The 72,089-nt window shown below is 49.7% G+C and overlaps 1 protein-coding gene across 1 annotated transcript; it reads left to right on the forward strand.

Moving 5' to 3' along the window:
• The first annotated feature begins 24,488 nt into the window (after positions 1-24,488).
• On the forward strand, positions 24,489-28,393 carry LOC100283648 (triose phosphate/phosphate translocator, non-green plastid,chloroplast). The gene is made up of 9 exons (NM_001156549.1): positions 24,489-25,010; positions 25,447-25,569; positions 25,653-25,805; positions 25,902-25,987; positions 26,659-26,743; positions 26,878-26,997; positions 27,114-27,182; positions 27,841-27,970; positions 28,061-28,393. The coding sequence occupies exons 1-9, from the start codon at positions 24,666-24,668 to the stop codon at positions 28,135-28,137; spliced, it is 1,188 nt and encodes a 395-aa protein (NP_001150021.1). The 5' UTR covers positions 24,489-24,665; the 3' UTR covers positions 28,138-28,393.
• Positions 28,394-72,089: the final 43,696 nt, after the last annotated feature.

The following is a 72,089-nucleotide window of genomic DNA, read 5'->3' on the forward strand; positions in this document are numbered from 1 at the left end:
CGTAGGAGTCCCTCGGCTTGGTTGGCCTTGCTGCTTACGTGTTCTCCCGTCGTTTTTAGGATTATGTTGTCAACGCAGTCGAAAAGGCACGGAAGTCGTTTTGGTAGAAGACTTTCGCGAGGAAAATTTTGACGCAGAGGGGGTTCCCCCCTTCTAGCCCCCAAGGGAGGGTCAGCCTTTGCCGAGGCAAGGCTGATCCTTCCTTGACGGTTAGACTTTTTTGTGCATGTAAAGAAAAGCGAGATACATGAACGACTTGAAACATTTTAAGGGTAAAAGCGACGTAGTTGTTGGATGTTCCAAGCGTTGCAGTAGACCTCGCCTTGATCGTTGGCCAGCTTGTATGTCCCGGGCTTCAAAATCTTGGCGATGATGAAAGGCCCTTCCCAGGGAGGAGTAAGCTTGTGGCGCCCTCGGGCGTCTTGTCGCAGCCGAAGTACCAAGTCTCCCACTTGGAAGCCTTGGGGTCGAACCTTTCGGGCGTGGTAGCGTCGTAGAGACTGCTGATACCGTGCCGAGTGTAGTAAGGCCACGTCCCGAGCCTCTTCCAGCTGGTCCAACGAGTCTTCTCGGTTGGTCTGGTTGCTTTGGTCGTCGTAAGCCTTTGTCCTCAGGGAACCGTATTCCAAGTCCGTGGGTAAGATGGCCTCGACCCCATAGACTAGGAAAAACGGCGAGAAACTCATGGCTCGGCTCGGCGTCGTCCTCAGACTCCAAACCACCGAGGGTAGTTCTTTTATCCACCGCTTGCCGAACTTGTTGAGGTCGTTGTAGATCCTCGGCTTTAGTCCCTGCAAGATCATATTGTTGGCGCGCTCCACCTGCCCATTTGTCATTGGGTGAGCCACGGCGGCCCAGTCCACACGGATGTGGTGGCCTTCGCAGAAGTCCAGGAACTTCTTCCCAGTAAACTGCGTGCCATTATCGGTGATGATGGAGTTCGGGACCCCAAAGCGATGGATGATATTTGTGAAGAACGCCACCGCCTGCTCGGACCCGATGCTGGTTAGGGGTCGGACCTTGATCCACTTGGATAATTCGTCGATGGCGACCAGCAGGTGCTTGAAGCCCCCGGGTGCCTTCTGCAAGGGACCGACGAGGTCCAGACTCCATACGGCAAACGACCAAGTGATGGATATTGTTTGCAGGGCCTGAGCAGGCAGGTGCGTCTGTCTCGTGTAGAATTGACACCCTCGGCAGGAGCGTACAATCCTAGTGGCGTCGGCCACTGCGGTCGGCCAGTAGAAACCTTGTCGGAAAGCGCTTCCGACGAGGGTCCGAGGTGCTGCATGGTGACCACAAGCCCCCGAGTGTATTTCTTATAACAGCTCTTGTTCTTGGGCTACGGATATGCAACGTTGGAGAATGCATGAGGGGCTACGGTGGTACAACTCTTTTTCATCACCCAGCAAAACGAACGACTTGGCGCGCCGAGCCAGTCGCCGAGCTTCGGCCTTGTCGAGGGGTAGCTCTCCTCGGAGGAGATATTGCAGGTACGAGGTCTGCCAGTTTTGGTTTGGCGCAACCCCATTCCGCTCTCCCTCGATGCGCAAGGCCTCACCCTTGGCGGCCGAGGGTACCTCGGGTTGGGCCGAGGTCTCGTCGGGTTCAGGCGCGTCGTCGAGTTTCACGGATGGTTGATATATGTCCCTGGAGAAGACGTCCGGGGGAACCGTCGTCCTCCCTGAGGCTATTTTAGCCAGCTCATCCGCAGTCTCGTTGTACCGCCGAGCAACATGGTTGAGTTCTAGCCCGTGGAACTTATCCTCCAAGCGCCGAACTTCGTCGCAATAAGCCTCCATTTTTCAACCGCGGCAGTGGGAGTTCTTCATGACTTGGTCAATGACGAGCTGCGAGTCGCCCCGAGCGTCGAGGCGCCGAACCCCTAGCTCGATGGCGATGCACAACCCATTAACCAAAGCCTCGTACTCGGCCACATTGTTTGACGCTGGAAAATGGAGGCGCAGCACGTAGCGCACATGTTTCCCGAGGGGCGAGATGAAGAGCAAGCCAGCACCTGCTCCTGTTTTCATCAGCGACCCATCGAAATACATGGTCCAAAGCTCGGGCTGGATTGGAGCTGTTGGCAATTGGGTGTCGACCCATTCAGCCAGGAAGTCTGCCAAGAGTTGAGATTTTATGGACTTCTGAGGGGCAAATGAAATTGTTTCGCCCATGAGTTCCACCGCCCATTTTGCTATCCTACCCGAGGCCTCTTGGCACTGGATGATCTCTCCTAGGGGGAAGGATGACACCACAGTCACCGGATGAGACTCGAAGTAGTGTCGCAATTTTCGCCGTGTCAGAATTACTGCGTACAATAGCTTCTAGATTTGCGGGTAGCGGATCTTGGTCTCGGATAGTACCTCACTGATGAAGTAGACTGGCCTTTGGACGGGCAGTGCATGCCCTTCTTCTCGTCTCTCGACTACGATCGCGGCGCTAACCACCTGAGTGGTTGCGGCTACGTAGATCAAGAGGGCTTCTCCCACAGCGGGGGCACCAAGATGGGCATGTTAGTAAGGAGTGCCTTTAAGTTTCCGAGGGCTTCCTCGGCCTCGGGGGTCCAAGTGAAGTGCTCGGCCTTCCTTAAGAGGCGGTACAAGGGTAATCCTCTCTCGCCGAGGCGCGAGATGAAGCGGCTCAGAGCCGCGAGGCATCCCATGACCCTTTGTACTCCTTTTAAATCCCTGATGGGTCCCATGTTGGTGATGGCTGCGATTTTCTCCGAGTTGGCCTCGATGCCTCTTTCGAAGACGATGAACCCTAGGAGCATGCCTCGGGGACTCCGAAGACACACTTCTCGGGATTGAGCTTCACGCCTTTCGCCCGCAGGCACCCAAAAGTTACTTCGAGGTCGGAGAGGAGATCAGAGGCTTTTCCTGTCTTGACAACAATGTCATCGACGTAAGCCTCGACCGTTCTGCCGATGTGTTCTCCGAACACATGGTACATGCACCTTTGGTAGGTTGCACCTGCATTCCTCAAGCCAAATGACATAGTAGTATAACAATACATGCCAAAAGGTGTGATGAAAGAAGTCGCGAGCTGGTCGGACTCTTTCATCTTGATTTGGTGATAACCTGAATAGGCGTTGAGGAATGACAGGGTTTCGCACCCAGCAGTGGAGTCCACAATTTGATCGATGCGAGGCAGAGGGTAGGGAAACTTCGGACATGCTTTGTTTAGACCAGTGTAGTCTACGCACATCCTCCATTTCCCACCTTTTTTATTTACAAGCACAGGGTTAGCTAGCCATTCTGGATGGAATACCTATTTGATGAACCCTGCAGCCATCAGCTTGTGGACCTCCTCGCCTATGGCCCTGCGCTTCTCTACATCAAAACGACGCAGGTGCTGCTTCACGGGTCGGGCACCGGCTCGGATGTCCAGCGAGTGCTCGGCGACATCCCTCGGTATGCCTGGCATGTCCGAGGGACTCCACGCAAAAATTTCAGCATTTGCGCGGAGAAAGTTGACGAGCACTGCTTCCTATTTGGGGTCGAGCTCGGAGCCGACCCTGACGTGCTTGCAGGCGTCGTTGCTGGGGTCGAGAGCGACGAATTTAACCGCCTCGGCCGGTTCGAAGTTGCCGGCGTGGCGCTTCGCGTCAGGCGCCTCCTTGGAGAGGCAATCCAGGTCGGCGATGAGGGCCTCGGATTCGGCGATGGCCTCAGCGTACTCCATGCATTCCACGTCGCACTCGTAAGCGTGGCGGTACGTGGACCCGACAGTGATGATTCCCTTGGGGCCCGACATCTTGAGCTTGAGGTACGTGTAGTTGGGGACGACCATGAACTTGGCATAGCACGACCTTCCCAGCACCGCGTGATAGGTCCCTCGGAACCCGACCACCTCGAAGGTGAGGGTTTCCCTGCGGAAGTTGGAGGGAGTTCCAAAGCATATGGGCAAATTGAGTTGCCCAAGGGGCAGGACGCGCTTACCGGGGACGATCCCGTGAAAGGGTGCAGCGCCGGCCCGGATCGTGGACAGATCTATCCCCAAGAGCCCTAGGGTCTCGGTGTAGATGATGTTGAGGCTACTGCCTCCATCCATAAGGACCTTGGTGAGCCTGGCGTTGCCAATGACGGGGTCGATGACAAGCGGGTACCTTCCCGGGCTTGGCACATAGTCGGGGTGGTCGCCTTGGTCGAAGGTGATGGGCTTGTTGGACCAGTCTAGGTAGACTGGCGCCGCTACCTTCACCGAGCAGACCTCCCGGCGCTCCTGCTTGCGGTGCCAAGCCGAGGCGTTCGCCACCTGTCCGTCGTAGATCATGAAGCAGCTGCGGACCTCTGGGAACTCCTCGTCCTTGTCGCCCCCCTTCTTGTTGTTGGCTTGGTCCTTGCCACCTTCTGCTAAGGGTCCCGCCTTGATGAAGTAGCGCCGGAGCATGTCGCACTCCTCAAGGGTGTGCTTGACGGACCCCTGTGATAGGGGCACGACTCCTTGAGCATCTTGTCAAACATGTTGACTCCTCCAGGAGGCTTCCGGGGGTTCCTATGCTCGATGACAACAACAAGATCTGCGTCAGCGGCGTCGTGCTTTGCTTGCGCCTTCTTCTTGGCCTTCTTTTTCGTGCCGCGCTAGGCGGACGCCTCGGGGGCGTCTTCCTGCGGTCTTACCTGAGGCTGCTTGTCCTTCCGGAAGATGGCTTCGACCGCCTCTTGACTAGAGGCGAACTTGGTGGCGATGTCCATCAATTCGCTCGCCTTGGTGGGAGTCTTGCGCCCTAGTTTGCTCACCAGGTCCCGGCACGTGGTGCCAGCGAGGAATGCCTCGATGACGTTCGAGTCGGTGATGTTGGGTAGCTCGGTGCGCTGCTTTGAAAACCGCCGGATGTACTCTCACAGGGATTCCCCTGACTGCTGGCGGCAGCTTCGAAGATCCCATGAGTTCCCAGGGCGCACGTACGTACCTTGGAAGTTTCCTGCGAAGGCCTTGAGCAGGTCGTCCCAGTCGGAGATCTGCGCAGGAGACAGATGCTCCAGCCATGCCCGGGCAGCGTCGGAGAGGAAGAGGGGGAGATTGCGGATGATGAGGTTGTCGTCATCCGTCCCTCCCAACTGGCATGCCAGTCGGTAATCCGCAAGCCACAGCTTCGGCCTTGTCTCCCCTGAGTACTTGGTGATGGTAGTCGGGGGTCAGAATCGGGCCGGGAACAGCGCCCGTTGTATGGCCTGGTTGAAGACTCGTGGACCTGGCGGTTCGGGCGAGGGACTCCAATCCTCCTTACTGTCGTAGCATCCTCCGCACCTGGGGTGGTAGCCTCGGTGCACCTTCTCGTCGAGGCAGGCTCGATGGTCGCGGTAGTGGTGCTCGTTGTCGAGGCGATCCGGGGCTACAGGCGTCTTGTCCCGTGTGCGCTCGGTGCGGACCGAGGCCTCCCGTACGCGGCGGGAGGGCGTTGCGTGATGCTTTGAGGGGCATCCTTGCCTTCGGGAGGCAGAGCTCTCAGCTCGTCGGACTGCGGCGTCTTCCAGGAGATCCTTGAGCTCGCCCTGGATACGCCGCCCCTCGGTAGTGGATGGCTCCGGCATCGTTCGAAGCAGCATCGCTGCTGCAGCTAGATTCTGGCTAACCCCACTTGAGGCCGAGAGCAGCCCTGCCCTGACACCGTCAATGATACAACGCTGGACGTCCCGGGCCCGATGACGCGCTCCTTCGGCGAGAGCTCGGCCTGCCCATTCCTGCTTGATGTTTTCTCGGAGCTGCACAAGCCGCCCCGCTTCTTCGTCGAGCCTAGCCTGCATCTCACGGAATTGCTCGAGCTGTGTGTCCTGACCCCCCGCAGGGACTGGGACCACAGCTAGCTCCCGTAGGATGTCAACGCGAGAAACAGGCACAGGGGCGTTATCATCTTCCGGCATGCCGAGGTGGTTGTCTCCACCGTGATCCCCCTGATCGATGTGGAAACACTCGCGACTCGGGTCGCAACCCTCGTCGCCGAGGCTGTGGCCATCATCAGAGCAGCCGGAGAGGCAGTAGTCACATGCGGACATGAAGTCTCGCATGGCACTGGGATCACGGAGTCCGGAGAAATCCCAACTGAAGTCGGAGTCATCGTCTTCCTTGGAACCCGCGAGTCTGGAGGTTGAGACGACCATCAATCGGTCCCAAGATGACCACATATGGTACCCCGGAAGGTTAGGGTATGCCCTTGCGAAGGCGCTCACCGAAGCGGGGTCGCTTGGTGGATCAAAGCCGAATCTAAAAGGGACAGGGTGGAAAACGAACGGTACCTCTTGGTCGATGGACGGTGGGGAAGTCGCGTCGGGGACGGACTGCACCGTTATCGCGGGTACGAGGCTAACGCCCAGCAAGTCCTTCACGAGGGTGCTAGCGTCATCAGTCCGCTTGGGGTTGGCGCGTTGCGGGGAAGCGACACCTATCGTTGTCTCAGGTGCGAGGACAACACCCGACATGGCCCCCGCAGGGGTGCCGGTGTCGTCGACTCGCTTTGGCCCGACAGCCGACGAGGTGTCGCCTCCTGCATGGCCACGGTTGCCCCGTCTCCTCCTCCTCCGGCGAGGAGGGTGGCGGGGTAAACCCGAGTGTTTCTCTTCTGCCACGGGGGGAAGTTGTCATCGAGTTCGCCGCTGCCAGGTGGGCCGACGACCGTTGTCGCTGTCACGCTGCGGGGGGAGGAGTATCATGTCGTAGCTGCCGTCAAGGGACATGAACTCGAGACTCCCGAAGCGGAGCAGCGTTCCCGGCTGAAGAGGCTACTGGAGGCTACCCATCTGGAACTCAACGGGAAAGTGTTTGTTAACACGCAACGGGCCCCTACCTGGCGCGCTAACTGTCGGTGTTTCAGACCCGCGAGGTCCGTCAGCCAACCAGTGAATTTGTTGTTGCGTGCCCCTGCCTAGATGGGTTGATGCAAGATGGAACACAAGAGGGAAAGCGAGGCTTATGTTATCCTGCACCGGGGTGCTCGTAGTAGGGGTTACAAGCGTCGCGCGGGGGAGCAAGGGCGAGAGCGAGAGAGAGAGAGACCCCGCTGTCAACGTGTCTGTGTCACCACGTGCCCCTGCGCCCGCCTCTACGTTCCCCTGTGTGGCCCCCTGCCTTAGGAAGGCCCTGGGCATCCTCTTTTATAGATACAAGGGGATGCCAATCTGTACAATGGGGTGTAGCTGGTGCTAATGTGGCTGGCGATGAAGCGCCTTGAGCCCTGTACACGAGCTAACGTGGCCGTCGGAGAAGTGCCTTGAGCCCTGTAGAAGCACAGCTGTCGGCGTGGCATGGATCCTGCTGACGTTGTCTTGCTTCCGTAGGGGGTTGAGAGCAATCCGACGTCATGGGTGCACGCGGGGAGCCATCATTGCCTGTTATCGGAGTAACCTTAGATGGGACGCCGGTCTTATTCCTTCATCGCCTGAGGCAGCTAGCTAGGAGTAGGGTAATTATGCATCCCCTGTAGCGTAGTCGGTCCGAGGCCCAGGTCGGGTGAGGCGGAGACTTCTCCCGAGGCCGAGGCCTGGGGTCGGGCGAGGCGGAGACCTTCTCCTGAGGCCGAGGCTGAGGCCGTGGCCTGAGGTCGTGTGAGGCGGAGACCTTCTCCTGAGGCCGAGGCTGAGGCCGAGGCCGAGGCTTGGAGTCGGGCGAGGCGGAGCTCTCTGTTGCGCCCGAGGCCGAACTCGTGGAAGATCGTGACTCAGTTTTACCCTGGTGGTTGGCACAGCAGTCGGAACGGGGTGAATAGCGCTGTTTTCCCGTCAGATCGGTCAGTAAAGGGGCGAAGTGACTGCGGTCACTTCGACCTTGCCGACTGAGGCACATGTGTTAGGATAAGGTGTCAGGCGATCCCCGCATTAAATGCGCATGCGATACGCTCGGTTGGGAGGGCGATCCGGCCGAGGTCGCTGCACGACAAAGTCTGCCCAAGCTGGGCTTCAGGCGAGCCGAGGGTGCGCTCACTGCCTGAGGAGGCCCTCGGGCGAGGCATGAATCCACCTGGAACTACTGTTCCCGCCCGAGGCCGAGGCTGGGCTCGGATGAGGTCGCGTCCTTGGTAGACGAGGCCCTGACTTGAACCGCGCTTTTTTAGCTGTTTATGGTTTGCTCTGAAGATGTTTTCCAGCCGTATTTAGGAGTGTTGGGGGTACCCCTAATTACGGTACCCGACAATTATTAATTGTGTTCTCTTATTTAATTGGGTTGGTATCTACTTATACTTAGTAACTACGAATAAAATTTTGACCAACTTGTTAAAAGCAACACTCAGCCTTAACCATTCTCTTTGGTATGACTTACACTTCACAGAGCCCCCACCGTAAGTGAGCTCATGCACATTATTCCCCACAACTGGTTAAGCGATGAACGTATGTGAGCTCACCCTTGTTGTTCTCACCCCCAGGTCAAGGACAGGTACCGCAAGATAAGGAGCATGAAGGATGACGCGATGAGTTTGTGAGAGGTCTAGGCCGTCGTCTACCAGTCAACTATGGTTGCGGAGGATCGTTGTCTTCACTTGATGTAATTATTTAGCTATTTTGTATAGAACTTCTATTACATAATAAAGATGTGATATTTGTTTCTGTACAATGAGTCATCATATGTGTGAGACTTGATCCTAGCACACATTTTATTCGCGCCCAGGTTTCCCCCTAAATCCGAATGTGACAGAAGTCTGAGCGTTGCTTTTAACAAGTTGGTCAAAATTTTGTTAGCAGTTACGAAGTATAAGTAGATACCAACCCAATTAAATAAGAGATCACAATTAATAATAATAAAACCCACAATGCAATGTATATGATAGCTTAAGTTTAATTCCATAATTTACTCATGTGAGGGTCAGAGTCGCTCATGACTGTGGGCACGACTGATATACCAGTTTTACGCTCTGCAGAGGTTGCGCCCTTTACCCACAAGTCGTGTATCCCGTCTAGCTAGGGTGTGCAAGGCCCTTAAACACTGCCGAGGTGAATGGCTAGAGATCCACTACGAGGCCTTTACAAAGTTCCACTAGCTTCAGAAAACCCTCTATGATTTCGTGAGAAGAGCGATATAGGAATCCCTCGTCCAAACAGCCATCGCAGCATGATTGACCCGAGAACCTCCCTGCACCGGCAACTCCTCTATCGCCCTTGCCCTTTTCAGGTAAGGTAGTCCTCCACTAGCCTTCCTAATTAGTCGGCCAAGGGCATCCCATTCCACCCTTGTGGTAGCACTGTTTTCTCAAGTTAAGCTCCATGTTGCAATTAACACCATAATCTTATCATGAACAATAAATAATTTGGTAACAATAATAAAGCATGATCATATGTCATATAGCAGTATTTCCCAAAAATCAGGTAGAGCATAGCCAAACATACCCAATAATTCATTTGTATGCAAGGTGTGAGGTAAACAAAACTAAGGTAACCTATTAGGTCTCATCAAATTAACCTGAGCATGTCATAGTCATCAAGGACACAACTTGCCTTATACTTGCGATATCTAGGTGTTTCACCAAGTTGGTCTTCAGATTTCTCGTCACCTCGCCTCTATGCTAGCAATACATACAATCAAGCAAATAATAGGTATGGTAACATTGCACCAAAGCATATAAAAAACAGCGTAAGAATATTCTACGCGCGACTACAAAAACGTAGGTTCGAGAACGACTAAAATCGGAGTTATGGTTATAAAGATATGATTTTTAGAAGTTTTAGGTGATTAAATAATAAAACTATATTCTATGTTGATTGGTATAAATCATGTAAGAAAAATATTACAAAGGAACAACTGATTCAACATTAATCTAAGTTATAACTTAATTATTGTCGGGGATCATAATTAGGGGTACCCCCAAGACTCCTAATCTCAGCTGGTAACCCCCATCAGCACAAAGCTGCAAAGGCCTGATGGGCACGGTTAAGGTCAAGGCTCAGTCCACTCAAGGGACACGATCTCGCCTCGCCCGAGCCCAGCCTCGGGCAAAGGCAGCCGACCCCGGAGGATTCACGTCTCGCGCGAGGGCCCCCTCAAGCGACAGACACACCTTCAGCTCGCCCGAGGCCCAGTCTTCGCGGAGAAGCAACCTTGGCCAGATCGCCACGCCAACCGACCGTATCGCAGGAGCATTTAATGCAAGGATCGACTGACACCTTATCCTGACGCGCGCTCCTCAGTCGACAGAGCCGAAGTGACCGCAGTCACTTCGCCGCTCCACTGACTGACCTGACAGGAAAACAGCGCCGCCTGCCCCGCTCCGACTGCTGTGCCACTCGATAGAGTGAGGCTGACAGCAGCTAAGTCCAGCCTCGGGCACCATGGGACGCTTCGCCTCGCCCGACCCAGGGCTCGGACTCAGCCTCGACCCCAGAAGACGGACTCCGCCTCGCCCGACCCTAGGGCTCGGACTCAGCCTCGGCCTCGGAAGACGGTCTCCGCCTCGCCCGACCCAGGGCTCGGACTCAGCCTCGACCCCGGAAGACGGACTCCGCCTCGCCCGACCCTAGGGCTCAGACTCAGCCTCGGCCTCGGAAGACGGTCTCCGCCTCGCCCGACCCAGGGCTCGGACTCAGCCTCGACATCGGAAGACGAACTCCGCCTCGCCCGACCCCGGGGCCCAGACTCGACCTCGACCTCGGAGGAGCCTCCGCCTCGCCCGACCTCGGGCTTGGACCCGCCACATCACAGGGAAGGCCATCATTACCCTACCCCTAGCTAGCTCAGGCTGCAGGGAACAAGACTGGCGTCCCATCTGGCTCGCCCCGGTAAACAAGTAATGATGGCACCCCGCGTGCTCCATGACAACGGCGGCTCTCAGCCCCTTACGGAAGCAAGGAGACGTCAGTAAGGATCCGACAGCCCCGACAGCTGTACTTCCACAAGGCTCAAGCACTCCTCCGACGGCCACGACATCACATGAACAGGGCGACAAAACCTCTCCGGCTGCCACGACGGCATGTACTTAGGGCTCTAGCTCCTCTCTGCTAGACACGTTAGCACACTACTACACCCCCCATTGTACACCTGGGCCCTCTCCTTACGCCTATAAAAGGAAGGTCCAGGGCTCTCGTACGAGAAGGTTGGCCGCGCGGGAGAACGGGCCGACGCACAGGGCTCCCTCCCTCTCTCTCTCTCCCACGCGGACGCTTGTAACCCCCCTACTGCAAGCGCACCCGACCTGGGCGCGGGACAACACGAAGGCCGCGGGTTTCCTCTTTGCTGTTTCTCCCCCCCCCTTTTGTGATCCGTCTCGCGCCGACCCATCTAGGCTGGGACACGTGGCGACAATTTACTCGTCGGTCCAGGGACCCCCGGGGTCGAAACGCCGACAGTTGGCGCGCCAGGTAGGGGCCTGCTGCATGTTGACGAACAGCTTCCCGTCAAGCTCCAGATGGGTAGTCTCCAGCAACCTCTTCAACCCAGGACGATGCTTCATTTCGGGAGTCTGGAGTTCATGTCCCTCGACGGCAGCTACGACATGATACTCCTTCCTCCGCCGCGCGACAACGACAATGGCGGCCATCAGCCCGCCCGCCGGCGGCGGAATCGACGACGTCTTCCCCTCGTGGCGGAAGAGCAACTTCCGGGTCTGTCCCGTCACCTTCCCCGCCGACGGAGGAGGAGGCGGGGCAGGCATGGCCAAGCAGGGGGCGGCACCTCGTCGGCTATCGAGCGAGTCGGCGGCACTGGCGCCCCAGCGGGGGACACTTCGGGCGTCGACCTCGCGTCTGAGACGAAGACGAGCGCCGTTTCCCCGCAACACGCCAACTCCAAGCAGACGGACGACGCCAGCACGCTCGCGAAGGACATGCTGGGCGTTAGCCTCGTACCTAAGACAACGGTGCAGTCCGCCCCTGACGCGACTTCGTCACCACCCGTCGATCAAGAGGTACCGTCCGTTTCCCGTTCCATGCCTTTTAGATCCAGCTGTGACCCACCAAGCGACCCCGCTTCGGTGGACGCTTTCGTAAAGGCGTGTCCAAACCCTCCGGGGTACCATATGCGGTCACCCTGGGACCGGCTGACGGCCGTCTCGACCTACGGGCCTCTGGGTTCCGAGGAAGATGACGAGCCCGACTCTGGTTAGGATTTCTCCGGGCTCGATAACCCTAGTGCCATGCGGGACTTCGTGACCGCATGTGACTACTGCCTCTCTGATTGCTCCGATACCAGCCACAGCCTCGGCGACGAGGACTGTGGCCCAAGTCGCGAATGCTTCCACGTCGATCTAGGGGGTCTCGACGAAGGCAACCATCTTGGTATGCGGAGGACGGTGATCCCCCTAGGCCTGCGCCTCGCGTTGACATCCTTCGGGAGCTAGCTATGGTCCCAGTCCCTGCGGGGGGTCAGGACGCACAGCTCGAGCAAATCCACGAGGTACAGGCCAGGCTCGACGAGGAAGCAGGACAACTTGTGCAGCTTCGGCAAAATATCAGGCAGGAGTGGGCAGGCCGAGCACCGGCCGGAGAAGCGCGTCACCTGGCCCAGGACGTCCAGCACCGCATCGCCGACGATGCCAGGGCAAGGCTGCCTCCGGCTTCCAGTGGGGTCGGCCAGAACCTAGCTGCAGCAGCGATACTACTCCGAGCAATGCCGGAACCATCCACCACCGAGGGGCGGCGTATCTAGGGAGAGCTCAAGAATCTCCTGGAAGATGCCACGGTCCGACGGGCCGAAAGCTCTGCCTCCCGAAGGCAGGGGTACCCCCCGGAGCATCGCGCCGCGACTTCCCGATTCATGCGGGAAGCCTCGGTCCACACCGAGCGAACGCGGAACTCAGCGCCTGCGGCCCCGGGCCGCCTCGGCAACGAGCACCACCGCCGCGACCGTCGAGCCCACCTCGACGAGAGGGTGCGCCGAGGCTACCACCCCAGATGTGGGGGACGCTACGACAGCGGGGAGGATCGGAGCCCCTCGCCCGAACCACCCGGTCCGCGGGCTTTCAGCCGGGCCATACGGCGGGCGCTGTTCCCGACCCGGTTCTGAACCCCGACTACCATCACCAAGTACTCGGGGGAGTCAAAGTCGGAGCTGTGGCTCGCGGACTACCGGCTGGCCTACCAGCTGGGTGGCGCGGACGATGACAACCTCATCATCCGCAACCTTCCCCTGTTCCTCTCTGACGCTGCCCGAGCCTGGCTGGAGCATCTGCCTCCTGCGCAGATCTCCAACTGGGACGACCTGGTCAAGGCCTTCGTCGGCAACTTCCAGGGCACATACGTGCGCCCTGGGAACTCCTGGGATCTCCGAAGCTGCCGCCAGCAGCCGGGAGAATCCCTCCGGGACTACATCCGGCGATTTTCCAAGCAGCGCACCGAGCTGCCCAACATCACCGACTCGGATGTCATCGGCGTGTTCCTCGCCGGCACCACTTGCCGCGACCTGGTGAGCAAGCTGGGTCGCAAGACTCCCACCAGGGCGAGCGAGCTGATGGACATCGCCACCAAGTTCGCCTCTAGCCAGGAGGCGGTCGAGGCCATCTTCCGGAAGGACAAGCAGCCTCAGGGCGCCAGCCGGAAGACGTCCTCGAGGCGTCCGCTCAGCGTGGCACGAGGAAGAAGGGCAAGAAGAAGTCGCAAGCGAAACGCGATGCCGCCGACGCGGACCTTGTCGCCGCTGCCGAGCATAGGAACCCTCGGAAGCCTCCCGGAGGCACCAACCTGTTTGACAAAATGCTCAAGGAGCCGTGCCCCTATCATCAGGGTCCCGTTAAGCACACCCTTGAGGAATGCGTCATGCTTCGGCGCTACTTCCACAAGGTCGGGCCACTGGCGGAAGGTGGCCGAGCCCACAACGACGACAAGAAGGAGGATCACAAGGCAGAGGAGTTCCCCGAGGTCCACGACTGCTTCATGATCTATGGTGGGCATGTGGCGAATGCCTCGGCTCGGCACCGCAAGCAAGAGCGCCAGGAGGTCTGCTCGGTAAAGGTGGCGGCGCCAGTCTACCTAGACTGGTCCGACAAGCCCATCACCTTCGACCAGGGCGACCACCCCGACCGCGTGCCGAGCCCAGGGAACTACCCGCTCGTTGTCGATCCCGTCATCGGCAACATCAGGCTTACCAAGGTCCTCATGGATGGAGGCAACAACCTCAACATCATCTACGCCGAAACCCTCGGGCTCCTGCAGATCGATCTATCCTCGATCCGGGCCGGCGCGACGCCTTTTCACGGGATCATCCCTGGGAAATGCGTCCAACCCCTTGGGCAACTCGATCTGCCCATCTGCTTCAGGACTCCCTCCAACTTCCGAAAGGAAACCCTCACGTTCGAGGTGGTCGGGTTCCGAAGAACCTACCACGCAGTGCTGGGGAGGCCATGCTACGCCAAGTTCATGGCCGTCCCCAACTACACCTACCTCAAGCTCAAGATGCCGGGCCCCAACGGGGTCATCACCGTCGGCTCCACGTACCGACACGCGTACGAATGCGACGTGGAGTGCGTGGAGTACGCCGAGGCCCTCGCCGAATCCGAGGCCCTCATCGCCGACCTGGAGATCCTCTCTAAGGAGGCGCCAGATGCGAAGTGCCACGCCGGCAACTTCGAGCCAGCTGAGACGGTCAAATCCGTCCCTCTCGACCCCAGCAACGATGCCTCCAAGCAGATACAGATCGGCTCCGAGCTCGACCCCAAATAGGAAGCAGTGCTCGTCGACTTTCTCCGTGCGAACGCCGAAGTTTTTGCGTGGAGTCCCTCGGACATGCCTGGCATACCGAGGGATGTCGCCGAGCACTCGCTGGATATCCGAGCTGGAGCCCGACCCATGAAGCAGCCTCTGCGCCGATTCGACGAAGAAAAGCGCAGAGCCATAGGTGAGGAGATCCACAAGCTGATGGCCGCAGGGTTCATCAAAAAGGTATTCCATCCCGAATGGCTTGCCAACCCTGTGCTTGTGAGAAAGAAAGGAGGGAAATGGCGGATGTGTGTAGACTACACTGGTCTAAACAAAGCATGTCCGAAGGTTCCCTACCCTCTGCCTCGCATCGATCAAATCGTGGATTCCACTGCTGGGTGCAAAACCCTGTCTTTCCTCGATGCCTACTCAAGGTATCACCAAATCAGGATGAAAGAGTCCGACCAGCTCGCGACTTCTTTCATCACACCCTTTGGCATGTACTGCTACGTTACTATGCCATTCGGTTTGAGGAATGCGGGTGTGACATACCAAAGGTGCATTAACCACGTGTTCGGAGAGCACATTGGTCGAACGGTCGAGGCTTACGTCGATGACATCGTAGTCAAGACGAGGAAAGCCTTCGACCTCCTCTCCGACCTTGAAACGACATTCCGGTGTCTCAAGGTGAAAGGCGTAAAACTCAATCCCGAGAAGTGTGTCTTCGGAGTCCCCCGAGGCATGCTCCTGGGGTTCATCGTCTCCGAGCGGGGCATCGAGGCCAACCAACATGGGCCCCATCAAGGACTTGAAAGGAATACAGAGGGTCATGGGATGTCTTGCGGCCCTGAGCCGTTTCATCTCGCGCCTCGGCAAAAGAGGCCTACCTCTGTACCGCCTCTTGAGGAAGACCGAGCGCTTCACTTGGACCCCCGAGGCCGAGGAAGCCCTCGGGAACCTAAAAGCGCTCCTTACCAGCGCGCCCATCTTGGTGCCCCCCGCTGCCGGAGAAGCCCTCTTGATCTACATCGCCGCTACCACTCAGGTGGTCAGCGCCGCGATCGTGGTTGAGAGACGAGAAGAGGGACATGCATTGCCCGTCCAGAGGTCGGTCTACTTCATCAGTGAAGTACTGTCCGAGACCAAAATCCGCTACCCGCAAATCCAGAAGCTACTGTACGCGGTAATTCTAACGCGGCGAAAGTTGCGACACTACTTCGAGTCTCATCCGGTGACTGTGGTGTCATCCTTCCCCCTGGGGGAGATCATCCAGTGCCGAGAGGCCTCGGGTAGGATTGCAAAGTGGGCCGTGGAGATCATGGGCGAGACAATCTCGTTCGCTCCTCGGAAGGCCATCAAGTCCCAAGTCTTGGCGGACTTTGTGGCTGAATGGGTCGACACCCAGCTTCCAGCGGCTCCGATCCCGCCGAAACTCTGGACCATGTTTTTCGACGGGTCACTGATGAAAACAGGAGCGGGAATGGTCCTGCTCTTCATCTCACCCCTCGGGAAGCACCTCAGCTACGTGTTGCGCCTCCATTTCCCGGCGTCCAACAATGTGGCCGAGTACGAGGCTCTGGTTAACGGGTTGCACTTCGCCATCGAGCTAGGGGTTCGACGCCTCGACGCTCGTGGCGACTCGCAGCTTGTCATCGACCAAGTCATGAAGAACTCCCATTGCCGCCACCCGAAGATGGAAGCCTACTGCGGTGAGGTTCGACGCCTGGAGGACAAGTTCTACGGGCTCGAGCTCAACCACATCGCCCGACGATACAACGAGACTGCGGACGAGCTGGCTAAGATAGCCTCGGGGCGGACAACGGTTCCCCCGGACGTCTTCTCCCGAGACCTACATCAACCCTCAGTCAAGACCGACGACACGCCCGAGCCCAAGAAGGTCTCGGCCCTGCCCGAGGCGCCCTCGGCTCAGCCTGAGGCGCCCTCAGTTCAGCCCGAGGCACCCTCGGCCCCCGAGGGTGAGGCACTGCGCGTCGAGGAAGAGCGGAGTGGGGTCCCGCCTAATCGAGACTAGCAGACCCCGTACCTGCAATATCTCCACCGAGGAGAGCTGCCCCTCGACCGAGCCGAAGCTCGGCGACTGGCGCGGCGCGCCAAGTCATTCGTCTTGCTGGGGGACGGGAAGGAGCTCTACCACCGCAGCCCCTCAGGCATCCTCCAGCGATGCATATCCATCGCCGAAGGTCAGGAGTTATTACAAGAAATACACTCGGGGGCTTGCGGTCACCACGCAGCACCTCGAGCCCTCGTTGGGAATGCCTTCCGACAGGGTTTTTACTGGCCAACCGCGGTGGCCGATGCCACTAGGATTTTACGCACCTGCCAAGGGTGTCAATTCTACGCGAAGCAGACCCACCTGCCCGCTTAGGCTCTGCAGACAATACCCATCACCTGGCCATTTGCTATGTGGGGTCTGGACCTCGTCGGTCCCTTGCAGAAGGCACCCGGGGGCTACACGCACCTGCTGGTCGCCATCGACAAATTCTCCAAGTGGATCGAGGTCCGACCCCTAAACAGCATCAGGTCCGAACAGGCGGTGGCGATCTTCATCAACATCATCCATCGCTTTGGGGTCCCGAACTCCATCATCACCGACAACGGCACCCAGTTCACCGGCAGAAAGTTCCTGGACTTCTGCGAGGATCACCACATCCGGGTGGACTGGGCCGCCGTAGCTCACCCCATGACGAATGGGCAAGTAGAGTGTGCCAACGGCATGATTCTGCAAGGACTCAAGCCACGGATCTACAACGACCTCAACAAGTTCGGCAGGAGATGGATGAAGGAACTCCCCTCGGTGGTCTGGAGTCTGAGGACAACGCCGAGCCGAGCCACGGGCTTCACGCCGTTCTTTCTAGTCTATGGGGCCGAGGCCATCTTGCCCACAGACTTAGAATACGGTTCCCCGAGGACGAGGGCGTACGACAACCAAAGCAATCGAACCAACCAAGAAGACTCACTAGACCAGCTGGAAGAGGCTCGGGACATGGCCTTATTACACTCGGCGCAGTATCAGCAGTCCCTGCGACGCTACCACGCCCGAGGGGTTCGGTCCCGAGACCTCCAGGTGGGCGACTTGGTGCTTCGGCTGCGACAAGACGCCCGAGGGCGCCACAAGCTCACGCCTCCCTGGGAAGGGCCATTCATCATCGCCAAGATTTTGAAGCCCGGAACATACAAGCTGGCCAACAGTCAAGGCGAGGTCTACAGCAACGCTTGGAACATCCGACAGCTACGTCGCTTCTACCCTTAAGATGTTTTCAAGTCGTTCATACACTTCGTTTACATATGCCAATAAAGTCTAACCATCAAGGAAGGGTCAGCCTTGCCTCGGCAAAGCCCGACCCTCCCTCGGGGGCTAGAAGGGGCGAACCCCCTCTGCGTCAAAATTTTCCCCGGAAAATTTCTTTCCGCCAGAACATCTTTCGTGCTTTTCGACTACTTCGAAAGTGGGATCCTGAAAATGACGGAGTACACGTAAGCAGGCAAGGCCGACCGAGCCGAGGGACTCCTACGCCTCCGGGATACAGATACCTCACTCATCACCTTCTGCGATAAGTAACTCATGCTCGGATAAGCGATTCCGCTGACCGAACAAGTCTTATTGCTCGAAAACTTTTCTGCCGAAATGATTTTTCGTGCCTTCTCGACTATATCGATAACAGAATCCTACGGACGAGTAAGAGCACACGTAAGCGGCAAGGCCGACCGAGCCAAGGGACTCCTACGCCTTCGGGATACGGATACCTCACTCATCACCTTCCGCGAAAAGTAACTCTCGCTCGGACAAACAATTCTGTTACCGACAAATAAGTCCAGATACTCGAAACAAGGGGAAAAGAAACGCAACTTTACAACACGACGACGATATGTTTGGGCCTCGGCGTCCGCAAAAAACATACGCACACTACAAGATAAATTGTTCCTGCATGATCAGACATCAGTGAGGGAGCAGCAGCACCCTCGACGTCGACTCCACCTTCGGCGGAATCCGACCCGGCCTCGGACGGCAACACGGTCGGAGGATCTCCACCTTGAAGGAACCTGTTGGCACTACGCATGGGCCATCGTCGCTGGGGTCTCCTTCGGGAACCTAGCCCGAGCAGACGACTCGATCGACCGCTCCATAGCCTCAGCCAGCTGTCCCCCGAGGACATCAGTCCGGCTCGTGGCCTCGGCAACCCGACTCCGGCGTCGGTCCCGCCAGTGGACGGCCCGGCCAGGCTCCGGCCGACGAAGCTTCTTTTCGAGCCATCTCTGCCTCTGTCCGTGCTGGCACCGCTGCCTCCGGCTCCAGCTCATCGCAGAGCGGCCGAAGGTTCCTTTAACTAAGCAAGAGCAGCCTCGGGCGGCAAGGCCGACCGAGCCGAGGGACTCCTACGCCTCCGGGATACGGATACCTCACTCGTCACCTTCGCACGAGGCAACTCACACTTGGTTAAGCGGTTCAGCTAGCCGACAGGCGAGTCCTAGTGCTCGAAATGAGGACGAAACACGGCTTCACGCCAAAAATACATACATGTTCAGGCCTCGACAGCCACAATGAACAGACACCGGCACTCAAGGTGCCATTACAAACGGAACTCCGGTTCCGCCCCTGCAGGTACGAACAACCCCCCACATTGGAGGGCCTGCGGGGCGACGAAACCCCAGGTGGCTCGCCGACGCCCGCTCTGGCAACAGCGACAACGACCTCCGCTCCGGGTGGCCAAACAGCAGCGGCGATGACCTCAGGGCAGACGCTGCTGCGACAAGGCCCTCGCCCATGTCCCCACTCGAGGGGCGAGGACAAGCTATTAAAGCCAAAGAGCTGAAGGTCGGCCCGTAGGTGGCGCTGACGGTCTAAACGGTGGGGAAGCTTTCTCCAACTACCACCACCTCAGCACTGCAGGCGGCGACCACCTGTCCACCAACACCGCACCAGCGAGCGCCGGCCACCCCAAAGCGCACCGGCAGGTCCTCACTCCCGTCCTCGCCATGAGAGCGAGGACAGAGGACGGAATGTTGCACCCTGGCTGGGCAGCAACAGTTCGCCTTCCCCGGCATGGCTGGAGGGCGCCTCCTCCGCAGAGCTGGAGGATGGTTTCCACCCCCAGGAGCTGGAAGAAGAGGTGGCCAGCCGACCCGTGCAGGAGGTAGAGCTCCGGCTCGCCTCGCTCCCCGCCCCAGCAAGGATGATGAAGATCCTTGAAGCTGAGGGCGGGGCAGAGGTCGCAGCCCGGCTCGCTTCTCCCCACCATCGAACTGGTGGTCACCGTCTTGGGTGACCACCGGCGAGGGGATGCAGCCGGGCTGCCTGATGAAAATCCTTGAAGCCGAGCAATGGCTTAAAGGTACCAACTTCCGCAAAGTTGCGTTCCTCCAATGACGACAAGACAGAAGAACCACGGGCGCTCCCCATCCGGGGGCTCGGAAGGTGGAAGGGTGCGATGCACGAAGGGAGTGCGAAGACATGGTTGCCATCCAAGGGGGTCACCCTCCTTTTAAAGGCGACTCTCCCCACTTGCGTCCTCAGCCGTCGCGGGCTGAGTCTTCACCAACACGCTCCAAGATCCTCCCCCTACGACACGGGGGCTGGGTCCCACGCGTCATGCAAGCTGGCCCAGGACAGAAGGAGCCAAACCGCTGCGCGCGGAGCGCACAACTGCCCAGCGGTTACAAGCACTCCTCCACTTTCGCCCAGACCAGCGGGTTAAAGGACGGACCGCCATGCAGGCGGCATGCAACCGTACCAAGGGGGCGCACCCTTTCGACTCCGACGCGTCCAGCATGGGGGCCCAGGCCCACACGTCATGTAACCGGCGCGCCGGTTACTACGTGCGGGAAACTGCACCGCCACTTGCGCCAATACCGCGCCTTCTCGACTGCGAAACCAGTGCCGCGACTCGAGGCGACCCTGCGCATGGCCCAACAGTGCCAACCGAGCACATCGATCATGGGTCAGACAGCCGCGGGAGAAGGCGCGACGGTCAATATGGCCAAAAGTGGGTCGGCAGTAATGGCGGCGACAGGCGGGCGGAAGCAGCGGTCAAGTCGTCTGCAGGCTCACGTCCCCTCCTGGGACAGCGAGAGAGCCCTCACCCACGGAGTGAAGACGACGCGCCCGTGTTCCGTTCCTCGAACGGCTCGCGCACGCACAACGGCTGCCCCGCGAACCACACGTCCCGTCGCATTAACTCTACGGCAGGGCAGGCGGCACCTTTGGCAGGCGAAGCAGGCGACACTTCACCTCCGCCATAATGACCGCGTCAAAAAAGGTGTGCCACGTCGTTCGATTTTGTATCCTTTTCCTCCTCCTCTTTCTCTCTCTTGCTACAGGGACCAAGAAAGGGGATACTCCGAAAGGGATCCTTCTCCACGAAGGAAGCGGGCCCCGAGCCCCCCTACTGATCAGAGGTTCGAAGGCTGGCCCCTCGGAAGGGTTCGACAGCCGCCTCAGAGCACTCGGGCTCCGAGCCCCTCCTACTGATCAGAGGTTCAAAGGCTGGCCCCTCAGAAGGGTTCGACAGCCGCCTCAGAACACTCGGGCTCCGCGCCCACCACTGGTCAGAGGTTCGAAGGCTGGCCCCTCGGATGGGTTCGACAGCCGCCTCAAGCCACTCGGGCTCCGCGCCCACTACTGATCAGGGGTTTGTAGGCTGGCCCCCGAAGGGTTCGACAGCCGCCTCAGAGCACGCAGAGCGAGGGATGACTCTGGGTACGTCCGATACATGGCCGAGGCTCGGGCTACGCTCCCGAGGTACCCTAGGACATTTCCGAGACCAGTAGGAGCGATTCTGTAACAGAATCCCATCAGAGGGAGGCATCGAGCCCTCGGACCCTATCAAACGGGACCGGTTCCAGCAAATCACCTTCAGGTACTTTTGGAGCGCACCTCTGGGCCACTAGCCGACCCTTATCGAATGGGGCACGGGCATCCACTCGGATCACCCGCTAGCAACTCACTGGAGACACCATGTTCGGTGCCCTCCGAGGGCAACATGGCGCTTTCCCCCCTCCTCCTTGCGGAAAGGCGACGCAGAGGCGTATGGAAAAACCCAAGTCTGTCCTTGACCGTCCTCTCGCTCTGTGCGGAGGCTTGGGGGCTGCTCTCGCAAACCCGGCTCCGGCCAAACTGTTGACAGCGTCAACATACCAGCCCGAGAACTTGGAACCTGACTATGCACCCGGGCTACGACCAGTTCGCATGAGGGAACAACCAGACCGGCCGAAGCATCACGAAACACGCTAAGACCTCGAAGGAGTCAAACCACTCCTCCGAGGCCTCGGGGGCTACACCCGGCGGGTGCGCTCGCGTGCACCCACCGCAACGAAACGCAACCAAGAAAGGCCGGTCCCCTTGCAAAAAAGTGTGACAAAAGCCTCCAAGCGAGTATCAACACTCCCTTCGAGGCTCGGGGGCTACTGTCGGGGATCATAATTAGGGGTACCCCCAAGACTCCTAATCTCAGCTGGTAACCCCCATCAGCACAAAGCTGCAAAGGCCTGATGGGCACAGTTAAGGTCAAGGCTCAGTCCACTCAAGGGACACGATCTCGCTTCGCCCGAGCCCAGCCTCGGGCAAAGGAAGCCGACCCCGGAGGATTCACGTCTCGCGCGAGGGCCCCCTCTAGCGACAGACACACCTTCGGCTCGCCCGAGGCCCAGTCTTCGCGGAGAAGCAACCTTGGCCAGATCGCCACGCCAACCGACTGTATCGCAGGAGCATTTAATGCAAGGATCGACTGGCACCTTATCCTGACGTGCGCTCCTCAGTCGACAGAGCCGAAGTGACGCAGTCACTTCGCCGCTCCACTGACCGACCTGACAGGAAAACAGCGCCGCCTGCCCCGCTCCGACTGCTGTGCCACTCGACAGAGTGAGGCTAACAGCAGCTAAGTCCAGCCTCGGGCGCCATGGGAAGCTCCGCCTCGCCCAACCCAGGGCTCGGACTCAGCCTCGACCCCGGAAGACGGACTCCGCCTCGCCCGACCCCAGGGCTCGGACTCAGCCTCGGCCTCGAAAGACGGTCTCCGCCTCGCCCGACCCAGTGCTCGGACTCAGCCTCGACCCCGGAAGACGGACTCCGCCTCGCCCGACCCCAGGGCTCGGACTCAGCCTCGGCCTCGGAAGACGGCCTCCGCCTCGCCCGACCCAGGGCTCAGACTCAGCCTCGACATCGGAAGACGAACTCCGCCTCGCCCGACCCCGGGGCCCAGACTCGACCTTGACCTCGGAGGAGCCTCCGCCTCGCCCGACCTCGGGCTCGGACCCGCCACGTCACAGGGAAGGCCATCATTACCCTACCCCTAGCTAGCTCAAGCTACGGGGAACAAGACCAGCGTCCCATCTGGCTCGCCTCGGTAAACAAGTAATGATGGCACCCCGCGTGCTCCATGACGACGGCGGCTCTCAGCCCCTTACGGAAGCAAGGAGACGTCAGCAAGGATCTGACAGCCCCGACAACTGTACTTCCACAAGGCTCAAGCACTCCTCCGACGGCCACGACATCACATGAACAGGGCGCCAAAACCTCTCCGGCTGCCACGACGGCATGTACTTAGGGCTCTAGCTCCTCTCTGCTAGACACGTTAGCACACTGCTACACCCCCCATTGTACACCTGGACCCTCTCCTTACGCCTATAAAAGGAAGGTCCAGGGCTCTCGTACGAGAAGGTTGGCCGCGCGGGAGAACGGGCCGACGCATAGGGCTCCCTCTCTCTCTCTCTCTCTCCCCCACGCGGACGCTTGTAACCCCCCTACTGCAAGCGCACCCGACCTGGGCGCGGGACAACACGAAGGCCGCGGGTTTCCCCTTTGCTGTTTCTCCCCCCCCCCCTTTTGTGCTCCGTCTCGCGCCGACCCATCTGGGCTGGGACACGCGGCGACAATTTACTCGTCGGTCCAGGGACCCCCCGGGGTCGAAACGCCGACAATTATATTTTAGTTAAGAGGAACCAGCTTAGAAGACAACATTAACTTAGATTAGACAAGTTATCAAGCTCGAAATAGAGATGGCAATGGGTAAATACCCACCGGGTATTACTACATCATACCCATACCCACGACAAAAAAAAAACCCCATCGGGTCACCCATATACACTGGTGGGTATGGATTTACCCCCATACACATACCCATGTGGGTATGGGTCCCATAGGGTCACCCGTACACACAAAAATTAAACATCTATCAAAATATTATATTATACAAATGTCAAGTATTTATCTAAATACCATTACAAAATTTCTAGCATCATTTAACCATCCATTCAACACACATTGGGTGGATTACATGTTCCATTACATGGTCATTAAATTGTCGTTAAGCCTTCTATGACATTATGACCTAAAAGGTTGTTAAATTGTAAAAAAGATGGATGGCTAAAGTCTAAGTTCATGTTTGGGCTAAGTTTATATTGGGTATTTTATACCCACGGGTTAACGGGTATAGGTGAAGGTGGAACGTTCTAATACCCGTTTACCCATTGGATGGAGATTTTTGCCAAATAACAGACCCACGAGTAGAATATTTAGCCCACATACATACCCTAATAGAATAAATACTCATCGGATATCGGGTCACGGGTACCCATTGCCATATCTAGCTCGAAGCAAGTTTTGGCATGGCTGAAGGACAGGCCCAGCGGCAGCGGGTGTTCCAGGCAGCCAATCAAACTGTGGCTGCAGCCGGCAGGTATGGATGGGGTGAATCCTGAAAACCAATCACGTCCTTGTCACCAAATCGACGTTTTGCTGGTAACTGCCAAACAACGTTGATCACCCAACCAAGTGGCAAACCCCCGGACCCTGTCCACGGTGCACCCACCCGTAGGCCCCACGTGTCACCCTCTAATATACGCAGCCTCCGTTCAAGTTTAGAGTCACCCGCTAATATACGGAGCAGCTGCAATGCTGAACGCTGCACACCTGTAAAAGATAGAGCTATCCCCTCCCTCCCCATCCCTTGGAGCCAGCAACTCCACTCCTGAGTCCTCACCTCGTGCTGCCCGCGCCATTTCCACCTCCCACTGTCCTTTCGTCCAGTCCCCAGCCCTGCAGCCCAACCGTGGAGGTTCTGGAAGGCGGTGTATCCCTTCTAGAACCTTCTCGAGATGCAGAGCGCCGCGGCTTTCCGGCCATGCCCCACTCGGCTGCTGGTGAGCAGCCCTTGTCGCCCCCTCCTCTCGGCCCGCCCGCTTCGTGCCTCCGCCGCTGGCGCCGTCGCTACCAGAAGCAGCGCCGTGGGCCCTCGCGGTCTGGGGCTCGGGCTGCTGCCAGCCTCGCCCGATCGGGATGGCAAGTGCCGCCAGCGACAGGTGTCATGCAGCGCGGCCGGGGATGCTGTGGCGGCCCCGAAGGCGGAAGAAGGAGGCGGGCTCATGAAGACGCTGTGGCTCGGCTCGCTCTTCGGCCTCTGGTACCTGTTCAACATCTACTTCAACATCTATAACAAGCAGGTGAGTATCCTGACGTGAGATTGGGTGACAGAGCGTTCGGGATATGTTTTTTTTGTGTGTATCTGAATATCTGATTATTAGATTTTATCTTGAGATGGTAATTCTGAAACGGTTGAGTTTGATTATTTCTACCATGATTCTTTTGCCCTTTCGTCCATTTTATGTCTAGCATTGTTTGCTCAGCAAGAAATATTAATTTTGAATGTTCAAAAATGTTGAGTTCACTGCTATACTCTGGTGTCAATGTTGGCATTTGTAGAAAAATCCTGCAGTGTAAAATTTTTTCAATGTTTTGTTGAGAATGCAGAACTGATATTCCGTGTACAATTTTTCTTTTTATTATCTTAGAGCGCCTTTTCCTGGTAGAATGATAGATTTATTCTGAAACTAAGTAAGATATACTTCAACTTTCTCTTGTCTTTACTGTATGTGACAGGTACTCAAGGTTTTCCCATACCCTATAAACATCACAGAAGTTCAATTTGCTGTCGGAACTGTAGCAGCTCTGTTCATGTGGATCACTGGTATTATTAAGAGGCCAAAGATTTCTGGAGCACAGGTAACCTTTAACATTTTCTTACAACTTTTACGCTATTTACTTGGATATATATTAATACTCATGTTCATTTTAACAATTTTCAGCTTGTAGCCATCCTACCTCTGGCTATTGTTCATACTATGGGCAATCTCTTCACCAACATGAGCCTTGGGAAAGTTGCAGTGTCATTTACGCACACCATCAAGGCTATGGAGCCTTTCTTTTCTGTTATTCTTTCTGCAATTTTCCTTGGCGAGGTAATTTTTTCATCCCTGTACAAATGCTAGGAAAGCAACATGTTTTGAATTTTAAGAAATTTCTTTGTCTTCTTATACTAAGTATTCGTATGGCAGCTACCTACTATTTGGGTAGTATCTTCTCTTCTTCCAATTGTTGGTGGTGTTGCATTGGCATCTCTTACTGAGGCATCCTTTAACTGGTAAGTAACTATCACTATTATTTGAATCCAGGCATGGCCAAACTGAATTTTATAGAGTAGGAGCTTCTATTTATAGTTTTCTTCCTTCTGTGCATCTTGTGCCATGCTGTTTCTACTTATGCTATATTCTTGGTGAGTGTACCTAAATATGGTTATTGATATATTTAACATTGGTTTGTTTAGTATTTGTAGAAATTGTAGCTATAATTTATTTAGACTATGGTATGTCATCTTGGGAATTGTGAGGTAAAATATGTACACAACTACACATGCTAAGGGGAGATACTTCACCAGATATATCCAAATTTGTTGAAGTAATGATAACACCAGTAAAGCCTTTTAGCCACAAACAGGTTGGGGTAGGCTAGACTTGAAACCCAACATGAGCTACAAAGAAAATAATGAGATGGAAAAAAATGTAGGATCTAAAGCTCTCCTCATGGTAAATGCAATATTTTTTTTCAGAAGTGACTATGATGTGATATACAATGCATAATAGAATGAAATTCAAAACGCTAGTGTTCACAAATTGATTCACTCAACAATGTATATCTTATGATAATCTTTCTTTGTAAAGTTCAAACATGGTTAAGTTATCTTTGAATACTTTGCCAGTATGCCTGAGTTCCACTATGAAATATATTAACTTGTTGGTAGTTTGATGAAAACAGGGCTGGCTTTTGGAGTGCAATGGCTTCAAATGTTACCTTTCAATCCCGAAATGTATTGAGCAAGAAGCTCATGGTTAAGAAAGAGGTAACTAAAATATCTTGCATCTTAAAGATAGTTTGTTTATGAACATGCATTGGCTTCTTTTCTGTCATGTCCATGTGCAATTGTCCACTTCCATCTCTAATTCCTAATGCACTTCATATGCTCTCTTTCCACAGGAATCCTTGGACAACCTTAATCTCTTCTCTATCATTACAGTGATGTCATTTTTCCTTTTGGCCCCTGTTACCTTCTTTACAGAAGGTGTCAAAATTACTCCTACATTTTTGCAATCTGCTGTAAGTGTAACAATGTTCAAATTTAAACCCATTGCTCACGAAAGTAAGAAATCAAGACAGGAAACTGCACCTTGCAGAACTGTCAGGGTTAATTTTGATTGGCTTTGTGTTTGTAGGGTCTGAATGTAAACCAAGTCCTTACAAGGTGTCTTTTCGCTGGACTGTGTTTCCATGCATACCAACAGGTTAGTCATGTTACTCCATGTACTTGGGGATATATATCAATATCTTGAGTTGTAGACTGCAGTGTGTTATCTATTTGATTTTTGATGTTTCAGTTTTATGTAGAGCTCAGAGTCATGCGGATTGCAAATTCATTTTTTATTCCTCTTATGTGGCTTGCAACAGCTGCAAATAGCATGATGAACTAATTATGTCTTTGTATTTTATGCCTTTAAACCCTGTGCTGCATATGTAGCGTTAAGTTGCTAATTGCCTGCTTCGAGAAACACTTACGCACATAAACTTGTGACAGGCGTTGATTTTTAAAAATCGTAGGCTATATTTAGCAATGTGGAAAATGTGAACCGGGTGTTTACAAGAAAAACCATGTCCACTAAAGCAATCCTATTGTAGTTAGTATATCAACGTATTCTCACCACAAATGAGATTCTATTATCATGTTGCATGTGTCTGTAGGTGTTGTGCCTTAATATGATGTTTTAGTCAAGGCAGCATAGTGCTGATTGGCCAAAATAAGACCTGTAAAAGCGGGTGTAGAATATTTGGTTTCTAATGCATGTCATTTGATTTATTCTTTATTTTCCTTTATATGTAGCTACATGTGTATTGCAAGGACATATTTAGTGTCTCATTGTTTCTCTTTTTTTATTTTGTTTGAAGGTGTCTTACATGATTTTGGCGATGGTGTCTCCTGTCACTCATTCTGTGGGCAACTGTGTTAAACGTGTTGTGGTCATTGTAACATCAGTGCTGTTCTTCAGGACACCTGTTTCTCCTATCAACTCTCTCGGTAAGCATGTTTCTTAACCTGTTTCTCTGTCTTTGTTCTATTTCATCCTTCTGTTGTATCACCATTACATGCTTTCATCTGTGTGTATAGGTACTGCGATTGCACTTGCCGGAGTTTTCCTGTACTCACAGCTCAAGCGACTTAAGCCCAAGCCGAAGACGGCTTAAATAGGGATTGTATTTTCCATCTCTTTGTGTTAATGGAGTTAAACACTTCTATGTTTCAGGTGACTGCATTTTAAAAGATTTGTGCTTATAACAACAACAAAGTCTTTTAGTCTCAAGCAAGTTAGATAGGCTAGGGTTAAAAACCGAAACACCTCCCCCCACCCCCCAAATTAAAGATCAGTCACATGGATAAGTGTTTTCCATGTACTTCTATTTAAGTCTAAATCTTTAGATATATATCATCATTTGAAACCTTCTTTTATTGTCTTTTTTCTTGTTAACTTCGAGCTTTCTCTTCTCTTTTCTCATTGCTATCACACCTTAGAATTCCATTACGCAATGGCGCTTTTGGAGGTATATGTTCAAACCATCTCAACCGATAGACAAGCTTTTTCTTTAAATGGTGTTATCTCTAGCCTATAATGTATATCATAATTCTGGACTCGATTATTTTCTATATGACCACAAAATTAATGTAACATATATATTTCCGCAACACTTATCTGTTTAACATGTCGTTTTTAGCCCAACATTATGCACCATATAATATAGCAGGTTTAATCGTTGTTTCGGAAAACTTGCCTTTTAACTTATGTGGTATCCTCTTGTCATATAAAACATTAGTAGCGTGTTTAGTCTGAGGAATGGGTAGTAGCGTTTTAGTTTGAGGAATAGGGTAGTCCATCATCTTCTCACTCCTCACTTTCTTATTTGATTTGTGGAACGGAATGGGTTGATCATCATTTCATTCCTCATAGGCTAATAATTAGTACTAATATGAGGAATGAGTTCATTCCACCAAATTTGTGGAATGAACTTATGATGCAACACCTTATCTAGAATGGATTGATTCTTCAAACCAAACACCCCATAAATGTGCCTGATGCCACTTCATCCACCCTGTTTTGATTCTATGGCTAATATTTTCTGACTTTGAAAGGAACACAGACACCTAAGAAAGGGTAAATTAGGATTTCTATTTTACGCACTCTAAAACTAGGCCAATAAGAAATCTCTTAAACAAAACCTATACAACTAACTTAAACATGAATGTGCATTACAGTTTTGTCTAAGTGTTGCTATCTCTACCACAAAAGGAGTTTAGCAATCTAAGTTTCAATCGTACCAACTAGCCTATGTTCTAAACTAAAGATAGTAAAGATTGCAACTTAAGTAATAAATGTGAAAGCTTAAAGACAAGGGTAGAGATGCAATCTCCCGTTGACGCGCTTGAATTTTTACAGAGGTATCTAGAACCGCGTAAGGCTTTAACTAATCCTTGTTGGTGCCCTACGCAAAGGGCAGCCCATGCGAGGGCCAAGTACCCAGTCGAGTAACTCCATATAGAGACGTGGGCCTTCTCCATGTGCAAGTGGTTATCCGCTTCCGGTCTCCTCTCGGGCCCTCCCCACTGTCTTCATTATTGAGCTTCTGAACGAAACGTCATGAGACTCGTTCTCTCTGGTAAGCCAAAGGTGCACGAAACGAAGTAAAAAGGCTTTTGAGTGCTAGAGTAATCAGAGAAGTAACATACCAGAGTGGTTGTCCAATACTGTGATGGTGAAGAAGGCTAATGGAAAGTGGAGAATGTGCATTGATTTTACAAATCTCAATAAGGCATGTCCGAAGGATGAGTTCCCTTTGCCAAGAATAGACTCCCTTGTGTATGCAACAACTACCTCGGAGCTCATGAGTCTATTGGACTGCTATTCAGACTACCATCAAATTTGGATGAAGAAAGAAGATGAGCCCAAAACAAGTTTCATAACCTCTAGTGGGACCTACTGCTACCTTCGGATGCCTAAGGGGCTCAAGAATGCTGGAGGAAGCTTCAGCAGGATGACTGCTAAAGTTATTTGCTCACAGATTGGCAGGAATGTTCTAACATATGTCGATGATATCATAGTCAAAAGTACCAAGCAAGAAATTCACATCGCTGATCTACAAAAAACATTTGCCAATTTTAGAAAGGCAGGCCTCAAACTCAACCCAGAAAAATGTGTTTTCGGAGTGAAGAAGGGGAAATTTCTTGGGTGTCTTGTGTCAACAAAAGGAATTGAGGCTAACACAAACAAGATAGAAGCCATACTTCGGATGGAGCCACCAAAGTCAAGAAAAGGTGCCCAAAGGCTAACAGGAAGGTTGGCCTCATTGAACAGATTTATTTCAAGATCGGCAGAAAGGAACTTGTCATTCTTTGAAGTATTAAAGTTAGCCAAAGTCTTCCAGTGGAGGCCAACTCAACAAAAGGCCTTCGAAGAGTTGAAGCAATACTTAATAGAACTGACAACTTTAACCCCACCTTCGTCAGGAGCCCCATTGCTGTTGTATGTAGCTGCTTCTCACGATGCAGTCAGTGCAACGTTGGTGCAAGAAAAGCAAGATGGCCAAGCGAAGAAGCAAGTGCCAGTGTACTTCGTCTTTGAAGTACTTAGTCCATCAAAGAAAAATTACACAGAGTTGGAGAAGGTACTATATGCTGTATTGATGGCCTCCAGAAAGCTTCGACATTATTTCCAGTCATACCATATCATAATGCCTTCTTCTCAGCCTCTCAAGGATATAATAAGGAACAGAGAAGCCACGAGAAGAGTTGGGAAATGGGCTGCAGGGCTAAATGAATTCACCATAGATTATGTTCATAGGTCTTCAATCCAATCTCAGGCATTAGCAGACTTTATTGCTGATTGAACGCCAGGGGCTCAGGACGAAGAAAGAACAAAAGACGACGAAGCTTGGACATTGTTTTGTGATGGGTCATGGGGAACCTTCGGCGCAGGAGCTGCTGCCATTCTAATTTCACCATCTAAGATCAGAACCTGCTACGTAGCACGGCTGGAGTTCAACTGCACAAATAACATTGCAGAGTACGAAGCCCTTCTCTTGGGGATTCGAAAACTTAAGGCAATGGGAATAAGAAGGGAAATCCTCAAATCTGACTCACAAGTTATTATAGGCCACATCGACAAAAGAAGCAAAGCAAGAGATCTGAAGCTCGAGAAATATCTCGATACAGTCCGAAGAATGGAAGCCTCTTTCGAAGGCTTCTCTGTAAAGAAAATGAACATGCGACCTATTAGCCAAGTCAGCGGCACAAGGGCTCCCATTACCTTCGAAAGTATTTTTTGAAACAATAAAAGCACCTTCAGTCGAGCTCATGGAGCGAGCAGTGCTTACAATCTCACCAGTGCACAGTGAAGATTAGAGGACTGTGTGATATCCTGGTCCCTGGGATGGTGATTTCCTGGCCCAAGGCTTAATAGAATTAATAGAGTATCCATACCAACAAGGTGCATCTTCTTTTTCGGAAGCCTAGCTCGAAAGAACATCTAAGTTAAGCGTGCTTGGCTTGGAGCAATTTGGGATGGGTGACCGACCAGGAAGTATTCTCGGGTGCACATGTGTGAGGAAAAAGTGTGCACAAAAGACTCGTGTTGGTCTGTGGGGACGATATCTGATCCTAGAGAGCTTCCAGGAGTAAGTACCCTGGTCCAGGGATTGGACGAGGTGTTACAAGTGGTATCGGAGCCGACCCTCGCGGTTTCATGGGCGTGTGTGGGCTAGGGGGTTCGGGTATATGGCGCATGGCGTATGTGGGCCCAGAGTGGTCACATGGCATGGCATATGACGACACTAGACATACAGACGTGGCCAAGACGAGAGGTTCCTGGATTGGGGTTGACCGACGAGGACGTCGGTCTTCTAAGGGGGGGGGTGGATTGTGATATCCTGGACCCTGGGATGGTGATTTCTTGGCCCAAGGTTTAATAGAATTAATATAGTATCCATACCAACAAGGTGCATCTTCTTTTTCGGAAGCCTAGCTCGAAAGAACATCTAAGTTAAGTGTGCTTGGCTTGGAGCAATTTGGGATGGGTGACCGACCGGGAAGTATTGTCGGGTGCGCATGAGTGAGGACAAAGTGCGCACAAAAGACTCGTGTTGGTCTGTGGGGACGCTAGCTGATCCTAGAGAGCTTCCAAGAGTAAGTACCGCTGGTCCAGGGATTGGACGGGGTGTTACAAGTGGTATCAGAGCCGACCCTCGTGGTTTCATGGGCGTGTGTGGGCTAGGGGGTTCGGGTATATGGTGCATGGCGTATGTGGGCCCAGAGTGGTCACATGGCATCATATGACGACACTAGACATACAGACGTGGCCAAGAGGGGAGGTTCCTGGATTGGGGTTGACCGACGAGGACGTCGGTCTTCTAAGGGGGGTGGATTGTGATATCCTAGCCCCTGGGATGGTGATTTCCTGGCCCAAGGTTTAATAGAATTAATATAGTATCCATACCAACAAGGTGCATCTTCTTTTTCGGAAGCCTAGCTCGAAAGAACATCTAAGTTAAGAGTGCTTGGCTTGGAGCAATTTGGGATGGGTGATCGACCGGGAAGTATTCTCGGGTGCGCATGAGTGAGGACAAAGTGCGCATAAAAGACTCGTGTTGGTCTGTGGGGATGATATCTGATCCTAGAGAGCTTCCAGGAGTAAGTACCGCTGGTCCAGGGATTGGACGAGGTGTTACAGACTGAGATTGTATCCTTCTTACAAGGCAATTATCTTTCAGACGATGAAGCTTATATCAAAAGAATGAACGCTAGGACAAGACCCTACGTAATCATAGAAGGAGAATTGTATAAAAAAGGAGTTTGCTCTCCATTGCTGAAATGTTTGTCTAGAACCGAAGGTCAGGAGCTAATGAAGGAAATACATACAGGGCTATGCGGAGCTCATATTGGGTCCAGACCTTTACATGGAAAAGTTTTCAGACAAGGATTTTATTGGTCGAAGATAGCTTCGGATGTAGCGGATTTATTTCAAAAATGTGAAAACTGCCAGAAGTGTGCCAGAGACAAAAAACAACCTTCGTCTCTAACTCAGCTAATCCAACCCACCTGGCCGTTGCAAAGGCGGGGTCTAGATTTATTAGGCCCACTTCCACCAGCGCAAGGAAATTTAAAATACGTTGTAGTAGCGGTGAAATACTTTTCAAAGTGGATTAAAGCTAAACCTCTAGCTACAATCACTTTGGCCACGGTTCAAAAAAAATTCTGGCAGAATATTGTTTGTCGCTTCGGTGTGCCGAAGGCCATTATAGTTGATAACGAAACTCAATTTGATGCCGAAACGTTCAAGGTTTTTTGTGACCAAATCCGTACAAAAATACATTTTGCATCAGTGAGACATCCATAATCAAATGGACTGGTAGAACGAGCTAATGGAATCATAATAACAAGAATAATAAAGTCAATCTTCAATCAGCCAAAAGGAAAGTGGCCAGACGAGTTAATAAAAGTGGTATGGAACCACAACACTGTTTTCTCAAGGTCAACATGATTTACCCATTCAAGCTTTTGTTCGGTGACTAAGCAATAACACCGGAAGAAGCAAGAATGGGTTCAATAAGGACCCTAGCTTCGGCAGAAGACGAGGAGGATTGTAAAATAACAAAAGACACCATAGAAGGGACCAGACTTCAGGCAATAGATCACATCACTAAATATCAAGTTGAAACAGTCAAATGGCATGATCGGAAGGTAAGACTAAAAAACATCAAGCCAGGACATTTGGTACTTCGGAGAGTGGCCAACCCGGATACAGTGGGAAAACTTCAGCTCAAATGGGAGGGTCCTTTCTTGGTAGTATCTCCGTCAAGACCTGGATCCTACAGGTTGAAAGACATGGATGGTAACGATATTCCAAGATCGTGGAATGCAGGTGAGCTTCGGAGATATTATGTGTAAATCTTGTAATTTTCTTATTTTTTCCTTATGACACCCTTTTCCTTTCAAATAGGGGAGAAAGATTTTTAATGGGGCCATAGGTTATAATTTTTATTTTTTTGTGTTGCCCTGTGCAATACAAGGGCCAAATTCCCCCACATGTAAAATGTAAGGATTTGGGATTACACCATCGAGTGTAAAAAGTATGAAGAAGCTCCAAAGTCATCCCTAAGGGGATGCAGAGCTAGAATGCCACCTAAGTGAAAGGTGAAGAAGCTCCAAAGTCATCCTTAATGGGATGCAGAGCTTAAATGCCACCTAAGTAAAAGGTGAAGAAGCTCCAAAGTCGTTCATAAGGGGATGCAGAGCTTAGCTCTAAAGTCGTTCCCAAGGAAATGTATAGCTGAATAACCACCTAAGTAAAAGGTGAAGAAACTCCAAAGTTGTTCCTAAGGGGATGGAGAGTCTCGATGTGTATTCACGTGAGTTTTGTTACCTTCGGCATACATGTGCATACTTCATCACATCATCTTTTGCATTCATACAAACATACATTAGGCATATGTAGATTCATCATCATGACATGAAGCATAAACCATTAACAGGAAAAGCGAGGGTTTCTGCCTTCAATGAGAAAACACTTCGTATATATAAAGATGCTTCGTCGCAAGTGAAATTTCGTTATATATGGGAGAGCCCATCTTTGATTTTGTTCAAAAGGTGCTTCGATGTGAACGAAAAGAAGGGAAGACGTTTTTCGCCTTCGGCTCAAAAAGCTACGAGCATTGGTTTCGTTCACAACAAAGCAGACGACGCACGAATGAAAGGTAAAATAGCATTACAAAGCATTTACAAAATATTTACAACTATCAGTTCGCATTCAATTACAATTCTTTGTCAAATAATACACTTTTCTTGTACAAAGAATTTCCAAAAAAGTGTTTCTACATATATTAACAAAAGGATCTTTTGAAGTCTTCTTCAATGGTTTAGAGTTAGCTTTCGTTTACTAACTTTCGGCACCATCACCCTGAAGAGTGAGAAGGTAAGGGTAATGAGGAATATGGTAAGGAAAACGTAAAATAAAAGAATAGAGATAAAGAGCCATACTTTGTTGAGCAGATTTCGAGCTTCGTTTCCAGCCAGCTCTCGGCCGCCCTTTGCCCAAATTTGGGTGATAAATCTGTTGCCTATGCTTCGAGCTTTGGCTGGAATATCAACTAGGTCTGATGGTGAAAGGCTGAAATTTGGCCTGTTAACGGCTGTTGCATGGTTACACCCGGCTTTCATGAAAGCGGCAGCCGTACCACGAGAAGCCACTAGCGCACAGAAGTCACCGTGGCTAATTATGACTTTGTCGAGGACGTCAACCTCTTTCTCGACGCATTCAAGTGCTCCGGGGACATCTTCGGCAGAGAGGCTTGCTTCCTCGGATGCAGCTCCGACTGAATTGAATATACTCTTTAATCAAGCAGTGCATTGGATTGCAAAATTAAAACATTTATCCTTAAGAGTTTTGAGTGCTTCATTCAGCTTTAGGTTCCTTTCAGCCTCAACCTTGATTGTCATGTTCAAAGCTTCGGTTTCACGGTTGAATCGGCTGGAGTTCTCTTCCAAAAGCATATGAGCCTCTTTCAACTCCTTGCTCATTTTTTCATTCTGAGCCTGCGCTTTGGCAAGCGATCCTTCGGCTAAATGCAGCAAATCATCTTTTTCTTTTAAAGAATCTTCAAGTTTCTTGATTTTGTCTTCGAAACCCTTTACAACAATTTCATTCTTCCTGTCTTTGTCATCTTGTTGCATTTTCAGAGCTTTGCTTAACAATAAACTCTATTAAAATGAATTAAAGTTAGAATACCTAAATCAACACGAAGATATCAACGGTAACTTGCAAGGGTGCCTTACTTTGAAGTTTGAGTAAAATAAGTTGCCGATGATGTGCAGGCGTTTGTAGCAGCTGATATCTTTTTCAAGCTTCCCAAATACTCTTGGGTAGGGTGCTTATGATTTTAGCACCGGCGCGGTCGAGAATGCATCCCACAATTTCTTCATCGACCCCACCAAATAGCATTGATCCAGGCTGGTAGCCGCAGGAGATAGCAAATTCCTTTAGTTCTGATATGTCCTCTTCGGAGAGTTGTTGGCCGCCCAAGTGTCGTAGGTCGAAATTTGCATTTTCCGAAGAGGTTTCTTCAATTTTCTTCCCCTTATCAGAAACTGTTGTGGTTGCATCTTTCTCCACAACCAAATCCGATATAAGTCTGTCAATTTCTGATAGGGTGGTTGTGAGATTTTCATCTTCGGCTGCGGCGGTAGCTTCGACATCAGTAGATTTAGTAACTTTGTCTGCCGAAGCTGAGAGAGGGGTCTGTTCAATGGCTTCCAGTATATTCATCATACGTCGTTTCTTCTGGCCCCCGTTTTTTCCCTCGACATCCGAAGAGATTTCCCTAGTCTGTAAGAGGCTAGTCAGTTCCAACCTCATAGGACTTAGCAGTGCAAATGGGAAAGACTCAGTCATTACCTTCAAAATCTCCGAAACCTCAACAGTAGAAGACAAGGAAGGGCTCGTAGTCTGCTTCGGCACATCTTGCATCTTCATATTCTCAGAGGACATTTCGGCAAGTTTCTGTTTTTTGGGAGCCGATACTTTCGGATGCGGTACAGTTTTTCGCTTCTTCAAAGCCTCTTGGTCTTCTTTAACCGACCGGATAGCCTGCCAAGTTAGAATACTGACAATCATCTTCCTCTTGACTCCTCCGGCCCCTTCATCAAGCCTTTCATAATTAGGATACTCAAAGTTTAGAGCATCCATCACACGGTTCAACCTTCGCTTTAGGCGGGTGCCGAAGGCAGCGGTCATTAACTAATCTTCTTTCTTTGTATAGTTTCCAAGAATTTCATTGCACATGGTCTCTATCAATCCTAACCATTCAGTGTATGGTTCTTTAAATCTTTCCTAAACTTGAAATGATACGACAGACAGACAAGCTCATATTTCTTCCCCTCTTCTCTCTTCTTCGGCATTCCCCAGCCACCGGAAGTTGGGAATGTTCGGTTTGCCAGATATTCTTGTACCAAATCTCTCGTGCTGATATGCTCAGCCATGACCCTAAATTCCACTTCAGCTAGCTGGCAAGGAGACCCCAGCTGCATGTTGCACAGGGGCCGAGTCATGCCGAAGTTTAATCGCAGTGGACTCATCACCATGCTCATAAGCTTTTCCCTTTTCTTCTCGTCTGCCTTAACGTAAAACCATTCACTCGTCCAGCCAGTGGGCCACTTAGTCCAGTAGCCTATCACTGGGGCCTTCATATCCTTTCGGTATGCAAAGTTGTAGCTTTCGAAATTCTCATGCAGACCGTTAGCCCTTGCCTTTATCTGGTAATGAAACTCATGAACCCGTCAGAACCCTTCGGCGTTAGCGCTCTTTCCTTGGTTTCGGAGAGCCCAGATGTAAACGCTCAGCCTGACAATAGCGTTCGAGGTCAGCTGGTGGAGATAGATCTCAAACTTCTTTAAAACTTCACCTATCATCTCGTAAAGGGGGAACCGAAGCCCCGCCCTGAAGAAGCTCTTGAATACCACAACTTCATCTTCCTTCGGTTTTGGAATTATTTCTTCTCCAGCAAAGCGAACCAATTCATCATCATTCTCTCCAAAATAACCTAGTTTCTTCATCACAACTAGATCCTATGCCTTCACTGTGGATTTTCCAAATTCAACATGGCTAGGCTTAGTTGGGCACAAAATGTTACCATCATCTTCACTTTCGTTATCACTCTCAGCTTCGGTCGTGGCTTGTTCAGCTTCGACATTAGAGGTACCTTCGGCAATAGCTCCCTCTTGCACAACCAGCCCTGACCGCCTCATCATTTCTGAGATGGGCGATGTCTCGGTTACTTCAATTTCATCTCCCTCATGGGACACCCTTGCAATGGATCTCACTCTAGCCATTTCGTTATTCAGCTTCTTTTAGACGAAGTTGATCTTGAGCGACGAAGTGCTTGTTCAAAAGTATAGTGCAGAGAGCTTCGAGTTTGGTTAAAATTTTCAACAGCACAACGGTGCAATAGCAATGAATGCTACGATAACTTCTCACCAACCTGTCTGTTTATATAGCCTTTCAGGAGAAGAAGGCGAACCGCCAAAGCGCGCATACTGGCTAAACGTTGGACCGGCAAGCGCTTGGAATATTTTAATCGTTTATTGATAATAAGCTCAGGGAAGGTGTTTTTCGGACCTTCAGCATTCCGAAGCCTTCGTGTTATTTGCGGATCAATCTCGTTATGAAAAAACGATCTAGCACCGCGAAGGGGCTACAGTTGGGGGTCTTCTCCAAAGGTCCTCAAAACAAAGACACCATCGGCAAAGGGGTCCTAAAGATTTCCCTTTTTCTGCCGAAGGTCCTCATGACGAAGACCTCGCTTAAAAGCAGCGATGGCAAGTGTCGAAGCTGCCATCAACTTCAGTTTAGATCAAGCAGAGGACGAAAAGACCAGATAGACCTTAGTGTTTTAAGTTATGCTTATAAACAAATGTTGAAGGTCATGAATGTAATTTTACCCGAGCTGTATCCCGTACCTATAAATAGATGAACAATAGCATCGTATTGTTCATGCTGGATTGTAATCTCTCTCTCTCTCTCTCGCGTAAACACCTTCGAGCAAGCCGAAGGTATCAATGTAATACAAATTTTGTTGATACTCTTATAAACAATTATGACATGAATGAATAAATGATTTGTAACCATAACATTTATATTTACACATTTTAATTTATTCATAAGATGATGAAGAAGGCATGCCCTTCATGACCTTCGTCCGATGTTCATTGAGTCCGAGGGGAAACAATGCTTCGGAGGACAAAGGTCCTTTATATTTAACAATTGTGTTGCCTTGTTCTTGAACCACAACATTTGAGAACAAGTGACCAACAATGGAGAAGATGAAGAAGAAGAAGAAGAAGAAAACAACAATGAAGAAGCCAACGATGAGTAGGAGGACAACTTTGTTGGGATATGGCCTGTCACCGAGCATTACACCTCAATGTTCGAGACGGGACACTTCCCAAACCTGCTACAGAATGTACTGCATGCGCTAGGAACCTACGTCCGACCTTTATATGACACAAGACGAGTGTCTGAGCCTCCTCAGGATTGTTACTACATCACTCGCGTGCATATCAGAGTGATGGATGCAAGATATAGAGGTTTTAGGACTCTATCAGCCCATGAGTCTCTAACGCCGTTGTCTACCTACGCTGCTTTGGTCAGCAATGATGCTCGAAGAGCTCTGTGGTCTCTCAGCCACACCTATCGACAGTGGTTGCACAACACGGAGTATAGACATCTTCGTGGAGAAAGCCAAACCAGTGTTGTTCCAGCTGAAGCTGGAGAAGATTGTCTCAACACCCTTGTAGGTGTGGTGGCAGGTCTTAACACTGATCTAGACAGCACTACCCTGAATCTCTCAAGGGTACATGGAGAACTTGAAGAAGCACATGCCAGGATTGCAGTCCTCGAAACTCAGCTCGAAGGAAGAAATCCACCTGAAGCTCAAGTCCCGGCCTTAGCTGTGTCCTCGCCCCGCAAGAGGATTCACTATGGAGCCCTAGGATCTATCACCAAATTACTCTAGATTTATAAGTCATATTGTAATAAGTTCGATTTTGCGATTATACGATGAAACTCTCTATGATATTATTATTATAATAACAACCATGTGATGGTGATGTTTGCTTAAAGTTTGATTTGGATTTTTGTTTGAGTGCAATGATCTTATGGAATGATGGCCATAAGAACATTTAAAATTAACAAATAATATTAACTTTAGTTAAAAGCTATTCCTCTAGAATCTTTCTCTACTCTTCACTTATCTAAGGTTGCACTTTCTAACCAACCAGATGGCGAACGATCGCCAAGGTCCCAGAAACACCCGTAATCAGCGTGCTGGTCAGTAGTTGCCACCACCACCACCCAACCCATCCATGGAGCAGTTCATGGCCTCATAGATGCAACTTCTCCAAGGCCTCACTGCTTCAGTGCAGCAAATCCAACAGAATCAACAAAATCAACAAAATCCCCAACATTAGAATGCACCCCAAGCTCGGGATAGGCACAGAGACTTTATGAGTCATCACCCCCTGCATTTTCCCATTCGGTTGATCCCTTGGATGACGATGACTGGCTCAACGTCATAAGCAAGAAGATGGATATTACGCAGTGCAATGACCGAGAGAAGGTCATGTATGCCTCTGGAAGACTTGAAGGTGTCGCATCCAACTGGTGGGATGCCTTCACTATGGCACCATTGAACTATTTGATGAAACTTAAGAAGAAGAAATTCTTATCCTTCACCCAAGGAGGTATGTCCATTAGTGAATATCGGGATCGTTTCACCCAACTTTCTCGATATGCACCAGAGGAAGTAGACATAGATGAGAAGCGCCAAGAGCGATTCTTAGAAGGACTGATTGGACCATTGAACTATCAATTACAAAGCCACAGTTTCCCAAATTTCCAACTATACTTAACAAGGCAATTGGCATAGAAAGCAAAAGAAGAGAATTGTCAGACCACAAGAGGAAATTCCAAGGACAGTCTAGCAGAAACACCCGACAAAACAACTCTCAAGGTTCTCAGTTTCGCTCTAGAAATCAGAGTGGAAATAACAATTATCAAATGCAATACTCTAGACAGCAAGGACAGAGAAGCAACCAATACTAGAACCAACAGAGGAATAGCTCTTAGACCGGTCAAAGGTTGTAATACTCAAAATTGTATACAAGGAATATATAGAGGTCTTCTCATTTTGTGTGCCATATTTGCATAATAAAAAGAGCATACATATAATTAAGAGTGATTAATTAAAACTAGTGATACTAAAATAAAAGAAAGTGCATCTTGTTGGAGTTTTATATGTTTGTGCATTAAATAAAATAATAAGGATAATAATAAGATAATAATTACTAGAAGTTGGATTAAACCCTAAATGGAAATTAGGTTTTGAAAATAAGAAAAAAGAGAAATATTATACAACACAAAATAGAGTTATGAATAAATAAATTTATCACACTTTTAGGTGTTCAAATTATACTTTTAATATGAGAGTGAAATTGCCACAAATTCGAAATTAAATTGGAATTGGAAAGAGAGAAAAGAAAATAGAAAATAAAAAGAAAAAAGAGGAAAATGGGAAAAACGCGCGTGGCCCATAACCGCTTTCGGCCCATTTAGACCCCGCTTCACCAGCCCGCGCGCGGATCAGCTTCTACCTCTCCGTATTCGCTGACGTATGGGGCCCGGATGCCAGTAACAAACCCTTGCGCTGTCGTCCGTTTACCAGTCTCTGGCCGCTCGGGCCCACTGCGTGCGCGGATCGTGATTAATGGCGAGCGCGCAATGGCCGGCACCACTAGCTCAACGAACTCCCGTGGCTCGATATAATCTCAGGGCCTTGCGGTTTCGTGCCTTTGCTCCATCCGCGTGGCGCCTTCGTCGCGATCTACGCAGGCGGCGGGACATCGACGGTCAGCGCAGAGCACCATCGTAGGTGAGCCACTTTTCCCTCTGCGATATTATGGTACGCGCGGGAGTTCGGGAGCGGGCATGGTGGTCTTGGTCGGGGGCGACTCTAGGGGCCAGCGAACCGCCGCGGTGCCTCTACTGGATCAAGGATGAGTGCCGGGTGGCCGGTACTTGGCGGGAGAAATGGATATAGCAGTCGGCTGAACCGGTGTTGAGAGGTTGAAGACGACAAGATAGCCATGGATCGTAGGATGGACGGTTAGGGTATTGTTTGGTGCATCTGTTCGGCGGTGTCGTGTTCTGGTCCGGGCTGTGTGCACGCTGGTGGACCATCAGGAGAGAGAGAGTTCTGGGGAGAGCGCGGCGTCTAGTATAGGCGGAGTGTATGGGGAGGGGTCTCAAGTAGAAGATGATCCCGGTCCGTTGGTTCTCAGATGTGTGGATGAGAGTTAGTTAGGTTGTAGCATCTCCATGATAGATCTGGGTTGTCGATTGGCGATCGGATGGTTGCCCTAGAACCCTAGCGCCCACCGTCGATCCTGGAACCAGCGATCGTTGAGAGAAAGGCCTTGTATGGTTGGGCCGGTTTAATCTGGACCACAGATCTCGTATCCGACGGCCGAAAGGCAACGATACCTCTTCAGCTGTGTCGGTTTACAATTGAGCCCCTGTGTTTAGTTGGTTTAGAACCCGCCATCCAGAGAGTACTATTCTCTGTGTCTCAGGAATCTTACGCCAGAACCCCCTGACCTTTTATGAAATTGAGGCCTAGTCCAGAGCTTATTTAAATTGATTAAACGAAGTAGAAAATGGATTTTTAATATGAAAATATTGGCTAGAATTTGTTTAATTCATATAAAATGCATACTTAGTCCAAATTAACCCATTTCAATTTCTATAATTTTATAATATTATTGTTTATCCGTTAGTGCTACTGTTTTGACATGAAAGACACATTAAAATTTATCTCTCACTTAATCTTGTACTAGTCGGTTGCCCGTGCGTTGCGACGGCTTACAACAATACCCACGTAAACTATCCATAAAAAAATTTCAATATTTTTTATTGATTGTCTCTGCTCTCTGTATAATTTTTTTGATTTGACTAACTGATGTTATTTTTTACTCCATGCAATATGTTTTGGTATAACACGGCCTATGAAATGAGTAATTAGAAGAGAGTTCACAACGGCTGACTGAACGAACAAATATTATAAAAAATGACATAATTCCACCATAAAGAGACCAAATAAGAAACCATTTGTGAGCTCAAGTTTCTAAAATAAGTCACATGAAGTCAAACTTATAAAAAAACAAGACCAAAATATGGAGTGATTGCTAAAGTCAGACATCAATAAAAATTGGATGCGCTCCATATAAATTATGCTACTTCGTAGCAATTACTAACGTTTAAAATCAACAAATAACCTTTCATTTTACTGTTAGTGTGACAAATTATTGTTGCTACATCCAATTCAGCAACCTCAAACACCATTGAGTCCATTGCGCCAATGTGGTTTCAGAAACGACCTAATGCTTGCAAGAGCCAAGAACGTCGTGCCATACTTGGGCTGTAGCCTCGACCCGTAGTGCTGGCCCGACCTTATGGGGGACAGATATCCCCCGGGTCCACTAGAAGGATAAAAGACCTCACGAAAGGCCCAAGGGCCCAATAAATCGTAAGGTCACTCCTTCATGGGCCTGGGGAGGAGCGACCAGTGAAGCAGATCGACATAAGGCCGGGTTGATGCAAGCCCGGATGGCCCCACAGTGTCGAGCAAACGATCGCAACAGAAGATCCGACTTTCCCGCGCTGGAGCCCCGTACGATGTAACCAGGCGAGGATAAGTCGGCAGAATCATAGGAAGATAGACAAAAACGGTTCACTATCTTTTAGGTGCATATCCACATGTATTGCCTCACGGTCGAATATATAAGGCCTAGGGGGCACCCCTTCAGAACGATCTATCCCACTACTCAGCCACCCACCTCAATTCTTTAGGAGAACTACCTTGTAACCCACTACACAAAGCAAACTCGCTAGGACATAGGGTGTTACGCATCTCAAAGCGGCCCGAACCTGTAAACATTGTCCATTGTTCCTCGTGCACCGGGCACGAACCATTTAGCTACAGTCGGCGACACCGTCCTACTCCTAAAACACCTTGAGGGGCAACCCCGGGTGTGCGGTCGGACCCAAAACACCGACAGCTGGCGTGCCAGGTAGGGGGTGTGTCGCTGATCCAAGCTAGCTCAATGGCCATCACCTTCTACATCAAGATCACCCTCCGACCCGGATCCGTATTCTGCTTTGGAACGATCTCGTCCATAGCAGATGAAGAGGGAACTCTACACCGCATTGCAGATCCGCCGGAAAAGAAGTCTCCTCCAACAAACTCTGAAAATATCGGAGAGGCGCAACCTCCAGCTTTCCGCAAAAAGATCGCCTTCAGAAAGCCAGAGGCCGAGGGCCCGCTGACCCGGAGAACTCCACTGTCTACTTCCCCGACGAAAGAATGGACGCAGATCGCAAGGAAGAAAGAGACCGGGAGGAAGCAAGTCGTTCTTTCCATTCCTCCGCCCTCAAAGGAGAACAGGAAGAAGATCGCCACGACCGCCGCACTATTCTACCCCGACATCCTCTTCATCGGAAGAGTGGAGTCGCCCCCCGTCTCCGACGACGAGCCGACCGCACCCGGAGAAGAACCACCTCAGCGGGAATCCCGCCGACGGAGAAACCGGCGCCGAAACATTCAGCGACATCATGAGGCTGAAGAACGGGATCCGGAGCAACCTGTTTCGCGGGACGAGGTCTCGGAGATAGGAGAAACTCCGGAGGAACGCGTCTTCAGAGAACGAAGGAATTCCCGCCGACGTGATCGCCGACGAGCTCAGGAACAAGCCGAGCAGGACGCAAGGCAGTGCCGGGAAAATCCACTCTTCGGGCGCAACCTGAATCCCAACTTCGCCCGAGCCATGAACACGCCGAGTGAAGTCGGAGGGGTACTGGCTCGGATAGCTGATGGACTCCCTCGAACTTCCGACGCCGAGGGCTATCGACGACTGTTCACCCAGGCAGCCAACCATCTTCTACCGCTCGCTCACCCACCGAACGATCTACGACACGCCATCAACAGTCGCCGGGACGCGCGAAGCTCCATCAACGTTTTGCGTGAACGACGGCATGAGAACGAGATCCGCCGCCGGGAGGAGTACGACAGGGATCATGGCATCCCAGCTCGGAGTCAGGCAACCAGAACCGAGTCAGCAACGGCCTCGACTGGCGGTACTACCCGGGGTCGGTCGAGGAATCGCAACGACTACTCCCCTCCCCGGGACAGACATCATCCCCGACGACAGGAGGACACGTGTGGAGTGACAGCCCTTACTCCACGCCTTAGGGCCATTCAGTGGCCCCCTAACTTCAAGGTATCCAATGTCGACAAATATGAACCTAAGCAGGATCCAAGGAGGCTGGCTGGCCGTCTACACCACTGCCGCCCGAGCCGCCGGGGCATCCGAGGACGTGATGACTACGTACTTACCCATTGTCCTCGGGCAAGACGCACTACAATGGCTGCGACATCTACCTCGACACTGCATCGACGACTGGAGCGACTTCAGTCGACGCTTCACCGCCAACTTCCAGTCCCTCTCCGACAAACCAGCGCAACCATGGGACCTCAAATCCATCAAGCGCCAAGGGGACGAAACTCTCCGATTGTACCTCAAAAGGTTCCAGACCATGAGAAATCGTATCCCCGAGGTCACGGAGGTGGCCGTGATCGAGGACTTCTACAGAGGATCCAATGACTCAGCCTTCGTCCGAGCCATATTGCAGAAAGCGCCGGCTATTTCCGAGCAGCTGTTCCGGGAAGCCGACCTCTACATCACCGCCGACGAGCGAGCTCAGGACCTCATCGGGGGAGTGAAGCCCGCACCGGCAGCGCCACGACGCGACGCGAACCAGCAACCCGACAAACGCTGGGAGAAAAGACCTCGCAAAGAGGTGCACGCCGCTGGACCACCTGCCTCTCGTGCCCGGGGAGGACCTCGTGGAGGCGAGCGCACACTGGACGACATCCTCGATGCCCAGTGCCCATACCATAAGGACATGCGCCACACCCTGCGGAACTGCAGGGACTTCAAGCACTCCATCGGACACGACCGACCCTTCCAACCTCTACCTCCTCCTCCGCCACGGGGAGGACCAGAAGAACCATGACAACCCCAGCAGCAGGAGGAGGGGGAAGGAGGAGCCTTCCCACGCGTTGACAGGGAGGTCAACGTCATCTTCGACGGACACGGATCGCAGGAGAACAGAAGACAACAAAAGCTTAACGATCGCCAGATATTGGTGGCGACCACCGGTCCTCTTGCTTCGTACCGGTGGTCGGAGTACCCAATTACCTTCACTCGGGCAGATCAATGGCTCAACTTCGACCACCCAGGCAAGTACCCGCTCCTCGTCGATCCGGTGATCCGAGAGAGCAGGGTGAAGAAGGTGTTAGTGGACGGGGGAAGCAGCATCAACGTCACCTTCCCCCGGACACTCCAAGGCTTGGGAGTTCACCTCAAAGAACTCCGCGAGTCGGACACTCCTTTCTTCGGCATCGTGCCGACCGAAGGGGAATACCCGCTGGGCCACATCTACATGCCCGTCACCTTTGGAACTCCGGAGAATTACAGAACCGAGTTCCTGAGGTTCGAAGTAGCAAACTTCGACTGTGGGTACAACGCCATCATCGGGAGGCCGGGATTGGCAAAATTCATGGCCATCCCGCATTACACGTACATGATACTGAAGATGCCAGGGCCACAAGGAATCATAACTATGCGCGCTGACTTCCAAGGCGCCGCAGAATGTTTCCGAGTGGCCATCCAAGCAGCCCTCACCACCAAACCGTCGGCGACTTCTTCAGCGCAGGCGAACTCTAAGCCTGAGGAAGACCTTACAACACCGGCGAACGAAGCTCAAGCCGCGACCTCTATGCGGCCGACTGAAGAAACTAAAAGGATCAACCTGGGGTTTGCTGATGAACGCAAGACTGCCATCATCAGCTCCAGCCTAGACGATAAATAGGAAGGCGCGCTCGTCCGGTTTCTGCAAGACAACCGGGACGTATTTGCATGGCAACCTGCGGATATGCCGGGAGTCCCGAGAGAACTGGCCGAGCACAAACTGAAGGTCTACCCCCAGGCAAGGCCGATCCGGCAAAAACTACGTCGCTTCACGCCCGACAAAAGAGAGGCCATTCGCGCTGAGTTGGCTCGCTTGGTCGCGGCCGGATTTATTAGAGAGGTGTTACATCCCGAGTGGTTAGCCAACCCTGTTCTTGTACTCAAAAAGAATAAAGTGGATTGGCGCATGTGCGTCGACTATACAGATCTCAACAAACATTGTCCAAAGGATCCCTTCGGGCTCCCTAGGATAGATCAGGTGGTAGACTCCACCGCTGGATGTTCTGTGCTGTCTTTTCTGGACTGCTATTCCGGATATCATCAAATCAGTTTGGCAAAGGAAGACGAGGAAAAAACAGCGTTCATCACTCCATTCGGTGCTTTCTGCTATACCTCCATGTCGTTTGGCCTCAAAAACGCTGGAGCGACTTATCAGAGAGCCATTCAAACATGCTTAGCCGATCACTGGGGCAAGCGTGTGGAAGCCTACGTGGATGACGTAGTAATCAAAACAGAGAACTCGGAAAACTTCATCGAAGACTTACAGATGGTTTTCAACAGTCTACGGCGATATCGATGGAAGCTTAATCCCGAAAAATGTGTCTTTGGGGTACCGGCAGGGAAGCTACTTGGATTTATTGTCAGCCACCGGGGAATTGAAGCTAACCCGGATAAGATTGAAGCTATCATGAAAATGGAAGCTCCACGATCACAAAAGAAGGTTCAGCGACTTACCAGATGTATGGCAGCCCTGAGCAGATTTATATCCAGGCAGGGAGAAAAAGGTTTACCATTTTACAAGCTACTCAAGAAGGTGGACAAGTTTCAGTGGACTTCAGAAGCACAGGAAGCCCTAGATGCACTGAAGAAATTCTTGACAACCCCACCAGTACTGAAACCACCACGGCGAGCCACATCAACTCAACCAGCTGAAGATCTGCTGCTGTATTTCTCTTGCACGACTCACGTGGTAAGCACCGCGTTGGTAGTCGAGCGAGCAGAAGAAGGACACGCCTACCCAGTGCAGCATCCTGTTTATTTCATCAGTGAAGTTCTGGGTCTCTCGAAGAAAAAGTATCCTCAAGTTCAGAAGCTATTATACGCAGTACTTCTAACTGCCCGCAAGCTACGTCACTACTTTGACGACCACAAAGTCATAGTAGTCACTGGTTTTCCGATAGGGGACATCCTTCACAACAAGGAAGCCCTTGGCCGAATAGCCAAGTGGGCCTGCGAACTGGGATCTCATGACATCGAATTTCGACCTCGCACTGCCATTAAAACCCAAGCATTGGTTGACTTCGTATCAGAATGGACTGAACAACAAGTACCAGAAAACCCAGAAACTGCAGAAGTATGGCGGATGTATTTTGATGGCTCGCTGAAGCTGTAAGGAGTAGGCGCGGGAATTCTCTTCATCGCACCTGGAGGCGAGCACCTCAAGTATGCCCTCCAGTTGTTATTTCCAGCCTCCAACAATGCAGCCGAGTATGAAGCTCTGATCCATGGACTAAACATCGCCATATCATTAGGCATCAAGAGACTAATGGTATACGGAGATTCTTTGGTAGTCATAAGCCAGATAAACAAAGAATGGGACTGTTCAAATGATTCAATGGGAAAATATTGCACTGCCGTCCGAAAACTAGAAGATAAATTTGAAGGCCTGGAATTTCATCATGTAGAAAGAGATCGAAACACGGCAGCCGATGTATTGTCCAAGCTAGGATCCAGTCGAACTCAGGTCCCACCTGGAGTCTTTGTACAAGAAATACCACAACCAAATATCTCAATGGATCAGGCAGAAGAGTGTAATATCGTGAATCAACCAGAGTCAAGCTCTGATGACTGGAGAAGGCCGATCATCAGATATATAAAGAATGAAGAGGAGCCAGACGATAAAAATGCAGCCGAGCGCATCGCCAGACAGTCGGCTCACTACACACTCATTGGGGAGACACTATACAGAAGGGGCGCATCAGGCATCTTCATGAAATGCATTCTATCGTCTACTGGGAAGCAACTTCTAGAGGAGGTTCATGCTGGACAATGTGGAATACACGCAGCGTCCAAGACACTAGTCGGGAAGGTCTTCAGGTCGGGATTCTATTGGCCAACAACAAAAAGTGATGCCGCTGAGTTAGTTCAGAGGTGCGAAGCTTGCCAGTACTTGTCGAAACAACAACATCTACCAGCACAGCAACTGCAGACCATACCGGTGACCTGGCCCTTTGCATGCTGGGGGCTAGATATGATTGGACCTTTCAAGAAAGCTCAAGGAGGATACACTCACATGTTGGTAGCTATCGACAAATTCACTAAATGGATAGAGTTCAAACCCATTGCTTCTTTAACCTCAGCTAAAGCCGTGGAATTCATACAAGACATAATATTCAGGTTTGGAATACCGAACAGTATCATAACCGACTTGGGGGTCCAACTTCACAAGTTCAGAGTTCTTCGATTTCTGCGAGCAAAAAAGCATTCAGATCAAGTATGCTTCGGTAGCACACCCGAGAGCCAACGGGCAGGTTGAACGAGCTAACGGGATGATATTGGAGGCACTCAGGAAAAAGGTCTTTGATAAAAATGAAAAGTTTACAGGAAAGTGGATAAGGGAATTGCCCTATGTCGTTTGGAGCCTAAGAACCCAACCTAGCCGAGCTCTGCATGGAAACACTCCTTTCTTCATGGTCTACGGGTCAGAGGCCGTACTACCTGCTGATCTCAAGTTTGGGGCGCCAAGGTTGATCTTTGAGAGCATAGCAGAGGCCGAAGCAACTAGGCTGGAAGATGTTGATGTACTCGAAGAAGAGCGGCTGAACACAGTAATTCAATCGGCACGGTACCAGCAGACTCTGAGACGCTATCACGACAAGGCCGTGCGACAACGATCCTTTTCAGTGGGAGAATTCGTCCTCCGCCGAATTCTAACGGGGGAGGGACGACACAAGTTATCGCCCTTATGGGAAGGACCATTCATAGTAGCAGAAGTCACTCGACCGGGATCATATCGTCTCACTCAAACGGACGGCACAGAAATTGGGAACTCCTGGAATATAGAACACCTCAGGAAGTTTTATCCCTAGCTATATTTCAAAAGCTATCGAGACGACAATGTACTCTGTAAAATGGGAAATATGTCATCAATAAAGAAAGGCTTCAAGAATACTCAGTTTGTTCATGATTGACTCGCATTCTTACTTAACTCAGGGTGACCACTATGCCCTGCTAACGGAGCAATCGACTTAAGTCGGCAACGACTTAAGACGGTGCAACATGCTCGCACTTACTTAACTCGGGGTGACCACTATGCCCTGCTAACGGAGCAATCGGCTTAAGTCGGCAACGACTTAAGACGGTGCAACATGCTCGTGCTTACTTAACTCGGGGTGACCACTATGCCCTGATAACGGAGCAATCGGCTTAAGTCGGCGACGACTTAAGACGGTGCAACATGCTCGCGCTTACTTAACTCGGGGTGACCACTATGCCCTGCTAATGGAGCAATCGCCTTAAGTCAGCGACGACTTAAGACGGTGCAACATGCTCGCGCTTACTTAACTCGGGGTGACCACTATGCCCTGATAACGGAGCAATCGGCTTAAGTCGGCGACGACTTAAGACGGTGCAACATGCTCGCGCTTACTTAACTCGGGGTGACCACTATGCCCTGCTAACGGAGCAATCGCCTTAAGTCGGCGACGACTTAAGACGGTGCGACATGCTCGCGCTTACTTAACTCGGGGTGACCACTATGCCTTGATAACGGAGCAATCGCCTTAAGTCGGCGACGACTTAAGACGGTGCAACATGCTCGCGCTTACTTAACTCGGGGTGACCACTATGCCCTGCTAACGGAGCAATCGACTTAAGTCGGCGACGACTTAAGACGGTGCAACATGCTCGCGCTTACTTAACTTAGGGTGACCACTATGCCCTACTAACAAAAGCGATCGATTCAAGTCAGCAACGACTTAAGACGATTTTGCATGCTTACGAATACTCATATAGGGGTGACTTCTATATCCCATAAACAAGTTCCAAAACCATCACATAGCACTTTACTACTGCAAATTTACGTACTGTCGAATTCCGAAACAATAGGAGAGTAACAATATCATTCGAATACTGAACATGTGTCCTCTAACAAATATTCGATCATGCTAACCGCGCGCTCAAAGCACGCAAAATGTTTCTCTATCTCGCAATATCTTTCTCAGGAGCAACCGACGAAGAAGGGCGACTTGAGGAATCAGGAGCAGCGTTCACGTCAGCCCTTATGTCTTCAGGAACAACCACGCCGGGTCTCCTCATCAAGATTCGCCCCTCACGAATGGTATCCATGGCTCTGTCGCGCTGAGCTCTCAGAGTAATGAAAGTTTCTTCAGCAACTTTGGCAGCCAATTGAGCGGTCTCTAGCTCCTGGGCGATGGATTTCTTGGAAGCACGGAGTTCTTTGATAGCAGCATCCTTAGCCGATATCAACTGCCTGAGATGGATCACATCATCCGTGGATTCCTGCAGCTTACAATGATGATTGTCTAACTCCTCCATGGTAAAGCGATGACTTCTCTCCAAGATGGTCAACGAGTTGCTAGAATCACGATACAGTCTGTCAAGATTGTCACGAGAAGCGACAAGGGCACTTTTTTCTTCTTGCAAACAAGAATCAACTCCTTCAAACATCAAGCGGGCAATAAGAACACAGTAATACAAGGCACAGTTTCATAAGTCACCTTTTCAGAATCAAGCTGAGCGCGAAGAGCAGAGTTCAGCGTTTTAGCGTCATTTAGAGCAGCAGAGACCTGGGCCAGTTCAGTCTGGCTTTGAGAATACTTTTCCTCAAAATCAGAACACCGCTGGACCAGTTCAGCCTGACCTTGAGAATGTTTTTCTTCAAGAATGGAAATCTGCCGAGCCATATCTAGCAAGAGACAATCAAGCAAAAAGAGTCAAAATGTAAAGCAGTTCAATAAGGTCAACAAAGAGAAGCAAAAGAGTATTAACCAGCATTCATCGCCTCCAAATCAGAGACACGATGTTGGAGCAACACCGGATTCCAACGTGCCAGAGATGAAGCTCCTTCTGGAACAGAAGCACCTTGCAACCTCAGCTGACTAGCCATTCCGTCCACCAATGCCTGATATGGAGAACATATGAGCGTGTTGGAAGCAGTTCGTATGGTGTAAAATTCAGGCCAGAATATATCACAGTACCTGGAGATTGGAGAAGAACGAAGGGACTCCCAAATCGTGAGAGATCAATTGACGACCTGGCGTAAGGTCGCCACCCGAAGCAGCTTGCAATGAACCAGCAGGGACCAACTCGGTACCATCAACAGAGCCCAAAACTTGGTCAGCGGGAATGCTAGCCTCTAAAGCGACTCCCTGGCCCAAAGCTTGGGCTACCACCATGGAACCGGAGCACGGAGAAGATCCTGCGTGAACATCCATGTAAGTACAAGAAGGAGACCCCGCTCGAACACCCTCGGGGGCTGGGCTATAGTTTGTGCTACCCACTTGAGCCGGATCATCTCCGACAGTACCCTCGGGGGCTGGACAGTGGCTTGCGTTTCCCACCCGAACCGAGTCATCCCCGGCAACATCCTCGGGGGCTGGGCAAGTGTCAACACCATCCTTGAGGACCAAGTTCTCCGCAGTAGCCGCCTCTAAGGCTGAGGGTCCCTCAATTACTTCCATGGGAGCAAGACGATCCAAGTCAGTTTCGTGACCCCCGAGACCGCGCTCTAAGGTCGACGAGGCGCGGGACGCTGCCCGGGATGATCCCAACCCGGCGTCGAGCACATCAGCACAAACCTCCATCACACCATCATCTGCTGGCTCTGACAGCAGGTCTTCTGGAACCATATCTTCAAGAGTCTGATCAAAGTTTGCCAGGGACAACTCTTGTAGACCAATGAGGGCAGACAGAGCAGGAGAAGGAACTCCACTACTTTCCCCACTGGCGACATACTGCCGACTGTTCTTCCGAGTCAAAGGGACCTCATCTTCTTCCTCCCCGTCGTTTTCATCAGCAACACAGACAACACCCCCATTGGGGTCAGCAGCAGGTGGAGCACCCCCATTGAGGTCAGCATCAGTAAATTCAGGAGCAGGCACTTCTCCAGCAGCAGGAACCGAAGGACCAACATCCCGATCCAAACTAGATACTCGCCGGAGACGTCTCTTTTTTCTTTTCTGCTCGTCAGCAGGAGGATCAAGTTGATTGGCTCGGGAAGGGCGTCTTGGGCGAACACTGACAGGCTTCTGAATATCCAAGGTTGTATCAGTTTCTGGGGGAGGCGCCACCACCAACGTCCCAGCAGGAGCAGCATCAGAAGAGTCCTCAGCCAGCAAATCAAGCATAGCACTTATTTCTGCGTCACTAGGATCCAAAGGTACCTCAAAGTGGACTTGTCGTTCATCATCAGGAATTTCCCCCAGCGAGGCAACCAAGGCGTTAACTTCTTCAGCAGAGGGTCGCACTCTAAGGCCCAAACTGCCATCAGCAACAGGTGGATTCGAAGCAAAATGAGTGAAGGCTTTGGAAGGAGGCAGGTTCCAGGTCAAGTATGCCACTGGGGCACCAACGTTTGATACCTTGCCTCTAAGAATCATCTCAAGTCGGTTCACCAAGTCTACGGAGGGAATTCTTCTGTTGGTAACCCGAGTTGAGTCAGCTAGACCTCGGTACAGATAAGGCGGGTAAGCCCTGTCCTTCAACGGCTGAATGTTCTTGAAAACAAAATCAGCAACCACAGCCTCTGCAGTCAGACCCCTCTCCTTCAGCAGTCCAACTTCAGCTAGCAAAGCCCCAGCCTCAACCACCTCCTGATCTGTGGGGGACTCGGTCCAACTCGGAGTACGAACGTCCGACTGTCTCCCCGAACGTGGGGGGAGAGAATTTCCGTGGTTTTCAACGATAAACCACTCCAAGCGCCATCCCTTAATACTGTCCTTGAGAGGGATTTCAAGATAATCAGACTTCCTCCCACGGCGCATCTCTAAACTAGCACCCCCAACCAGCTGATGCTGCCCCCCGGCCATTCCAGGGCGACAGTGATACAGATACTTCCACAGTCCAAAATGTGGCAGGACGCCAAGAAAAGCTTCGCACAGATGAACATAAATGGAAATTTGCAGAATGGAATTGGGATTCAGATGGGTCAAATTAAGACGATAAAAATCAAGGAGGCCGCGGAAAAAGGGAGAAATGGGAAGACCGAGACCGCGGAGAAGAAAAGGAACATAAATTACGGATTCGTGGGTATCCTCTATCGGGACAGTGACCCCATGGCAAATCCGCCAAGAACAAAGCTCCCTCGGGGGAAGGACCCCGATGGATACGAGGTGGAGAAGGTCAGGCTCGGAGACAACAGACATATGGTTACCTGCGAAAGGCAACTGGCTGTTGGGATCGATGGGGGGAATCACCACAGCAGATGAACTCGAGGCCTTTCGCTTGGGCGCCATCTCAACTCTACTGGCGAACAGAGTGGAGCCGAATTGCAGAGAGGATCTGGAGGCAGGAAAGCAAGAACTAGGGCATGGAAAGCAGAGGCGGCTGAAAAGAGCAGTGCATATGGGATATTCCCGAGCCAGATACCGTTTCCAAAAGCGCCCAGTCAGCACCCGGCAGTTACTTCTAAAACACCGGCATGCCACATTGTCACCCGACGGATACTTCTAAAACACCGGCGTGCCACGTTGTCACCCGGCGGTTACTTCTAAAACCCCGGCGGGCCACACCATCACTCAGCTATTATCCTCAAAGTGGCCGACACGACCCGTTCTAACTCGGCTGTTATTTCTAAAACGCCGACGTTGTCACCAGTCGTTCGGCATTTATCTCTAAAGCGCCGACGATGTCTTCAGTCGCTCGGCGACAATTTCTAAAACGCCAACGTTATCACCAGTCGCCCGACATTTATCTCTAAAGTGCCGATGATGCCTCCCGTCGCTCGGCATTTGTCTCTAAACTGCCGACGATGTCTTCAGTCGCTCGGCGGCTATCTCTAAAGCGCCGACGATGTCCTCAGTCGCTTGGCGGTTATCTCTAAAAAACACTGGCATCGTCACAAGTCACTCGGCTGTCACCTCTAAGATCGCCGACGTGGTCAACAGTCATTCCGGCGCTGACATGATTTCGTCGTCACTCGGACTTTATTTCAAACGCATAAATGTCGACAATAATAGCTCGGCCATCACCCCTGAGGCGGCGATATGATGCCCGAGTTATTTGGATACTATTCTGAATGAATCAACTTCACAAATAAGAGATCAATTTACTATGAAGCAAAGTAATTGGCACAGGAGGAGACAAAGTCATTCTTCATTAAGGGAAGTAACAATACTTACAAATCAACTCATTATGAGTTGATACTTTCCTACTACTACTACGCTACACTATACTACTCTACACTACTAATACTACTACATTATTTCACTATACTACTTCTAATCTATACTAATATCTAAAAACCAGTGGCATTTAGCCACTGGCCTTGTTGCTGCCCTTGCTGCTGCCGCCGCCGCCGCTGCCCCTGCTGCTGCCGCCGTCGCCGCCCCTGCTGCCGCCGTTGCCGCTCCTGCTGCCGCCGTTGCCGCCCCTGCTGCCGCCGTCACCGTCGTCGCTGCCGTCGCCTCCGTCGTCGTCGTCGTCGTCACCTTCGCCGTCCTCCTCGGGCGAGTCCTCCTCGTCCGAGGAGTACTCCGACTCATCCGAGCCCTCGAGCCCGGAGCGCTCGACGGCCCGGATGTAAGTCCAGACCTCCGCGACAATTAGGCCTGGGCAATCGGTTTACCGTTTTTTTCGGTTCGGTTTTTCGGTGTTTTTATAACTTTGGTTTCTGGAAAACGGTAACCGAAATCTTCTGCTGAAAATAAAAAACCGAACCTTCGGTTAACCGATTTTTTCGGTTCGGTTTTCGGTTTAACCGAAAAAAACAAATACGAATAAAACTGCAGTCAGCACAACACAAATACAATACAAATATTTCAGTTTAGAGCACAACACAACACGAATAAAAGAATGCAGACGCAACTGAGGCTTGCCAAACGTCGTCGATCTGTACAGAAGCAAATAAAATGGCAATCGAACTGAACTGTCTGCACTGCAGCTGGTTTGGTTCCAGTGCATGAGGAAGAACGCCGCCTGTCTTCAGCGATTAAAGCAACCGAGCTGCATTAGCATCCATGCATATGTGCGTGGATCACAAGCAGCCGCATTGTTTATCCGCACTTGAATTTTTTTAATAAACACTTGTTTGGAACAAGTCATGCCTCGAAGCCCCGTTCTTGGTTCAAACGGACAGAGATTTTGCTAGCGGCTACACTGCTAGTAGAAATATATATAGGAAATGTCAATTGCAATAACACCAAAATATGGCACTGACAGAATCCATGAATTATTGAAGGGTTACGTGGTGGCTTTGACAAGATTAATTAGCTGCTGCCACTGCCAAGTACGCAGCCGATTCAGCCAACTTCAACTGATGGCCTGATTCAGTGTATGTGCATGTGCTTCCGGTTTTCCGTTTAAACTGAAATAAAAATCCGAACACCGAACTTATTTCGGTTTCTGCAGATTGGTAACCGAAAAGTAATCTAGTTTGTTCGGTTCTGGTTTTTCGGTTTCGGTTCCGGTTTTTTCGGTTTCGGTGTTCGGTTTTCGGTTTTTATGCCCAGTCCTAGCGGCAATCCCCTGAGAGTCGTCCGAGTCATCGGACGACGCTGGGGGAGAGACGGGAGCTGGAGACCCCTCGGACTCAGAGGAGAACTCCTCCTCTGAGTATTCTGAGTCGCCAAAGTCCTCTGATGGAGGAGTCGGCTCGCGCTTGCGTTTGTTGTTCTTGCCCATGGCGGAAATGCAAGGAGAGGAAGAAAGCAAGCAGCGGAGAACAGCAAGAGATGTGAAAAAACCAGAGAGGCAAAGACACTATTTATAGAAGAAGAAGGCAACCGCTCACCTCCAACCACGGTCACTGAACAGTCGCGAAGCATTCAATACACACTTCAACCCGTCTGAAGACACGTCAGGCGGCTGACGCCGTTTCACGCAACGCAACACCCATTGGGACTCCAGTCAACAACGTGGATGATATGATTACACCCGCCGTCACATCACATTACTACTCAGAATTAGCCGGCTAAAACACTCAGCGTACCAATTCGTCCCTTGCCCACACCCATTGGGGGGGACGCCCAGGAATTATCAGTATATTTTTCAAAACTGTCACATCCGTGCAGGGCATGCAATGAATACCTCAAGACAAAAATGAGATATCAGTAAGGATCAGAGGAAAGCCAAATATAGCCGGTGAAGTACAAAATCTGACCGACAGAAGCGACGTGAAGACTAGCCAGAGAACGTCCATCAAATGTCCAATCAGTCGCAAAGCAAGTAAATTACACCACCTAGCAAGATATGGGCGGATCGCGAACTCGACTGCAGAAGACAAAATGCATGCTGACCTCTAAAGCATAATATTGATGACATAATGCTGACCTCTAAGGCATTCGGAAAAAGAAATGGTTACTCTCAGCAAAAAGACACGAAATGAAGACCTTCGAGTGGATTATCTTCAAAAACCCACTCGAAGCTCGGGGGCTACACCCATTGGGTGCACCTCCGGTGCACCCAATAAATCACCATTTCGAGAGAAAGCAACGCCAGCTTCTAAGGCATAAGACAAAACTGAAGGCAAGATTTCTGATGAAGACCTTCGAGTGGATTATTTTCCAAAATCCACTCGAAGCTCGGGGGCTACACCCATTGGGTTGAAGTCGGCAGACTCATAGGAAGATAGACAAAAACGGTTCACTATCTTTTAGGTGCATATCCACATGTATTGCCTCACGGTCGAATATATAAGGCCTAGGGGGCACCCCTTCAGAACGATCGATCCCACTACTCAGCCACCCACCTCAACTCTTTAGAAGAACTACCTTGTAACGCACTACACAAAGCAAACTCGCCAGGACATAGGGTGTTACGCATCTCAAAGTGGCCCGAACCTGTAAACATTGTCCATTGTTCCTCGTGCACCGGGCACGAACCATTTAGCTACAGTCGGCGACACCGTCCTACTCCTAAAACACCTTGAGGGGCAACCCCGGGTGTGCGGTCGGACCCAAAACACCGACAGGCCTGACACGATTATATTTTTTTATTTTACAAAAAAATGTATTTACATATAGAAAATTTATATTCAATATCAAAAACATTTGAGCATTATGTTCTAATGGTTAGACAACTTCTCTTAGTGTCTCACGCTCTTCTTCCATCAGGGCATGGGTTCGAACCCCACCTCCTGCACTGTTTTTTAACATTTTATGCTGATTTAATCAAATGAGCTAACGGGCTAACGGGCTGGCCCGGTACAGTCAGCAGGCCGGCATGACGTGCCTGGGCCATAGTTGTGGCCCGCGTGCATCTGGTTCGTGCCGATCCGCCGTTTGGCCTTATATAGGCGTGCAACGAATTAATTTGAAATAGCTATGAGGGGTTATTTGTAAAAAGATGACGCGGGACGACCGTTGGATTAATTTGAAATAGCTATGAGGGGTTATTTGTAAAAAGATGACGCGGGACGACCGTTGAAACTGATGCTTTAAGTATAGCATAGATTAAATACATAAAACCTTTGGAAATTCATAACTTAAAATCCATAACTCCAAAATTAATGATTCTTGTTCCTAAGTTCTTATTTTAATGTGTAGATTTTTATTGTATATTTTATTTACTTGTTTGGTGTGATGTTAATTTTTGCTATACTATGTATGTATTGTGTTGATGCGAGTAGACGAGCAAGCCACTGTGGATCCTGAGGTTCAGCAGGTAGAAGTAGCTGAGCAGGAGCTCATTGAAGGCAAGTTGTGCTCTTAATCACTTATTTTTACCCAGCCATGTTCTTATTATTCATAATGATCTGCATAGGTTAAATTTGATGGGATCCAATAGGTTACCCCAGTTTTGGTTATCTTTATACCTTATTTTACCACTGAAATATTTTTTGGGTAGTACTTGCTATTGCTTTATGTGGATTTGGGTATGGAGATACATTATTCATGATACACTTTTATTCTCTATTTATTATTATTATTCATGTTAAGATCATTATGTTAATGGGAACATGGAGCGACCACCCGGGAAAACAGTGCTACCACAAGGGTAGTATGGGATGCCATTGCCTGATTAACTAGGAAAGCTAGTGGATGACTTCCTTACCTAAAAAGGGGCAAGGGCAGTAGGGGAGTGGTCAGTGTAGGGAGGTCCTTGGGTTGATTTTGCTGCGATGGCGGTTAGGCGAGGGATTCCTGCACTGGAGCTTCCTATAAACTGTAGCGGGTTTTCTGAAGCTAGTGGAACTTTATAAAGGCCTCGTAGTGTTACCCTGTCTCGCCTCCTCGGTAGAGGTGTATGGGATTGGCCGTCTCTTGGCAGATGGGTAACATGACTTGTGGGTAATGATGCGCAACCTCTGCAGAGTGTAAAACTGGTATACTAGCCGTGCTCACGGTCATGAGCAGCTCGGACCCTCACATGATTAATCTATGGAATTAAAACTCAATTTGTCATTTGCATTGCATTGGGATTTTTTTTATTATTACTTTTATTTATTTTTACTAAGGTTTGGTATTTACTTATACTTAGTAACTACTAATAAAATTTTGACCAACTTATAAAAGCAATGCTCAGCTCCAGCCTTTATTTTGTTGATCAGCCTTACACTTCACATGAACTCCCACCTTTGGCGAGTTCATGCACATTATTCCCCACAACTTGTTGAGCTATGAACGTATGTGAGCTCACTCTTGCTGTCTCACACCCCCCATAGGAGAAGAACATATGGTCAAAGAGGAGCCGCCTAACTCTGAGGCTTTTGACTTGATCTAGGTGGCGTCTCCCAGTCAGCTTTGTGGCGCCAGGGAATAATATATAGTTCTTTTTATTTTATCATTTATTTTTGTAAGATTTCCGCTACGTAATAAGTACATTTATGATATTTATGACATTTATCTCTGTGCATTCTGTTATTATATGTGTTGTCTTCTCTGGCGCATATATGAGATGCACCCGGCTTTGTTCCTTAAATCCGGGTGTGACAGAAGTGGTATCAGAGGAAATGTTGACTGTAGGACGAAACCTAGATAGAAATGGACAAAACCCTTATCTACATACCTTACTCTGATTCTTTCTATACTAATCTTGATCCTGTCTCACCTTCTACTGTTTTACTCTGATCATTCTTATCTTTTCTACTCTAAGACAAGATGGATTTCACACCTTGGAATCCTACATTTATGACCTTTTTAAGAGATAGGAGGCCTAAGACAAAATTATAACTATTTTCTATATTTAAAAATGTTGGTTGATTGTTTTGATGATAAATGTCTGATTTGCTTCTTTGATTGATTGAAATAGTATAGACGAGCATCTTAGCATGTACCGCCATAAAGTAATGAATTAGCTTTAGTAGGCAACACACTTAGCTAATGAATCCCCCAAAGTAACATGATTCGTAATCACCTGTCTTGTCTACTATTCTTTCTTACCATATGTTTCTAACTTAGATGGTCTATACCAGGAAGGGTGGTGGAATTGATCTACCCCCCAATCGACACACTCGGAGGATATTTAGACAACCTGAAAGTCGTCTAGAGGGGGTGAATAGGGCGAATCTGAAATTTATAAACTTAAGCACAACTACAAGCTGGGTTAGCGTTAGAAATATAAACGAGTCCGAGAGAGAGGGTGAAAAACAAATCGCGGGCAAATAAGGAGTGAGACACGATGATTTGTTTTACCGAGGTTCGGTTCTTGCAAACCTACTCCCCGTTGAGGTGGTCACAAAGATCGGGTCTCTTTCAACCCTTTCCCTCTCTCAAACGGTCACTTAGACCGAATGAGCTTCTCTTCTCAATCAAGCGGAACACAAAGTTCCCGCAAGGACCACCACACAATTGGTGTCTCTTGCCTTGGTTACAATGGAGTTTGATCACAAGAAGGAATGAGAAAGAAAAGAAGCAATCCAAGTGCAAGAGCTCAAATGAACACAAATGTCGCTCTCTCTAGTCACTATTTGATTTGGAGTGAATCCGGACTTGGGAGAGGATTTGATCTCTTTGGTTGTGTCTAGAATTGAATGCTATAGCTCTTGTAATATGTTGAAGGTGGAAAACTTGGATGCTATTGAATGTGGGGTGGTTGGGGTATTTATAGCCCCAACCACCAAAATGTGGTCGTTGGAAGGCTGCTGTCGCATAGCGCACCGGACAGTCCGGTGCGCCAGCCACGTCATCCGGCCGTTAGGGTTCGACCGTTGGAGCTCTGACTAGTGGGGCCTCTGGGCTGTCCGGTGGTGCACCGGACAGGTCCTATAGACTGTCCGGTGCGCCAACTGCGCGTGCTCTGACTCTGGCGTGCACTGTAGCGCATTGAATGCGGTTGCAGTCGACCGTTGGCGCGAAGTAGTTGTTGCTCCGCTGGCACACCGGACAGTCTGGTGAATTATAGCGGAATGGCCTCCCATTTTCCCGAAGGTGGCAAGTTCAGCCTCGAGTTCCCTGGTGCATCGGACACTGTCCGGTGGTGCACCGGACAGTCCGGTGCGCCAGACCAGGGTGCCTTTTGGGATGTCTTTTGCTCTCTTTGTTTGAACCCTTCCTTGGTCTTTTTATTGGCTTAATGTGAACCTTTGGCACCTATAAAACTTATAGACTAGAGCAAACTAGTTAATCCAATTATTTGTGTTGGGCAATTCAACCACCAAAATCAATTAGTAAAAAGGTATAAGCCTAATTCCCTTTCAATCTCCCCCTTTTTGGTGATTGATGCCAACACAAACCAAAGCAAATATAGAAGTGCATAATTGAACTAGTTTGCATAATTGTAAGTGCGAAGGTTACTTAGAATTGAACCAATAAATTCTCATAAGATATGCATGGATTGTTTCTTTATATTTTTAACATTTTGGACCACGCTTGCACCACATGTTTTGTTTTTGCAAATCCTTTTGTAAATTCTTTTCAAAGTCCTTTTGCAAATAGTCAAAGGTAAATGAATAAGATTTTGAGAAGCATTTTCAAGATTTGAAATTTTCTCCCCCTGTTTCAAATGCTTTTCCTTTGACTAAACAAAACTCCCCCTTAATTAAATCCTCCTCTTAGTGTTCAAGAGGGTTTTAGATATTAATTTTGAAGAGGGTATACCAATTTGAAATTATATCAACAGTAAGATACCAATTTGAAAAATTCATCATTTCAAAACCTTTTCTTAACTCAAATTTGGAAAATTTGTGGTGGTGCGGTCCGTTTGCTTTGGGCTAATACTTTCTCCCCCTTTGGCATGAATCGCCAAAAACGGATACTTGAGTGAAATATAAGCCCTTTAACTACTTTCTCCCTTTTGGCAAACAAAATATGAGTGAAGATTATACCAAAGTTGGAGAGTGGCTCGGAGTGACGGCGAAGGATGAGTAATTTTGAAGGAGTGGAGTGGAAGCCTTTGTCTTCGCCAAAGACTCAAATTCCCTTTCAATCTATGACTTGGTTTGAAATACACTTGAAAACACATTAGTCATAGCATATAAAAGAGACATGATCAAAGGTACATTAATGAGCTATGTGTGCAAAACATCAAAAGAAATTCCGAGAATCAAGAATATTTAGCTCATGCCTAAGTTTGTTAAAAGTTTGTTCATCTAGTAGCTTGGTAAAGATATCGGCTAATTGTTCCTTGGTGTTAATATGTGCAATCTCGATATCTCCCTTTTGTTGGTGATCCCTAAGAAAAATGATACCGAATGGCTATGTGTTTAGTGCGGCTATGTTCAACGGGATTATCCGCCATGCGGATTGCACTCTCATTATCACATAGAAGAGGAACTTTGGTTAAATTGTAACCATAGTCCCGAAGGGTTTGCCTCATCCAAAGCAATTGCGCGCAACAATGGCCTGCGACAATATACTCGGCTTCGGCGGTAGAAAGAGCGACAGAATTTTGTTTCTTTGAAGCCCAAGACACCAGAGACCTTCCCAAGAACTGGCAAGTCCTCGATGTGCTCTTTCTATTAATTTTACACCCCGCCCAATCGACATCCGAATAACCAATTAAATCAAATGTGGATCCCCGAGGATACCAAAGCCCAAACTTAGGAGTATGAACTAAATATCTCAAGATTCGTTTTACGGTCGTAAGGTGAGCTTCCTTAGGGTCGATTTGGAATCTTGCACACATGCATACGGAAAAGCTTTATGTCCGGTCGAGATGCACATAAATAGAGTAAAGAGCCTATCATCGACCGGTATACCTTTTGATCGACGGATTTACCTCCCGTGTCGAGGTCGAGATGCCCATTGGTTCCCATGGGTGTCTTGATGGGCTTGGCATCCTTCATCCCAAACTTGTTTAGAATGTCTTGAATATACTTTGTTTGGCTAATGAAGGTGCCCTCTTGGAGTTGCTTCACTTGAAATCCTAAGAAGTACTTCAACTCCCCCATCATCGACATCTCGAATTTCTGTGTCATGATCCTACTAAATTCTTCACATGTAGATTCGTTAGTAGACCCAAATATAATATCATCAACATAAATTTGGCATACAAACAAATCATTGTCAAGAGTTTTAGTAAGTAGGATCGGCCTTTCCAACTTTGAAGCCATTAGTGATAAGAAAGTCTCTTAGGCATTCATACCTTGCTCTTGGGGCTTGCTTGAGCCCATAAAGCGCCTTAGAGAGTTTATATACATAGTTAGGATACTCACTATCTTCAAAGCCGGGAGGTTGCTCAACATAGACCTCTTCCTTGATTGGTCCATTGAGAAAGGCACTTTTCACGTCCATTTGATAAAGCTTAAAGCCATGGTAAGTAGCATAGGCAAGTAAAATGCGAATTGATTCTAGCCTAGCTACGGGTGCATAGGTTTCACCGAAATCCAAACCTTCGACTTGTGAGTATCCCTTGGCTACAAGTCGAGCTTTGTTCCTTGTCACCACACCATGCTCATCATGCTTGTTGCGGAAAACCCACTTGGTTCCTACAACATTTTGGTTAGGACGTGGAACTAAATGCCATACCTCATTCCTAGTGAAATTGTTGAGCTCCTCTTGCATCGCCACCACCCAATCCGAATCTTGAAGTGCTTCCTCTACCCTGTGTGGCTCAATAGAGGAAACGAAAGAGTAATGTTCACAAAAATGAGCAACACGAGATCGAGTAGTTACCTCCTTTTGAATATCGCCGAGGATGGTGTTCACGGGGTGATCTCGTTGGATTGCTTGGTGGACTCTTAGGTGTGGCAGTCTTGGAACTTGTTCATCTTCCTTATCTTGATCATGGGCATCTCCCCCTTGATCATTGCTTTCCTCTTGAGGTGGCTCAACTTCTTGATTTTCTCCTTCATCATTTTGAGCCTCATCCTCATCTTGAGTTGGTGGAGATGCTTGTGTGGAGGAAGACGGTTGATCTTGTGCAAGTGGTGGCTCTTCGGATTCCTTGGGACACACATCCCCAATGGACATGTTCCTTAGCGCGACGCACGGAGCCTCTTCATCACCTATCTCATCAAGATCAACTTGCTCTACTTGAGAGCCGTTAGTCTCATCAAACACAATGTCACAAGAAACTTCAACTTGTCTAGAGGACTTGATAAAGACTCTATATGCCCTTGTGTTTGAATCATATCCTAGTAAAAAGCCTTCTACAGTCTTAGGAGCAAATTTGGATTTTCTACCTCTTTTAACAAGAATAAAGCATTTGCTACCAAAGACTCTAAAATATGAAACATTGGGCTTTTTACGGGTTAGGAGTTCGTATGATGTCTTCTTGAGGATTCGGTGTAGATATAACCAGTTGATGGCGTAGCAGGCGGTGTTGACTGCCTCGGCCCAAAACCGATCCGAAGTCTTGTACTCATCAAGCATGGTCCTTGCCATGTCCAATAGAGTTCTATTCTTCCTCTCCACTACACCATTTTGTTGAGGCGTGTAGGGAGAAGAGAACTCATGCTTGATGCCCTCCTCCTCAAGGAAGCCTTCAATTTGAGAGTTCTTGAACTCCGTCCTGTTGTCGCTTCTAATCTTTTTGATCCTTAAGCCGAACTCATTTTGAGCCCGTCTCAAGAATCCCTTTAAGGTCTCTTGGGTATGAGATTTTTCCTGCAAAAAGAACACCCAAGTGAAGCGAGAATAATCATCCACAATAACTAGACAGTACTTACTCCCGCCGATGCTTATGTAAGCAATCGGGCCGAATAGATCCATGTGTAGGAGCTCGAGTGGCCTGTCAGTCGTCATGATGTTCTTGTGTGGATGATGAACACCAACTTGCTTCCCTGCCTGACATGCGCTACAAATCCTGTCTTTCTCAAAATGAACATCTGTTAGTCCCAAAATGTGTTCTCCCTTTAGAAGCTTGTGAAGATTCTTCATTCCAACATGTGCTAGTCAGCGATGCCAGAGCCAGCCCATGTTAGTCTTAGCAATTAAGCAAGTGTCGAGTTCAGCTCTATCAAAATATACTAAGTATAGCTGACCCTCTAACACTCCCTTAAATGCTATTGAATCATCTCTTCTTTTAAAGACAGTAACACCTGTATCCGTAAAAAGACAGTTGTAACCCATTTTACATAATTGCGAAATTGAAAGCAAGTTGTAATCTAAAGAATCTACAAGAAAAACATTGGAAATGGAATGGTCAGGTGATATAGCAATTTTACCCAATCCTTTGACCAAACCTTGATTTCCATCCCCGAAAGTGATCGCTCGTTGGGGATCTTGGTTTTTCTCGTAGGAGGAGAACATCTTCTTCTCCCCTATCATGTGGTTTGTGCACCCGCTATCGATGATCCAACTTGAGCCCCCGGATGCATAAACCTACAAAATAAATTTAGTTCTTGATTTTAGGTACCCAAATAGTTTTGGGTCCTTTGACATTAGATACAAGAACTTTGGGTACCCAAACACAAGTCTTTGACCCCAACATACTTGGCAACTACCTTGCCGGATTTGTTAGTTAAAACATAAGATGCATCAAAAGTTTTAAATGAAATTTTAGAATCATTTGATGCATCTGGAGTTTTCTTCTTAGGCAATTTAGCACGGGTTGATTGCCTAGAGCTAGATGTCTCACCCTTATACATAAAAGCATGATTAGGGCCAGAGTGAGACTTCCTAGAATGAATTCTCCTAATTTTGCTCTCGGGATAACCGGTAGGGTACAAAATGTAACCCTCGTTATCCTGAGGCATGGGAGCCTTGCCCTTAACAAAGTTAGACAATCTTTTAGGAGGGGCATTAAGTTTAACATTGTCCCCCTTTTGGAAGCCAATGCCATCCTTGATGCCATGGCGTCTCCCACTATAGAGCATGCTTCTAGCAAATTTAAATTTTTCATTGTCTAAGTCATGCTCATTAATTTTAGCATTAAGTTGAGCTATGTGATCATTTTGTTTCTTAATTAAAGCTAGGTGATCATGGATAGCATCAATATTAATGTCTCTACATCTAGTACAAATGGAAACATGCTCAACGGTAGATGTAGAGGGTTTGCAAGTTTTTAATTCAACAATCTTAGCATGTAATATGTCATTTTCACTTCTAAGATTAGAAATGGTAACATTGCAAACATCTAAGTCCTTAGCCTTAGCAATTAGTTTTTCATTATCACTTCTAAGGCTAGCAAGAGAAACATTTAATTCTTCAATCTTAGCAAGTAATTTAACATTATCATCTCTAAGATTGGGAATTGAAGCATCACAAACATTTGAATCAACCTTAGCAATTAAACTAGCATTCTCATTTCTAAGGTTGGTAATGATATCATGGCAAGTGCTTAGCTCACTAGATAATTTTTCACATTTTTCTACTTCTAGAGCATAAGCATTCTTAACCTTAACATGCTTCTTATTTTCCTTAATTAGGAAGTCCTCTTGGGAGTCCAAGAGTTCATCCTTCTCATGAATGGCACTAATTAATTAATTCAATTTTTCTTTTTGTTCCATATTTAGGTTGGCAAAAAGAGTACGCAAATTATCCTCCTCATCACTACAATTATCCTCGTCACTAGAGGTTGCATATTTAGTGGAGGATCTTGATTTTACCTTCTTCCTTTTGCCGTCTTTTGCCATGAGGCACTTGTGACCGACGTTGGGGAAGAGGAGTCCCTTAGTGACGGCGATGTTGGCGGCGTCCTCGTCGGAGGAGGAGTCGAAGGAGCTCTCATCGGAGTCCCACTCGCGACACACATGGGCATCGCCGCCCTTCTTCTTGTAGTATCTCTTCTTTTCTCTCATCTTTCCCTTCTTGTCGTCGCCCCTGTCACTATCACTAGATAATGGACATTTAGCAATGAAATGACCGGGCTTACCACACTTGTAGCAAACTTTCTTGGAGCGGGGCTTGTAATCCTTCCCCCTCCTTTGCTTGAGGATTTGGCGAAAGCTCTTGATGATGAGCGCCATTTCCTCATTGTCGAGCTTGGAGGCGTCGATGGGTTCTCTACTTGATGTAGACTCCTCCTTTTTCTCCTCCGTTGCCTTGAATGCGACCGGTTGTGCTTCGGGCGTGGAGGGGCCATCAAGCTCAATGATTTTCTTTGAGCCTTTGATCATCAACTCAAAGCTCACAAAATTTCCTATCACTTCCTCGGGAGACATTAGTGTGTATCTAGGATTACCACGAATTAATTGAACTTGCGTAGGGTTAAGAAAAACAAGTGATCTAAGAATAACCTTGACCATTTCATGGTCATCCCATTTTGTGCTCCCGAGGTTGCGCACTTGGTTCACCAAGGTCTTCAAGCGATTGTACATGGCTTGAGGGTCCTCGCCTTGGTTGAGTCGGAACCGACCGAGCTCCCCCTCGATCGTCTCCCGCTTGGTGATTTTGGTCACCTCATCTCCTTCGTGCGCGGTTTTAAGCACGTCCCAAATCTCCTTGGCGCTCTTTAATCCTTGCACCTTGTTATACTCCTCTCGACTTAGAGAGGCGAGGAGTATAGTGGTGGCTTGAGAGTTGAAGTGTCGGATTTGGGTGACCTCGTCCGAATCATAGTCTTCATCCCCCGGTGATGGTACCTGCACTCCAATTTCAACAACATCCCAAATGCTAGTGTGGAGTGAGGTTAGATGATGCCTCATTTTATCACTCCACATATTATAATCTTCACCATCAAACATAGGTGGTTTGCCTAATGGGACGAAAAGTAAAGGAGTATGTTTGGAAATGTGAGGGTAACGTAGGGGAATCTTACTAAACTTCTTGCGCTCATGGCGCTTAGAAGTTACGGATGGCGTGTCGGAGCCGGAGGTGGATGGCGACGAAGAGTCGGTCTCGTAGTAGACCACCTTCCTCATCTTCTTCTTCTTGTCACCGCTCCGACCCGACTTGTTGTGTGAAGGGGATCCCTTCACCTTGTTGGCGGACTCCTCGGATGGAGCTTTCCCATGGCTTGTGGCGGGCTTCTCGCCGGTTCTGATCTCCCTCTTGGCGGATGCTCCCGACATCACTTCGAGCGGTTAGGCTCTAATGAAGAACCTGACTTTGATACCAATTGAAAATCGCCTAGAGGGGGGGTGAATAGGGCGAATATGAAATTTATAAACTTAAGCACAACTACAAGCCGGGTTAGCGTTAGAAATATAAACGAGTCCGAGAGAGAGGGTGAAAAACAAATCGCGGGCAAATAAGGAGTGAGACACGATGATTTATTTTACCGAGGTTCAATTCTTGCAAACCTACTCCCTGTTGAGGTGGTCACAAAGACCGGGTCTCTTTCAACCCTTTCCCTCTCTCAAACGGTCACTTAGATCGAGTGAGCTTCTCTTCTCAATCAAGCGGAACACAAAGTTCCCGCAAGGACCACCACACAATTGGTGTCTCTTGCCTTGGTTACAATTGAGTTTGATCACAAGAAGGAATGAGAAAGAAAAGAAGCAATCCAAGCGCAAGAGCTCAAATGAACACAAATGTCGCTCTCTCTAGTCACTATTTGATTTGGAGTGAATCCGGACTTGGGAGAGGATTTAATCTCTTTGGTTGTGTCTAGAATTGAATGCTATAGCTCTTGTAATATGTTGAAGGTGGAAAACTTGGATGCTATTGAATGTGGGGTGGTTGGGGTATTTATAGCCCAAACCACCAAAATGTGGCCGTTGGAAGGCTGCTGTCGCATGGCGCACCGGACAGTCCGGTGCGCCAGCCACGTCATCCGGCCGTTAGGGTTCGACCGTTGGAGCTCTGACTGGTGGGGCCTTTGGGCTGTCCGGTGGTGCACCGGACAGGTCCTATAGACTGTCCGGTGCGCCAACTGCGCGTGCTCTGACTCTGGCGCGCACTGTAGCGCATTGAATGCGGTTGCAGTCGACCGTTGGAGCGAAGTAGTCGTTGCTCCGCTGGCACACCGGACAGTCCGGTGAATTATAGCGGAGCGGCCTTCCATTTTCCCAAAGGTGACAAGTTCAGCCTCGAGTTCCCTGGTGCACCGGACACTGTCCGGTGGTGCACCGGACAGTCCGGTGCGCCAGACCAGGGTGCCTTTTGGGATGTCTTTTGCTCTCTTTGTTTGAACCCTTCCTTGGTCTTTTTATTGGCTTAATGTGAACCTTTGGCACCTGTAAAACTTATAGACTAGAGCAAACTAGTTAGTCCAATTATTTGTGTTGGGCAATTCAACCACCAAAATCAATTAGGAAAAAGGTATAAGCCTAATTCCCTTTCACAACCCCAGCCACAACCTGTAGAGATGGACCCTCCACCACCGCCTCCACCAGTCGGAGTTGACCCAACAGTTGCAGCTCAGATGAGGATGATGCAACAGATGGCAGACACCATGGCGGATATGCACACACAGATGCGACAGGAACGCCAAGAGATGCGCTAGGAGAGAGAGGATATACGTCTGGAAATGCGTCAGGAGCGAGAGGAGATACGCCAGGAGAGAAGGGCACAACTGCAACAGCAACAACAACATCAGCAAGCACCACTGCCTCCACCTCCACCACCAGTTCCACCCCGGGACAAGCACCGGGAATTTATGAGCCACAAGCTGCCTACCTTCGCCAGCTCGTCAGATCCACTAGATGCTGATGATTGGTTGAAGTCAATTGAGAAGATGCTCAACATCGCCCAATGCTCTGACTGGGAGAAGGTTCTTTATGCTTTTGGTCGCCTGACTGGTCCTGCTGCTGACTAGTGGGATTCTTATGTTGCTGCCCATGATGCTGCTGACACTATTACTTGGGCGGAGTTCAGTACTCAGTTTAGAAACTACCACATTCCTGCTGGTTTGATGAAGATCAAGAAGAAGAAGTTTCTGTCATTGAAGCAAGGCAACATGTCTGTCAGCGAGTACATAGTTAAACTCATTTAGTTGTCCAGATATGCTCCTGATGAGGTGGCAGATGATGAAAGGAAGCAAGAGCACTTCACAGAAGGACTCAATGGCCCCCTACAATATGCATTGGTTGCTCACACATTTCCATCATTTCAGAGACTGCTGGATAAGGCTCTTGCTATTGAACACAAGCGTGTTCAACTGGGTGACTTGAAGAGGAAGGCCATTTACTCAGGGGCAGGGTAGCAGCAGTGTTCGTCCTCGCTACGTTCTGCCACAGGGTACCCCAGCTCGTCCAGGAGGAGGACCACACCTAGCTCAATACACTCCACAGGGGTCTCCACGGACACCTACTTGTCAGGCTGCCCCCACTGGCACCCCGGCGAGGCCTACAGGACAGAAGACTGGCCCTACATGCTTCAAGTGCAGTCAGATTGGGCACTATGCTAATGCTTGTTCGGTGGGGAATTCTGGTACACTAGCTCAGAACAAGCAACAGACTCCTGGCAAGGGATATTCTATTGCCAGGGTTAATCAAGTCACCGCTGATGCTACTCCTGATGGTGCTGACAACGCACTTGGTATGTTTTATATTAATGCAATTCCTGCAACAATATTATTTGATTCCGGTGCTACACATTCATTTATATCTGCTCGATATGCCAATACAAATGAGATACCACTGCAATATATGAGAAAACCAATGATAGTAATCACACCTAAAGGGTCTATTGAGGCAAATCATATGACACATAAATTGACATTAACATTTATGGGAAGAGAATTCTGGGCTACCGCTATAGTATTAGAGGAAAGCAGTATAGATCTGATCCTCGGTATGTCATGGTTAAGGAAGGCAAAGGCCATTATACAATTTGGTAGGGGTGCTGTAGAACTCACCAGCCCTAAAAAAGAAAGATTTCAAGTTCAAATTGCAGTAACCACCTCTTCCAAACGTGCGATGTTCTTTATAGCTGAGGAGTTTGTTGGTGACAACACCCGTGTGGTTAGGGATTTTTCAGATGTCTTTCGAGAGGAGTTACCAGGGATGCCACCGGAGAGAGAAGTTGAGTTTATCATTGATCTCTTACCTGGGACTGCTCCTATTTCTAAACGCCCCTACAGAATGTCTGTAGAAGAGTTACAAGAACTTAAGAAGCAGTTAACGGAGTTGCAGGAGGCAGGGTACATTCATTCGAGTTCCTCACCTTGGGGAGCACCAGTACTGTTTGTACAGAAGAAGGATGGTTCGCAACGGATGTGTGTGGACTATAGATCACTTAATGATGTCACCATTAAGAACAAGTACATGTTACCTCGTATTGATGACTTATTTGATGAGATGAGAGGTGCTAGGGTGTTCTCTAAGATTGACCTCAGGTCGGGCTACCATCAAATGAAGATTAGGCCATTTGATATTCCTAAGACGGCTTTTTCTACCCGATATGGTCTATATTAATTCACAGTCATGTCATTTGGCTTAACCAATGCACCAGCTTATTTTATGAATCTGATGAACAATGTGTTCATGGAGTATCTGGATAAATTCGTCGTAGTATTCATCGACGACATTCTTATTTATTCCAAGAATGATAGTGAGCATGAGGAGCATTTGTGGATGGTGCTACAGAAGTTATGGGATAATCAGCTTTATGCCAAATTTACCAAGTGTGAATTCTGGCTTGATGAAGTACATTTTCTTGGGCATATCATCTACAAAGGAGGAATTGTTGTGGATCCGGCTAAAGTAACAGCAATAATGGAATGGAAGACACCAAGTACAGTTTCGGAGATCCGTAGTTTCTTGGGACTCGCAAGTTATTACCGACGATTCATTGAAGGGTTCTCTAATATTGCTAAGCCTATGACCTCATTGTTGGAGAAGGGCAAGGAGTTTAAGTGGACTGATAAATGCCAAGAGAGTTTCGATCAGTTGAGATCTAAATTGATGGCTACTCCAGTACTGATTATGCCAGATCTACAGAAGAATTTTGATGTATATTGTGATGCAAGTCGCCAAGGCCTGGGATGTGTGCTTATGCAGAAAGGACACGTCATTGCCTACGCGTCTCGCCAGTTGCAGAAACATGAGTTGAACTACCCCACTCATGACTTAGAACTGACAGCCGTTGTGCATGCTCTCAAGATTTGGAGACACTATATTATGGAAACCAAGTGT

Source organism: Zea mays, chromosome 1, assembly GCF_902167145.1.
Source record: "Zea mays cultivar B73 chromosome 1, Zm-B73-REFERENCE-NAM-5.0, whole genome shotgun sequence".
Classification (NCBI taxonomy): Eukaryota; Viridiplantae; Streptophyta; class Magnoliopsida; order Poales; family Poaceae; genus Zea; species Zea mays.

Coding starts and splice junctions, on each gene's coding strand:
- LOC100283648 (NM_001156549.1), top strand. CDS start 24,666: ATGCAGAGCGCCGCGGCTTTCCGGCCATGCCCCACTCGGCTGCTGGTG. Junction 25,806..25,901: donor CTGCAATTTTCCTTGGCGAG/GTAATTTTTTCA, acceptor TTCGTATGGCAG/CTACCTACTATTTGGGTAGT. Junction 27,183..27,840: donor GTTTCCATGCATACCAACAG/GTTAGTCATGTT, acceptor TTTTGTTTGAAG/GTGTCTTACATGATTTTGGC.